General features: G+C 40.0%; 1 protein-coding gene and 6 long non-coding RNA genes across 11 annotated transcripts; 4 read left to right on the top strand and 3 right to left on the bottom strand.

The window, feature by feature from the left end:
• Positions 1–2865: 2865 nt before the first annotated feature.
• LOC309476581 lies at positions 2866–3463 on the top strand. Its single transcript, XR_014198286.1, has 2 exons — positions 2866–2934; positions 3052–3463. It is a non-coding gene; the product is annotated as an uncharacterized lncRNA (long non-coding RNA).
• An 818-nt stretch (positions 3464–4281) lies between these two features.
• LOC309513048 lies at positions 4282–7541 on the top strand. Its single transcript, XR_014211251.1, has 3 exons — positions 4282–4646; positions 7049–7167; positions 7237–7541. It is a non-coding gene; the product is annotated as an uncharacterized lncRNA (long non-coding RNA).
• A 9068-nt stretch (positions 7542–16609) lies between these two features.
• LOC309512178 (uncharacterized protein) lies at positions 16610–17879 on the bottom strand. Its single transcript, XM_082187642.1, has 2 exons — positions 17651–17879; positions 16610–17454 (listed from the first exon to the last, which is right to left on the bottom strand). The coding sequence occupies exons 1-2, from the start codon at positions 17715–17717 to the stop codon at positions 16655–16657; spliced, it is 867 nt and encodes a 288-aa protein (XP_082043768.1). The 5' UTR covers positions 17718–17879; the 3' UTR covers positions 16610–16654.
• Positions 17880–30762: 12883 nt separating this feature from the next.
• LOC309480725 lies at positions 30763–33074 on the bottom strand. Of its 3 annotated transcripts, XR_014199758.1 has the most exons (4): positions 33012–33074; positions 32466–32906; positions 31898–31970; positions 30763–31819 (listed from the first exon to the last, which is right to left on the bottom strand). It is a non-coding gene; the product is annotated as an uncharacterized lncRNA (long non-coding RNA). The 3 variants fall into 3 exon arrangements; XR_014199759.1 differs by lacking the exon at positions 33012–33074 and having other exon boundaries at positions 32466–32973; XR_014199760.1 differs by lacking the exons at positions 32466–32906; positions 33012–33074 and having other exon boundaries at positions 31898–32373.
• Positions 33075–33692: 618 nt separating this feature from the next.
• LOC309493695 lies at positions 33693–38532 on the bottom strand. 3 transcript variants are annotated; one of them, XR_014204032.1, is made up of 4 exons: positions 38122–38532; positions 37956–38035; positions 34741–34891; positions 33704–33819 (listed from the first exon to the last, which is right to left on the bottom strand). It is a non-coding gene; the product is annotated as an uncharacterized lncRNA (long non-coding RNA). The 3 variants fall into 3 exon arrangements; XR_014204030.1 differs by having other exon boundaries at positions 33693–33758; positions 37956–38532; XR_014204031.1 differs by having other exon boundaries at positions 33700–33819; positions 37956–38532.
• A 1313-nt stretch (positions 38533–39845) lies between these two features.
• Positions 39846–40262, top strand: LOC309513536. Its single transcript, XR_014211463.1, has 3 exons — positions 39846–39924; positions 39996–40058; positions 40156–40262. It is a non-coding gene; the product is annotated as an uncharacterized lncRNA (long non-coding RNA).
• Positions 40263–40959: 697 nt separating this feature from the next.
• LOC309494792 lies at positions 40960–51116 on the top strand. Its single transcript, XR_014204434.1, has 2 exons — positions 40960–41828; positions 47952–51116. It is a non-coding gene; the product is annotated as an uncharacterized lncRNA (long non-coding RNA).
• Positions 51117–72089: the final 20973 nt, after the last annotated feature.

Genomic DNA, 72089 nt, shown 5'->3' on the forward strand with positions numbered 1-72089 from the left:
GTGTTTAATAAGCAGAATGTACGCGTGTTGTGGACCCGCCTATAGGCGCACATTACTAACGCACTCTTTAAATAACAACCAAAAATAGTGCGCCATTGACTTTAGACCAGATTTCAGTTGGTCAATGGCGTAGTCTATTTCTGTTGCCTCAAAATAGCAACGCGCCAACAATGCGCCAGAACACACCTCGTTTTCAGACCAGCAGCCCATGGGCGCACAAATGGGCGCAAATGCATTTGCTATTTAAACAACGTGACGCAGGACGTGAAAATGATAACTGCGTCAGACTGAAATTAGCAAAAAACACTTGCATCGCGCTTGGCGCTGCATTGCGCCGGGTGTAAGATAGGGCCCTGCGGCTGCAACAAACGATTATTTTGATAATCAATTAATCTAACGATTATTATTAAAATGAATAAACGACTAATCGTAGATCGTAGACAATTTAGCTATATATTTGTACACTATTATTTCCTCTGTGTGTGTGGGTGACTTTGGTTTGACCTTTGGGGGCTTAAAGAAAGGTGCAACAAATTATTATATTTCAGTATGTCACATGGTACAAAATATTTCTCAAAATATCTATGAGATGTATTACCATCTTTGGAAGGTATGTAGGTATATATGTGAGAAGCTGGCCACTGAGCTGGAGTGATCTCCTGCTTTGTTGTAAAATAAAGTCTAATATTTCTGGCATCAAAGATCTCTGAAAAGTGATTTCCCAAAAAGATTGAAACCACAAAAAAGTTGAGGAAGGCATGACAAAGTTGCATACTCTTGACCACTATGAAACTCAGTGGCACATTGAAAAGGCCGCAGGCCCAGGGCCAGCTCTTCAAGCAGTGAACACTGATCAGGCTTCAAATCAAAGTAATGTTTGTCCCATGGAGTCACTTCAAGATCAGAAAGTGTGGCAGTAATGGGCCATCGCTCCAGTAGTCTCCCCACCATAAGATTGGTGCTGTTCCACCGGGTACTAACATCTTGGACCACCTTATGCTCTGGTTCTCTTAAAATGTTCATATAAGGTCCTTGCAGCTCCCAAAGCTTTGCAGATGCTGGTCTCTTTAAGGGAATTGTTCACAATAAGCTGAAGTGTGTGTCCAGTACAGCGGACAGAGGCCCAAATATGTTTGTCTGCCAGCAATTTCATTGCAGCCACAACATTGGATCCATTGTAATGGACGACTGCTTTCATGTTGTTTACTGGAATGTTGAATCTTGCAACAACCTCTTCCATCGATGTTGCAATGTTGGCACCAGTATGTCATTCTTCAAGAGGCAATGTTGCTAGTGTGAGAGTCTTAATTTTCAAGTCTTTATTGATAAAATGACTCCAAGGTATGCTTATTTTGCAAGGCTAGACCAAATATCAGCTTCAAATGTCCAAATTCAGGATAGAAACTTATTTTTTGAAGTTTCTTTAACCTTTAAAACTCAATTCTCAATTTTAACTCTTAGTGTTTCAATTTCTGTTTAGTCATCTTTACAGGGTGTTCAGTTTGAATTCTAGATTGTTCCTAAAACATGAATTTGCATTAGGTGTATGTGTCACCATTACGTTCATTGTCACGTTCATTGTTACTGTCATCGTCTTCTTCACTGTCACTGTCATCGTCATTGTCTGCACTACAGTTCCCATGATCCTCCTTGGCCCACACCTGCACCTCCTCTACCATTACCCGCACCTGCCAGTCATCATTGTCATCATGGTCTTCAGCTGTTGTCTCGTTATCATCTGTGTATTTAAGTTCCCTTCATGTCCTTTGCCAGTGATTATTTTGTGTACGTGTACGCTATATGTAAGGATGGCTGAAGCGAAACAGTCGTTCCGAAGCTTTGCGAGATCCCGAAGCGCAGATGTGTCGAAACACTGATCCGAAGCGTGATTCGAAACACCCATGTCACGTGACTATGACCAAACGAAGCCTCGAAGTGTTTCACTAAGTGTTTCATCAGGTGTGGTCCGCCGAATCAGCGTTTGATTGGAATGGTCGGGAACAGACCACACAATCTCACATCTGTATAAAAGTGAAATAAACGCATTTTGACCTCGTGGGTTTTTGTGAGAGGAGTTTGACTTTGAGATAGCGGATTTTTGGTGATATAGTGACATAGTGCGATTTGATTAGTTATAGGCAATTTAGACTTACATTTAAATTTACACAACACATTGACTGATAGGCTAGAGACAGACAGAGTATACATATAGTGACACATTAATAGATACATAGATATAAATATATATAGACAGCTAGATTAATAGATAGATACATATATAGATAGATTACAGATACATATATAAATACATATATTATAGATCGATACATATATAGATAGATTATAGATACATATATTAATACATATATTATAGATCGATACATATATAGATACATAGATTATAGATACATATCTAGATACATAGATCGATTCATATATAGATAGATAGATTTGGATAGATAGATAAAATGGAGGCTCCCCAGAAGAGATGCCGTACATCAGTGGTGTGGGAGCATTTCCATTTAGAAACCCCAAATAAAGTGAGATGTGTGTATTGTGATCGGCAGCTAGCCTACTGCAACAATACATCATCCATGATGTGCCATTTGAGGAGCACTCATCCTGCCATTTTGCAGGGTGCAGAGGATGGCATTCCCCCTGTACCTAGGCCTGCTACTGACTCTGCTGGGCCATCTAAGCAAGGTATGCATTGTTTGAAATATAATTATAATTGAAATATAATTACAACCTTTTGGGACACTGTTTATAAAGTTTATAAGTTATATAAAGCACTGATTTTAAACACTGGAAGGTTTCCAAATAATGAACCAGTAGGCTATACTTTTAATAGATGTGCACTAATTGAAGCCCAGGAAGCTGAAAAGCACATCACACTGGAGTGTGCTTCGCTGATGCGTTCAAACACAAATCCTGGTGAGCAGTTTCAGTCTGTGTTATGTTATGTAATCTGAATCATGTAATATAATATATCCTTCATATATGCCGTCAGTTTAGGATTTGTTACTAATTGCTGTTTTCATTTTTATTCAGACCCAGAAATGTCAACATCACACCCATCATCATCATCATCATCACCATCACCATCACCATCAACACCAGTAGAAACACAGGACAGTTTATGGGAACTTTTTGATACTCGCATCCATCAAACCAGGATGATACACAATGCTACAGCTGATGCCACAGTGGAAGTGAAAAAATACATCAACGATGCGTATTTGCCCAGAACTCATGATCCACTAACTTACTGGAAAGAGAGAGCAGTAATCTTTCCTCATTTGTATGTCCTTGCAAAAAAATATCTTTGTATGCCAGCAACAAGTGTCCCTTGTGAGAGGATTTTTTCAAAGGCTGGAGAAATTATCTGTAAAAAAAGAAGTAGGCTAAGTCCTTCCACAGCAGATAAATTAATATTTTTGAATAAAAATCTCTAAAAAAGTGAGACATTGTGGCTTGATTTCTTTTATTAATATTCATTTTTCATGACCAAAATAACATTATGCACAGTGAGGAGCCTATAGGTTACAAGCTTCACATATTAGAACATTATAATAATAAAAAAACAACACATTTTTTTAATGGCTCGTCAAGGTTGTTTCAGAGCAACACCTGCAAGTGACCACTAGGTGTCACCGTTGAGACGGGTGTCGGATTGATTCGAAGCCTCGAAACAATATGGCACATTTGGTTCAACTGTTTCATTGGTTCACGAGGCCTCGATTTTGCCATCACTAGCTATATGTGCTTCACATGCTGTTTCGTTCTTGGATTATACTACCGTTGTGTGAATACATCTTTGTTACTTTGTACTAGTGGTGGGCAGATCGAGGCTTCGTGAAGCAATGAAACAGTTGAACCAAATGGTTCATATTGTTTCGAGGCTTCGAATCAATCCGACACCCGTCTCAACGGTGACACCTTGTGGTCACTTGCAGGTGTTGATCTGAAACAACCTTGACGAGACATTAAAAAAATTTGTTGTTTTTTTATTATTGTATTTTTCTAATATGTGAAGCTTGTAACCTATAGGCTCCTCACTGTGCATAATGTTATTTTGGTCCTGCAAAATGAATATTAATAAAAGAAATCAAGCCACAATGTCTCACTTTTTTAGAGATTTTTATTAAAAAAATATTAATTTCTCTGCTGTGGAAGGACTTAGCCTACTTCTTTTTTTACAGATAATTTCTCCAGCCTTTGAAAAAATCCTCTTACAAGGGACACTTGTTGCTGGCATGCAAAGATATTTTTTAGCTAGGACATACAAATGAGGAAAGATTACTGCATGCTCTCTCTTTCCAGTAAGTTAGTGGATCATGAGTTCTGGGCAAATACGCACATTTCAAATTCTCCTCAAATGGCGCATCATGGATGATGTATTGTTGCAGTAGGCTAGCTGCCAATCACAATACACACATCTCACTTTATTTGGGGTTTCTAAACGGAAATGCTCCCACACCACAGATGTACGGCATCTCTTCTGGGGAGCCTCCATTTTATCTATCTATCTATGTATCTATCTATATGAATCTATCTATGTATCTAGATATATATCTATAATCTATCTATGTATCTAGATATAATCTATCTATGTATCTATGTATCTATATATGCAGAGGTGGGTAGTAACGAAGTACATTTACTTCGTTACATTTACTTGAGTATTTTTTTGGAAAAATTGTACTTTTAAGAGTAGATTTGAATGTGGGTACTTATTACTTTTACTCGAGTACATTTCTAATGAAAAAACTGTACTTTTACTTCGTTACGTTGGGCGACGTCCTTCTCGTTACTTTATTTTAATGCAATATGTGTTGTTAAATGCGTAGTTTATTCCAAGCGCGCTGTATCTTTTTTTCTGGGCTTGAGCGATGCTCAATTCACAAATGAATCACTCTTTTGAGTCGATTCTGTTCAAAGACTTCATCAAACAAGTTGGCAGATCTGTCTAAATCGGTTCGCGAATCAGTTTGAATGATTCAGTTCCTGATTCTGTTCAGTTCCTGCACGCACTGAATCGTCTGAAGCGATTTCAATTCACACTCGACTCGGAGTCGTAACAGGAAGATTTAAGGACATCAAGAGCGTTGGATGAAGTGGCCGTGGACCTACAGTACAGTCAAGTGAGAGCAAATCTTCAAATGCATCATATATTTGCCAGCGATGAAGATCTTTATTAGTTGAACATCTTCGTAAGCTGTCTGTGAATGAATGATTCCACAGGACGATACATTCGATTTCATTTAACTCAGGTAATACATTTTACAACCAAACAGATTATTATGCCATGATAGCACTACTAGAAAGGATGACATTACCCGTTTTTTGGACATAATACATTCATTTCTACATTAAATAAGCTACCATTGTTCACAGTTTATGAACACCCGCCATCCTGCGGTAGTTTGTGTGTATTGTTGCGCAGCGGCTTACGAACTCGACTTGAAAACGAATGGCTTTGCCTGCCGTACACACAGTTAACCAGTTTAAGATGCTTGCAGAAATATACATTTGATTATATTTTGGAGAACAGACAGAAAAAGATCCGTCGATGTACTTGTGTTTGTTTTTTTTGTGTTCAGATGTTCAGTAGCAGTCATGAGCGCGAGCACATGTGAAGAGTTTTAACTCTTTCTTCTCTGTGTCAATTACATGCCTTTGAATGTAACACTCTGCAGATTCACTTCATTTCGACATTGTCTAATAATCCAAATGTAGTTGTATAAGTTACTATTATACAAACCAAAGGACAGGCAATGATTTTCGGGCTACAGATGGCAGAAATAATGTTTTTTGTTGCAAAGAGAGCCAATCTACTTATGAAAATAATAGTCATTTAAAAAAATAAATAAATCGAAATAATATAATTTTATATATATATATGACGACTTCAGATGCAAAAGCCTCTAAGTACCATCTGAAATTTTCTTCTAAAAGAGCATTTTTATCAAGTTTGTATGTTTATGTTCAGTTATTTCACTTAAATGGCAATGAAAAGTACCTATTAATTGTCATTAAAAGTGAAATTACTGAACTTAAATATACAAGCTTGATAAAAATGCTTGTTTTAGAAGAAAGTTTCAGATGGCACTCAAGAGGCTTTTGCATCTGAAGTCTTCATATATATATATATATATATATATATATATATATTGTATAAATATAAATGAATATATATATATATATATATATATATATATATATATATATATATATATATATATATATATATATATATATAAAATAGAGGCCTATATGATCCGAAGTAACTAGTTACTCGCTACTTGAGTAGTTTTTTCATTGGATACTTTTTTACTCTTACTCAAGTAACTATTAAGATTATTACTTTTACTTTTACTTTGAGTAAATATTTCTATAAGTACTTGTACTTTTACTTGAGTACAGTTTTTGGGTACTCTACCCACCTCTGTATATATGTATTGTAAGAAAAAATGAAGTGGACGTCGAAGATCTCAAAAATGAAGTTTATTACAGCATAGCAGTGGCAAGGTACACAAAGCACCTTGGATTCAGCGGAGTCCCACAGAATGAATCTCATCCTCTCAGCTCAAACATTTATCCTCTATTTCGTTTGTCTTCCCCCTCTACATGTAAATGAAGCTCTGTTTTTAAGTGTAATTTAAGAATAACAGATTCGTCTTCCCTCTCAACATGAGGCTGAAACTCTGTCTTAAATGTAAATTGAGGATCTTTCCTCTGTGCCCACATCTTTGATGTTCTGTGAAATCAGAACAGCAAAAGGTTAAGGTGATAAGATCTATCTGTAGTGGTCACATCTTTGATCTTCTGTTAAAATAGAACGGGTTAAATGTTAAGGTGACAAGCTATTTGAAGTCCCTGTAATCAAGATGGTTATTGGTTGCCCTCTGTGATACTATTTACATATTACTGAGATTGGATGTAATTGTCTCTATATGATAATTAAGCTCTTTTAAGTGAAGGAACATTTTGATATATATATATATTGGAGTGGAAGTTGTTGGGAACAGACCATCATTTCTTATAGTATCTATCTATCTATAATCTATCTATGTATTTATATATGTATCTATAATCTATCTATATATGTATCTATCTATTAATCTAGCTTGCTATATATATTTATATCTATGTATCTATTAATGTGTCACTGTATACTCTGTCTCTAGCCTATCAGTCAATGTGTTGTGTAAATTTAAATGTAAGCCTAAATAGCCTATAACTAATCAAATCGCACTATCTCAAAATCAAACTCCTCTCACAAAAACCCACGAGGTCAATATGCGTTGATTTAACTTTTATACAGATGTGCGATTGTGTGGTCTGTTCCCGACCGTGTCAATCAAACGCTGATTCGGCGGACCACACCTGATGAAACACTTAGTGAAACACTTCGAGGCTTCGTTTGGCCATAGTCACGTGACATGGGTGTTTTGAATCACGCTTCGGATCAGTGTTTCGAAACATCTGCGCTTCGGGATCTCGCAAAGCTTCGGAACGACTGTTTCGCGTCAGCCATCCCTACTTTGTACCCGTTGCCTCATCGTCCTCATTTAAGTCCCAGCGTGACGGTATGCATACCTTTTGACAGTTTTTTTTTTTTTCATTTTCTTTTCCATTAAACTTGTAAAGTGCGTGTAGATTTAAAAATCTTGCTTTCCCCTGTTGTTTGATTTCATGGAAACAGACAACAGTGATTTTGCCAAGAGATCTCTTATTTATTTTATATAAGACATAGGAAGAAGAGACAATGGATAAAACGAAGGTCTTGATTCAGCAGCCTTTCCATCTCTTCCTGATTTTCGGACAGAAGGGCTTGGTTCTCTTACGAGAGGTCTCTCGTACTTGCGTAAGATATCTTACGCTGGGGAAAACCTCTTTTCCTCAAGATATTGAAGCCAAAAATTATCCTTAATTTTGCAATAATGTAAAACGCATTGCAGCAGCATGCAGACATGGACGAGACAGCTCGCGCGCCCATTGGCTGCTCTGCGGCAACTGCACCAGCCTATCGATAGAGGCTCCTCATGACGTCAGAACCAATGAGGGCGCTTCGCGCCCATTACGTCATGTCCCGCCGAAATCGGGTGGGGCCAGGGCTATAAATACGGCCCAGAGAGGCTGGTTTGGTCAGTTTTTCATCTCTTCAGCGGGCCTTCGCATCGCTGGATCCTGAGAGGAAGCCGCGCCGTCTGAGTCAAGCACCCAGCGGGATTAGTGCATCTGAAGCTGCTGGTCGACATCTCGCCGCCTTCAGTCGCCGTTTCTGCTGACGCTTTCCGGCGCACATATCCTTTTCTCTGCTACTGTGTTTTGTGTATGTGTGTGTGTTCGCCGCCGCGACACACACTCTCATTGCACTAAAAGAGCCGGGCGTCTTTTTCAAGACGCCCCTTTCCCCTCCAACCCGCAAAGCTCGCCGGTGCGCCCGCTTGCCTTGCCTGCTTGGAGGATGATACCTTCTCTCTCCCTCTGTTCGAGCCGCGCAAAATGCGCCGTTCACAGGGGAGGCTGGAAGCGGACGGTCGGGGTTAGTTTTTCTTTACGTACAAGAAAGCTACCCTGCCTCTGTGCCCCATTCACGCGTCAATCACCAGCGAAAGGAGAAAATAGCGTTTTTAGTCCCGCCGAGGCTGGACTGACCTGAATTTTCTCACACATTTCTCAGTTCCCTGATCAGGCGACTGGAAATATAAATATTGCAGCGCCGGCAAGCAAACGCCGAAGAAAACATGTTGACGCTCTTATATGCTCGTGCATCTGAAAGCCTTTGTATTCCCCCCTGTGGCTCAGTGGCGGAATCTTTGGTTTTTCACACGAGAGATCGGTGTTCGAATCTCGGTCTAATGGCAGATTAATTATGCCTCCAATGCTTCGCTCTGTCAGTTCCCTGAAAGGCGACTGCAGATGTGCATTTTGCAGCCAACGAGCGCGTTGTACAACCCGCTCGCCTGCACCCAAACACCGTTTCTATGGTTCCCGTGCGTCACTGGCGAAAGGAGAAAAGAGTGTTAATGTCCCGCTGCGGCCGGGCCGAATTCAATTTCTCATTCCCCTCTGAAGTTCGGGCGACTGGAAATGTCATACTGCAGTGAGCGAGCCTGTTGTAATGCACGCGCCTGCAAACAAACGCCAGCATGTTGACGCTCTCTGTTTCTATGGCAACTTCTCGCTCGTTCAGTTCCAGTAAATGCGACTGTTCCAGTGTATTCTGCAGTAAACAAGTCGGCGACACAGCCCGCTTGCCTGCACACAAACGCCGCTTGACGGCTACCCAGATAAATCCCATAGTGTGTATTTTCTGGTGTTCCGGCCACGGCCGATGGTGTTATGAGTGTAGACAAAATGCCCAGTGCTCATTCCTACACAGAAACACAGGTTTCTCTTATAATACTCGCGCTATATAAATGCCTTTGTGTCTTCCCCTGTGGCCCAGTGGCAGATTCTCAGGTTTTCACGCGAGAGACCCATGTTCGATCCCGGGTCTACCGGCAAAAAAAACAAAAAACATTTTTGGCCGTCAATGCTCGCTCTGTCAGTTCCCTGAAAAGGCGACTGCAGATGTGTATTTTTGCAGCCAACGAGCGCGTTGTACAACCCGCTCGCCTGCACCCAAGCACCGTTTCTATGGTTTCCGTGCGTCACTACCTCCATTCTCACACATTTCTCTGTAAATGTCAATATTGCAGTGGACGAGTCTATTGTAATACACGCACACCTGCAAACAAACGCCAGCATGTTGATGCTCTCTGTTTCTATGGCAACTTCTCGCTCGTTCAGTTCCAGTAAATGCGACTGTTCCAGTGTATTCTGCAGTAAACAAGTCGGCGACACAGCCCGCTTGCCTGCACACAAACGCCGCTTTACGGCTACCCAGATAAATCCCATAGAGTGTATTTTCTGGTGTTCCGGCCACGGCCGATGGTGTTATGAGTATAAACAAAATGCCCACTGCCCAGTGCTCATTCCTACACAGAAACACAGCCCGTCGCACAGGGCTCGCGCACATGAAATCGACCCAGATCGATTGCGCATTAAATGTGGTAAATGTGCCCACTGCCCAGTGCCCACAAACACTACGTTCTGCATGTCTCAAGGTTTCTGTAAAACGAAACCAACATGCATTCGCTCTGCTCAGGCAGACAATGCTCTCAGTGTTGTAAATGTGCCCGCTATCCCACGCCCACATTCACACATAGACGTGACAGGTCTTACGGGACTCGCCCAGCCCTCCCCCTCTCGGTTGACCACCGCAGAGGAGTCGAGCGCGGGCAATCTGCCCGCTGTTATCAGCGCGCCCCCTGCCTCAAATGTCATAAGCGCGACGCTTATGTTGCAGCACACTGAAGCCCCTCTGTCGCTGAGCGACCAGAGCGCGCTTCGCATTCAACCCCTAGCCATTCGTGCAAACGCATGGGCAAGGCTACCCGGGGTTTCGAAGTGGGTGCTAGACATTATAGAAAGAGGCTATTCGCTACAGTTCGGTCAACGCCCGCAACGCAAAGCGGCGCGAATCGATACTACGGTGAAAAAGGAAGTAGCACACCTACTTCGGGCCGAAATAGCGAAGTTACTGAGCAAAGGGGCTATAGAACCCCTATCACAAGCTCAGAGCGAAGGGGGCATGTACAGCAGATATTTTCTGGTACCCAAAAAAAAAAAAAAAAGAGACGCGGGTCTCAGACCCATTTTAGATCTAAGACGACTAAACAAAGCACTTCTGAAACGACGGTTCAGAATGCTCACGACCAAGAAAATCCTCTCGCAAATTTGCCAAGGGGACTGGTTCATGTCGATAGATCTGAAAGACGCTTATTTTCAAATACAAATAGCGTCACGTCACAGGCGATTTTTGAGATTCGCCTTCGAGGGCCAGGCATATCAGTACACAGTCCTGCCATTCGGCCTATCCCTGGCACCTCGCGTATTCATGATGTGCATGGATGCAGCGCTCGCACCCCTCAGGCTCCGAGGCATACGAGTGCTGAATTATTTGGACGATTGGCTGGTTCTAGCTCGATCACAGTCGGAGCTCATAGAACACAGGGCCATATTACTCGATCACCTCGAGAATTTAGGTCTCACAGTCAATTGGGCAAAGAGTTCACTGTCTCCCAGTCAGAAAATATCTTTTCTGGGCACAGATCTGGACTCGCTGTCTAATTATTCAAGCGCCTGACAGAGATTTTTCGCCACGGCGCTTTAGTCCCGCTCAAAAAGTTTCAAAGGATGCTGGGTCTCATGGCTTCAGCATCCTCAGTGCTTCAGCTGGGTCTGCTTCGCATGCGCCCGCTGCAGTATTGGTTGAAAGCGCGCGCCGCGCAGAGCTTGGACCTCCGGTCTCGCGCACCTCAAGGTCGATCAGAAATGCGTCGCAGCTCTGAAACCTTGGACAGGCGCTTTTGTCCCCAGATAAAGACACCACGTCATGGTCCGTTCGGACAACATGTCAGTGGTGGCTTATATAAATCACCAAGGAGGTATCAGATCCAGAATCCTTCACAGGCTGACGGAACGCCTCCTGGTCTGGGCTCAGCACAATCTGCGCTCGCTCAGGGCAGCGCATGTGCCCGGCCATCTGAATGTGGGACCAGACAGACTGTCCAGTAGCAATCTGGCGACAGGAGAATGGTCTTTACATCCACAGACAGTCAAAATGCTATGGAGGACATTTGGCAGAGCGGAAATAGACCTATTTGCGTCTCAAGAGAACGCTCATTGTCAGGAATTCTTCTCCAAGAGCAGGGATGCGCTGGCTCACGTCTGGCCCCGCTGCCCGCTCTATGCGTTTCCCCCTGTCACGCTCCTACCCCAGGTGTTAGAGCGAATCAGGGAGAGCGGATGCCCAGTGCTACTCGTCGCCCCATTTTGGACAAACCAAGTCTGGTTTCCAGTCCTGATGCAGCTGACGAGTACCGCCCCGTGGCCGATACCGGTGAGGAGGGATCTCCTCTCGCAGGCGAACGGCTCGATCTGGCATCCTCGCCCGGAGCTTTGGTCCCTACATGTGTGGGCCATCAGCGGGTACCCGTTAACCTCCCAGCGGGAGTGTTAAACACGATCACGCAGGCTAGAGCTCCATCTACGAGGCGGCTCTATTCCTCAAAATGGTCTGTGTTCACTAGCTGGTGTACAGCGAGTGGCACTTCACCCTCACGCTGTGGGGTGCCGGAGGTTCTCTCCTTTTTACAAGAGCTTCTGGATAAGGGCAGAACCCCATCCACGCTCAAAGTTTATGTGGCGGCCATAGCAGCGTTCGCTGAACCACCGCTTGGCCAGTCATTAGGAAGGAACGATCTGGTCATTCGCTTCCTTAGAGGAGCTAAGAGGCTGAACCCTCCCAGACCTCCCTCAGTTCCCGTTTGGGACCTTTCTACGGTTCTGGAAGCCATGAAAGGTGCCCCATTCGAGCCAATACAGTCAATAGACCTGAAACTCTTGTCTTTCAAAACAGTGTTTCTTCTGGCTCTCGCTTCAGTGAAGCGCATAGGGGATTTGCAAGCGCTCTCAGTGAGCGCGACGTGTATGGAGTTTGGGCCGAATGACTCGAGAGTCATACTCAAACCAAAGCACGGATATGTTCCTAAATCCCTCAATACACCGTTTAGGGCACAGGTGATCTCCCTGTCGGCCCTGCCGGTATCTGAAGAGGAAGGGGACGCAGGCTTCCTTTGCCCGGTTAGGGCGTTAAGGGCCTATGTGTCTCGCTCATCTGTTTTCAGACAGACAGAGCAGCTCTTTGTTTTTGTTCAGCGGACGTTCTAAGGGACTAGCTGCGTCAAAACAGAGTCTATCCAGATGGATAGTTGATGCTATAGCGCTAGCTTACACATCCAGGGGCCTGCAATGCCCGATAGGTGTCAAAGCGCACTCCACAAGAGGCATGGCCTCGTCGTGGGCTTGGTCCAGTGGGATTGCCTTGCAAGATATCTGTATGGCGGCAGGCTGGGCCTCCCCGTCTACATTTATAAGGTTTTATAACCTCGAGGTTCCCGCTTTGCAAGCTAGGTTGCTCTCGGTTTAATTTTTCAGTATTGCCCGCCCGATGCTATTGGCTCGGGATGCTGAAACTGCTAGAGCGTCGATCACGGATCGTCTGTATACTTCTGTGGGCAGTGCGTAAGTCCCCCATATTTACCAGTCCAGGCCGAGTTCGCCCTGGCTGTGTGGAACACTTGATATACCATGCTCTTATCAGAGCTCCATATTACAGGAATGATGCTATTTTAGCCCCTCTTCCCGGATTCTCTGTGAGTCCCTTGTGATTAGGCACTGTATGAGCCCCGGGCACCTGCCCTTGGGACTTTAGTGTTATGTCTCAAGCACGCACGGCGTTTTACATTGTGTTCCCCTAGCGTAAGATATCTTACGCAAGTACGAGAGACCTCTCGTAAGAGAACGTACTCGGCTACTAACGTAACCTCGGTTCTCTCTAGAAGAGGGAACGAGTACTTGCGTATCTTGCCGTGCATGCGTCATGTTCTGATTCGCTTCAGCGATGAAAAACTGACCAAACCAGCCTCTCTGGGCCGTATTTATAGCCCTGGCCCCACCCGATTTCGGCGGGACATGACGTAATGGGCGCGAAGCGCCCTCATTGGTTCTGACGTCATGAGGAGCCTCTATCGATAGGCTGGTGCAGTTGCCGCAGAGCAGCCAATGGGCGCGCGAGCTGTCTCGCCCATGTCTGCATGCTGCTGCAATGCATTTTACATTATTGCAAAATTAAGGATAATTTTTGGCTTCAATTTCTTGAGGAAAAGAGGTTTTCCCCAGCGTAAGATATCTTACGCAAGTACTCGTTCCCTCTTCTAGAGAGAACCGAGGTTACGTTAGTAACCGAGTACGTTTTTATACCATTAGCATCTCTCTGCCATAGACAAAGACTATCAGTTATTGTATATGTTGACCAGAAAACTGCATTATCAGAAAAACACATGATGTGAAACACATGATTATAATGTGACTAAAACAGTACATCACCAGAGAAACATGTGGTTCCCATTAACATATGAATGTATCTCCTTATATTATGCTCGGTGAAAACACTGCACATACATTTCAGTCTAACTTCAACACGCACTCACCCAAAGTCTCTTCTCCATGATTCACAAAATACAATGATTACAAATGATTATAAATGTATATAAAAATTATAACACAGATACATAATACTACTGATTAATAATACTAATAAAAGTAATAATAATACTAAAAACAATATTAGATAAAAATCGTAGATAAAAATTGTAGTCTTCAGTGCGTTCTTGATGGATGGATATATCCAGGGTTGAATGCAGAAACCATTTCACGAAAACCTTGTCCATCCACTATGGAAAAAGGTCTTATTTCTTTAACAATCACGTTCAGAATTGACTCTGTATAGTGGCGGCTTGCTGAGTAGGCTACAATAATTCCTCTGCAGAAGAAAGTCATCAATAGGACCACTGCTTTTCTTTGAACTGAAAAGGAAAACAGAAAAAGGGGCATTTACTTCAGGGCAAATTGAATGATCAAATATTAATCTGCAAACAATTATTGCTAGTATAAAAACAATTTTTACATTACAAATAAATGGTTTTGCCACACAAAATGAGCTTTAAAGGGAGAGAGACATTCTCATTCACCATGACAACCGATTGAATGATGCATTATTCTGCTTAACACATCTTTTGTAAGTGTAGCATGGTGGTAGGGGGATCAATAGTTGACACTACAGATACCAAATCCTTATTAGGAATATAATATAACAAGCTGACTATGCCACTACTTTTTAGAGAAAGGGGAAATGACTACCCAATCGAATAGGGCACACAGGTTTGTACCATGAAGGATAGAGAGAGGTGGATATTGATACAAAAAAGTTTATTGATTTCACATAAATAGATAAAACATTCAAGTTACTGCAATACAGGAATATTGCTCTAATGAGCATCAATACGGCTCAGCATCCCAACACACACAAACAACAACAAAAAAGCAACAAAAAAAGAAATAACCGAGGCTTACCCATAGCGGAGTAGGCTAGCTGGAAGGTGATTTATTCAAAAACCACACACACACACACATTATAAGTGGCAAACCACACTCCATGCTCGAACTACCACCATCAGAAGGCAAGAAAAGCTCAAGGTCCGTCAGCCTAAAATAAACACAGACAATTAACCAATGAATACACTGAACAGAAAAAACTATACTAGAACCAAATAATAGTAATAATAATAAACATAATTCAAGGATGCTGATGAAGAAAAGAAAAAAAAATCACAAAGCAAAAATAATTACAACTGAATAAATTACAAAATAGTCAGCATCAAACTGAAACAAAAAACAAAGCACTACAGTAAAAATGAAACAAACAACATGCAATAAACAAAAATCATACAATGAAAAACATAACGACTGAATATAGAAACAAATGCCGAAACAAAGGAAAACAACAAATTAACACACTCACACGCAGCCTGTAGTAATATGACTAAAGAGCAGGCCCGCTTGCACATGCGGCGGTAAGACGATCAACACAACACAAGCCACCGGCTTTAGCGTAAAAAAACAGAGCACACACACAGCAAATCAGCAGCGCCATCTTAATAGCATTTATGCAGGAAATCTCTGTCCGGGATGCCCCGCTTTCGGCTTTAACTCGGCCATCGAGAGCATAACACTTTGGTCCTCATTAATTATAACTGCAAGGGGAAAACAACCAGTGCATTTTTCAAAATGTCTGCTTTTGTTTTCAACAGGAAAAAAAGAAAGTCATACAGGTTTGGAACAACATGAGGGAGAGTAAATGACAGAATCTTTCATGACATTGGCCTAATTAGGAGTCGAGATGCGTGTCTCTCTTCTCCAGGAGAGGTATTAGCAAATCACAGGGTCAGGGTAGGTGTTTTGACTCATTCGCAAATTTTGACACCAGTCTGTTACTCTCCTCCATAGTTGCTCCCACCACCCCTGCCATAATGAGAAAAACAAAATGCGATATGCTTCTGTCGACCGCAGTTTACTAATAATTGCTTGATGTTATATGTCTCCAGGTGCTTATAGTGCTTTGCTCAGAAAGCTAACACCAAACTTCTGGCAACTGTGTTTGTTGTTTACAATCCTGAGACCCCAAACTGTGCAAGTGTCACTCAATACTGGATTTATTGAGTACAATTTAAGATATTTTAGCCATTATTTGTGGCAATAGCCAACAATACGTTGTATGAGTCAAAATTATCGATTTTTATTTCATGCCAAAAATCATTAGGATATTAAGTAAATATCACGTTCCATGAAGATATTTTGTAAATTTCCTACCGTAAATATATTTTTGTGAGTGAATGCCGCAAAATCGCAAACACAAATGGACTGGTTTTGTGGTCCAAGGTCATATATGATATTTACATTTACATTTACATTTAGTCATTTAGCAGACGCCTTTGTCCAAAGCGACTTACAAATTAGGACAAAATTCAGCGAGTCATCATAAAGAGGCAAAAGCAACAACAACGCAAGAAGTGCTCAAAATACGAAGTTCAGGTATTATTCAGAGTAGCATAAGCCTGATAAGTGATGTTTCAAAGGGAAAGGAAAATTTTTTTTTTCTTCTTTTTTTTCTTTTTTTTTCTTTTTTTTCTTTTTTTTTCTATAAGGTTAAGTGCTCACGGAAGAGATTGGTTTTCAGCTGTCTTTTGAATGTTGTCAGGGATTCTGCATTCCGGATGAGGGTGGGGAGAGCGTTCCACCAGCATGGAACTGTGAATGAGAATGTTCTGGAAAGTGATTTTGTGGCTTTCTGTGATGGAACCACGAGACGTCGCTCGTTGACCGATCGTAGGTGTCTGGTAGGGATGTAGACTCGTAGGAGTGAGTGAAAGTAGGAGGGAGCTGAGCCTGTGATAGTTCTGTAAGCAAGCGTCAGTGCCTTGAACTTGATGCGAGCAGCGAGAGGTAGCCAGTGCAGAGAGATGAACAGAGGAGTGACGTGGGCCCTCTTGGGCTCGTTGAAGACAAGATGAGCTGCAGCATTCTGGATCATCTGTAGGGGTTTGGTTGCACATGCTGGAAGTCCAGCCAGAAGAGCATTGCAGTAGTCAAGCCTAGAGATGACCAGGGCCTGGACGATAAGTTGTGTTGCATGCTCAGTTAGGAAAGGCCTGATTTTCCTGATGTTGTGCAGTGCAAACCTGCATGATCGAGCTGTCTTTGAAATGTGATCTGTGAAGGTCAGCTGGTCATCAAACGTTACTCCAAGATTTCTGACCGATCTTGATGGGGTGATTAATGATGACTCTAGCTGGATGGTGAAGTCGTGCTGTAGAGACGGATTGGCAGGGAGGACGAGAAGCTCAGTCTTTGCCAGGTTGAGCTGCAGGTGATGTTCCTTCATCCATGTGGAGATGTCCGCCAGACAGCTTGAGACCCGTGCAGCTACTGTGGGATCATCTGGTTGAAGAGAGGAAGAGCTGCGTGTCATCAGCATAGCAGTGGTAGGAAAAACCGTGTGCCTGTATGATGTGTCCCAGTGATGTGGTGTAGATGGAGAAGAGGAGGGGACCAAGAACTGAACCCTGGGGAACACCTGTGGTCAGCTGATGTGCTCTGGATACCTCACCTCTCCATGCGACCTTGAAGGACCTACCTGTGAGATAGGACTCAAACCAGTGGAGTGAAGTTCCTGTGATGCCCAGTGATGAGAGGGTGGACATAAGGATCTGATGATTCACCGTGTCGAAGGCAGCAGACAGATCCAGGAGAATGAGGACTGAAGATTTGGAAGCAGCTTTTGCGATCCGTAGGGCTTCTGTGACTGACAGTAATGCAGTCTCAGTTGAATGTCCTTTCTTGAAGCCAGATTGGTTGACATCCAGCTGGTTGTTTCGAGACAAGAAGGATGTTAGTTGGTTGAAGACAGCTCTTTCAAGTGTCTTCGCAATGAATGGTAGGAGAGAGATAGGTCTGTAATTCTCTACAAATGATGTGTTTAGCGTGGGTTTTTTGAGCAGTGGAGTAACCCGAGCCTGCTTGAATGCTGTAGGGAAGGTGCCAGTATGGAGGGATGAGTTGATGATGTGTGTGAGTGATGGTAGAAGTGTGGGAGAGATGGCTTGTAGAAGGTGTGAGGGGATGGGGTCAAGCGGGCAGGTGGTAGGGTGACTGGAGAGGAGAAGTGTAGATACTTCTTCCTCGGTTAGCGAAGAAAAGGAGGACAGAGGGGTATTGGCTGTGGAAGGGGTCGGTCTGGGTTCCTGTGTGTGTGGAGCTGAAAACTGACTGCTGATAGCTGTTGTTTTGTTGGTGAAGAAGTGCGCAAAATCGTCAGCAGTTAAGGAGGAGGCGGGTGGTGGTGGAGGTGGACAGAGGAGAGAGTTGAATGTCTTGAAGAGTAATCGTGTGTTGGAGGAGCTGTTGATCTTGTTGTGGAAGTATGAAGATTTTGCAGCATGAACATCAACAGAAAAGGAGGAGAGGAGAGATTGATACATACTCAGGTCAGATGCGTCTTTTGATTTGTGCCATTTCCTCTCCGCTGCCCTGAGTTCGGTCCGGTGTTCCCGAAGAACCTCAGATAACCAGGGGTTAGAGGGAGTAGCGCGTGCTGGCCTGGAGGAGAGAGGGCAGATAATGTCTAGAGAAGAGATTAGAGTGGAGCATAAGGTGTCCGTTGCGGTATTCACATCCAGAGATGAGAATTGTGAGGGTGGGGGAAGAGAGGATGATACGGCAGAGGAAAGATGGGAGGGGGAAAGTGAGCGCAGGTTTCGTCTGAAAGTGACTGGTGGTGGGGGTGGTGGTGCAGGGGTAGAGAGTTGTAGACTGAAAGTAATGAGGAAATGATCTGAAACGTGGAGAGGTGTCACCAGGATGTTTTCTGTGGTGCAGTTGCGTGTGTAAACCAGGTCCAGTTGGTTGCCTGATTTGTGAGTACCTGTGGTGATGAGTCGTTTGAGATCGAAAGAGGCTAGGAGAGAGGTGAAGTCTGTTGCATGTGGCTTTTCGAGATGAATGTTGAAGTCACCGAAGACTAGTAGTGGGGTGCCGTCCTCAGGGAAAGTGGACAGCAGCACATCCAGCTCATCTACAAAGTTACCCAGCTGACCTGGGGGGCGATAAATGACTACAATATGGATTTTAATGGGAGTTGTAAGTGTAATAGCATGATATTCAAATGAGTTGTTGTTGCATAGAGAAGAGAGCGTGGAGTATTTGCAATTGTTAGAAACGAGAAGCCCTGTACCCCCACCTCTCCCAGACTGGCGAGGGGAGTGGGAGAAGGAGAAATTGCTAGAGAGAGCAGCAGGGGTTGCTGAGTCTTCTGGACGAATCCAGGTCTCAGTCAGCCCCAAGATACTAAGAGTAGAATGAGATGCAAAGGCTGGAATGAAGTCAGCTTTATTGACTGCTGACCGACAATTCCATAGACCCACGGAAAGAGAGAGAGGAGTATGTGAGGATGGGACGCAGATTGGCAATATTGCGCTGTCTATTGCGCGTGATGAAAGGACGTTGCCAAGAGATAACAGGAATGTATTGAAAGCACATGTTGATTAAGGTGAACAATAAGATAAGTAGAGGGAAGAAAAAGGGAAGAGGAGATACGTAAGTGCCTTTCTGGTGTCCTTGCTCGGTGGAGTCGCGCAGGTAGAGTCGCTGGTCTTTACCCGAGTCGGTCTTCACACGAGGAGCCTGAACGCTTCCGCTGACGCTTCCGCGACAGCGTGCAAATTACACAGATATACAGATAATGCTCTCACCGCTTGAGTGAGTACAGCTGTTTCGTTCGAGCAATTAAGTCAATAACGGCAAAATGTGTCAAATCTAAAGTACTAGGAGCAAGGGCTTAAGTTACGTGCAAATTAGATTGCTATAAACATTTACATGTGTTTCGTTCGCGGCTATTTCTCTAAAGTGCCAATGCGTCTAACTGAAATACAGGATTATGTGAAATTAACAAAGAACAAGAGAATCGAAGATGGCCATTACCTTGACAATGCTCTAAAGCATGTATATTATCCTATATCATAAGTGATATAAGTAAGTCTGGGACATATACATTGAATATGTCTATAGTATATGCATATATAATATGTTAATATATAAGTGTCACGGTTATGGTATATATAAGTTTTCATCGGTTTCACCCTCTGGTGCTCTTCGGTCAAAAAAATAATAAATTAAATAGTATTTTTGCACATTTTTCATAACAATAAACGTAAAATTCTGTATTTTTCACTTCAGCAATAATCTGCCAATCTGCCAATGCTCTAAAGCATTCAAGATTTACGACAGTTTAAGTTGGAGATTTAATTTTCAGGTCTATCCTCAAAAAGTAAATAAATGGATTATAATTATAATGTAAATATAATTTAGTACCATTAAATCCACTAAAAATACAAAACATTAAATGAAAAACATTATCGAACTCAAAATTTGTAACATTCATTTCATTAAAAAAAAAAAAAAAAATTATTGGTCATTTTTGACCAAAACGCAAAGAGCACCAGGGACCAGGGCATGTTTATCTGGAAGAGTGGTGTAAAAACACAATAAAAGATAAAAGAGAGAGTCGGTTATTTGATTGGCTTTTTATAACAGTTGCATTTCTAACATTGTTACTAATCTATCTCCTTAAAGCCACATGAGCACATTCAGTACATGGATCTGATGAAAGTTCACTTCCCAACAGTGTTCCTGAGGGATCTCAACCGAGGGGCCCGAAGCAATAAACAAACCCCATATTCTGAAAGACATTAGTTTTGTGTTCAATTCAATGTTTTTCAGCAGTTTTAATCGTGTCTATAATTTAGAGGCCTTAGAAAATTATCAATTCTATCTAATAAGATACAGTATGCTTTATAAAGTTAAGCATGCTGATAGTTTTTCATCCAGTTTAGTTGTTGGATAGGACTAATGTTTCCCAGCTCAAATATATATATATATATATATATATATATATATATTAAATAAAAACATTTTAGGTGTTTTTATGTAGTGAGCCTATCTTTGTAAGTTTTTTTATGTAAAGTGATGATTCACTCAGCGCACACTTTCAGTCGTCATGTTTTACGCTTCAGCCAGAAGCTCTATAATGTGAACGAGCTCTCACGTGTTGGACCGCACAGCCTCATAGCAAAATATTCTGCAACAGAAAAGCCATTCTGTGTTTGGCTGTAAAAACCCGATTGCTTAGAGGCTCTGCATCTGGTGGAGCAGAACGCAGCAGATGTCCTCCCACCGTCTCCTCAACACTCACCAGTTAACACTGGTTGTGAACTCTTCTCTGAAGCCCAGTTTAACAGCGTATCCAAGATCCGACTGCAACATTCAGACGATTAACTAACAGACATGAAAGCTTTAGAATAACGGCAGTCAGTGGTTTTATTCCTTTCAGCTGCACATGAGCAAATGTTTCAAGTGTAGAAGAAAAGTTGGTTCTGAAAGTTCAAGGCCATGGAGAATACTTTTTGGTAATTTTTTAATTACATTATTTTCATAACTATTGAACACATTTCCCCCTATCTTTAATATGCATTATCTTGAAATTCATTATATTCCTAATGGTAATTCTAATGCATGAGTGCTTCATTGTCTTCATGATCTATAGAAAATATGAAATATAATTTTGTATATATATATATATATATATATATATATATATATATATATATATATATATATATATATATATATATACACTCACCTAAAGGATTATTAGGAACACCTGTTCAATTTCTCATTAATGCAATTATCTAATCAACCAATCACATGGCAGTTGCTTCAATGCATTTAGGGGTGTGGTCCTGGTCAAGACAATCTCCTGAACTCCAAACTGAATGTCAGAATGGGAAAGAAAGGTGATTTAAGCAATTTTGCTCGTGGCATGGTTGTTGGTGCCAGACGGGCCGGTCTGAGTATTTCACAATCTGCTCAGTTACTGGTATTTTCACGCACAACCATTTCTAGGGTTTACAAAGAATGGTGTGAAAAGGGAAAAACATCCAGTATGCGGCAGTCCTGTGGGCGAAAATGCCTTGTTGATGCTAGAGGTCAGAGGAGAATGGGCCGACTGATTCAAGCTGATAGAAGAGCAACTTTGCAGCAAAACATTTGTGAAGCCACAACACGCACAACCTTGAGGCGGATGGGCTACAACAGCAGAAGACCCCACCGGGTACCACTCATCTCCACTACAAATAGGAAAAAGAGGCTACAGTTTGCACGAGCTCACCAAAATTGGACAGTTGAAGACTGGAAAAATGTTGCCTTGTCTGATGAGTCTCGATTTCTGTTGAGACATTCAGATGGTAGAGTCAGAATTTGGCGTAAACAGAATGAGAACATGGATCCATCATGCCTTGTTACCACTGTGAAGGCTGGTGGTGGTGGTGTAATGGTGTGGGGGATGTTTTCTTGGCACACTTTAGGCCCCTTAGTGCCAATTGGGCATCGTTTAAATGCCACGGCCTACCTGAGCATTGTTTCTGACCATGTCCATCCCTTTATGACCACCATGTACCCATCCTCTGATGGCTACTTCCAGCAGGATAATGCACCATGTCACAAAGCTCGAATCATTTCAAATTGGTTTCTTGAACATGACAATGAGTTCACTGTACTAAAATGGCCCCCACAGTCACTAGATCTCAACCCATTAGAGCATCTTTGGGATGTGGTGGAACGGGAGCTTCGTGCCCTGGATGTGCATCCCACAAATCTCCATCAACTGCAAGATGCTATCCTATCAATATGGGCCAACATTTCTAAAGAATTTTTAGAAATTCTTCTTTTTTTTTTTTTTTTTATCTATTAATTTATTTTGTATAATGGTTTAACTCTTTCCCCGCAAGTGTTTTTTATTTATTATTTTTTTTAGTTTCCGGCCACCACCAGAATAATTTTATTGTATGAATATTGAACATACAATACATCAAAAGAAAGAACAGACCCTCTGCCTTTAAACAACAACAAAAACGTATTGTAGCTTTATGCATTCTTTTTTATCAATGTGGGTAAGTTTCATAAAAAAAAGCAACATTGACAGAATGAATGTGGACCCCTGTCATACACATATCAACCTCCAAAAAGAGCACCTGCAACCCTCTTCAGTTTCAACTTATTTACAGGTTTGGTCATTACATCAGCAATCATGTTATCAGTAGAACAATACATCAAAGTCACTCTTCCCTCATTCACAGTAGACCTGATAAAGTGGTACATTATGTCGATATGTTTACATCTCTGTCTGTTTACAGGGATTTTGGCGAGAGCGATTGTTCCCTGATTGTCCTCATGTACTATAGTTTGTGTGTACTTGTAGTTATCTATACCTCCCAGTAACTGCTCTAGGTATAAACTCTCCTGTATGGTTGAAGCCAGGGCCATATATTCCGCCTCGCATGTGGATAGCGCAACAGTAGGCTGCTTTCTAGTCTACCACGAGACCAGGGAGCTGTTCTGACTAAGGCTCACACAGTATCCCGTGGTACTGCATCTGTCACTGGTATCATCCACCCAGTCAGCATTACTGTAGGCCTGTATACCTAGCTTCTCACTGTCGTTTCTCCTAAAACTTAAACCTTTCTCTGCTGTGCCTTTGAGATACCTAAGTACATGCTTCACAGTGACCCACTGTTCCTCTGTAGGCTCAGCAAAGTACTGTGATAACCTGCTCACCACAAAACTTAAATCTGGTCTGGTACAAATAGTCAGGTATATACGACTTCCCACAGCCTCCATGTACACCCTGACATCTTCCATCTTTACTGCATCCTCAGTATACTCTAGCTTTTGCTCACAGGGTGTTTCTCTGGTCCTACAGTCTTGCATATTAAAACGCTGTAGTATCTTGTTATAGTGTACCTTTCCTGTGACATCTTTACACACCCATCTGACTGACTGAAATTGATACCCAATAAATGTTTGAGTTTACCCAGATCTTTCATTTTAAACTTTTCTGCAAGTATTTATTTCACCTTTTTCAGTCTCTCTTTATTGCTTGCTGCAATGATTAAGTCATCGACCCATATGATTATGATCACCTTTCCTTCTTTCGACTCTTTAGCATAAACACAGTGGTCCGGCTGGGTTTTGTGTGAACCCATCCTCAGTTAGACAATCGTGCAAAACCCTATTCCAATTTCGCCCGGATTGTTTTAAACCATAAAGTGATTTCTCTAGCTTATAAACTATACCCTCTTTCTCTTGATAACCCTCTGGTGGATTGATGTAGATCTCATAGTCTATGGGAGCGTGCAAGTACGCTGTTTTTACGTCCATTTGGTGCAGGAGTAAATTCTCCTGTGCTGCTTTCTGTAGCACCACCCTTACACTCGTCAAGTCTGCCGTGGGTGAAAACGTCTCCCATAGTCTACTCCCATTCTCTGGATGTAACCCTTGGCCACAAAGCGTGCTTCGTATTTGTCTTTTCCATCTACATCAGTCTTGATAGAGTAAACCCATCTACCCCCCACTGTTTTCTTGCCTATTTGGCAGTGTGGTCGGGGTAAAGGTTTTGTTCTCGTTCAAGGACTGGATTTCCTCATCCATGGCTTTTACCCATTCTTTTGAGTTAGCTGACCCCATTGCTCCCCAAAAAGTCTGTGGAATGCCACACACCACTCTGCAGCAGTAGTCTACCGTGATATGAACCCCATCACTATCACTGTCTTCAGTTACGAACTCATCTAAGTAAATCTGTGTTCTTCTTTCTCTAGTCGGATACTCTCATGTGACAAGTGGTTCAAGTGGACAAACGCTTTTAATGTGTTTTGGCCGCTCGTTTACACAACAATGGCGTTTTGGGTGCCTGAAATCACAAACTTTTGAAAACTGGTTTCAAAGTGCAAGTTTCTGAAAACGGTCTCCATGTAAACAACAAAAACGTGGATCTCTGAAGACGATGACGTCATGCACATGCATATTACATGTTCAATCTTTAGTGTTTCATCGTCATCTAATGGCCTGGCAGCAGAATACAGTGTTTTTAGTGGTTTTCTCGGATCTGTGTGAATGGAGATCGTTTTGACAATGTCTGTACACGAAAAACTCAAAGGAAAAACTTCTCAGTTTTAAGCATATTTTTGTTGCATAAACGTACCCTTAATTAGCAACACCCAACTTTCTATGATCCAATCAATATCTAAAGGAAGAGATCAAGTCCCACCCTACATTTTTCACATTCCAGAAGCCGTTTCACTCGAATACACTATTGCAACTTCCATTTTATGCCTACTTTAATATGTTTGTACTTTTGATTTGTTCTGGACAGGCTTTGTGAGATTCACTCTGAAGTTTCATGAATGAATACATGAAAAAATTATCTTGCATGATCTGAAGGAGAGCTACTTTTGTTAAAATTTTGGGCCTGTGTGTCATTTATACTGTATGGAGAGATAACGCATAATATCAAAGGCAAATTTGCTGCGCTAGTGAATGAACGATTCATAGCTTGTCAGATCTTACGGATCCTAATCTTGTCCTGGAGAAGAGCAGAACACACATTCTGTTGTACTTCAGAGAAATGACCCATAAGCCTCTTTCTGTTGTCTACTTAGTGAAGGAGGAGCTTTGATCGGCTGCTTCGTTTCAGCTCTGAATATTGGCACTGATAATTTATTACAGACATGAACCATTTATTTTATTAACCGTCTGCCATTTCCTAGTTTGTTTAAATATTTTAATTCTTTACAGAGCATTTCAGACTGCCTCAAAGACTCTTTAAAGAATAATGAGGTGGTACATGCCAAAGTCAGGGACAGATGCGGTTGAAATACCACAAAGTAACCTTTCTGTGACCTTTAATTGCCATTTATTTTCTCTGCTTTAAATTCAGTGACATTCTGTTTGGATGGATGGATGGATGGTTACAGACAGAGTGATTTGTCATTAAATAAGAGAACTTATGATTTTCTGAAACTGTTCAATGAAGTTAGAAGTAAATCTGGCCAAAGCCAGTTAAAGTATTTATTCTACCCATCTGCTAGTACTTGTTAGAAGAAGCAGTCGAACAACAGGAGAGAACATCAGTCTGTGAGTGTTTATTTTTCCCAGTAGATTTTAGCGCGGTTCTTTGTTGCTAGGAAACTTTGTTTTATTTACCGTGTTTTACTCTGGTAAAACGCATGCCCACGTGGCATTTGTTTGTGTGTCGTGACTTTTGAGTTTCGCTTGGCTAAATAGTAGGGCGTGGCCTGCTGTATTCAATAACGAGGTATTAGGCGTGTATAAAATAGGTTAGTGCACCGCGGCAGCCCTCGTGTGAAGCTCTCATTGTGTGAAGACCGAAGAGTGTAAAGACCAACGACTCTACCTGTGCGACTCCACCGAGCAAGGACACCGACAAGGCACTTGAGTATTAATTTCTTGTTGTTTATTTAATTCTCTTGTTGTTTCCTTTCTCTTCTACTCAACTTTTCATCTGATCTTTCTGTTTGTGAGCTCTCTGACACTGTTTTCAAATCCCTATTATTACTAACATACGTAAATCAAATATCACACGTCGGAGGCAGTGCGATCCTTACAACCTGCGTACCTTTCCTGTGTCTTCTAGTACTATATTCTCTTTTCCTATTCATCTCTGGAATTTGCCAGTCCCCTGTAAACAAAGCTGATTTCATTACATCTATTTCTAGTCATTCAGGTCTCAGCCTACTGGCCCTGACTGAGACCTGGATCAGACCAGAGGACACTGCCACACCGGCTGCCCTCTCCACTAACTTCACTTTCTCACACACCCCTCGCCTGACTGGAAGGGGTGGAGGTACTGGTCTGTTCACCTCAAACGATTGGAAACTTGATCCTTTACCACCTCTGTGTGACAACAGCTCATTTGAATCACATTCAATTACCATCACTAGCCCTATTAAAATCCATTTTGTAGTTGTATATCTCTCTTTTCAACTCTCCTCCTCCTCCTTCATCAACCCTAACAGCTGACGATTTTGCCACATTCTTCATAAATAAAACAACTACCATCAGCCAATTTACCAATCCACAAATTGACACACACACACATTTTACCAGCTAACACACACATATTACCCTCCTTCTCTCTACTTTCAGAGGCAGAAGTCTCCAAACTCCTCCTTTCCAATCGCCCTACCACCTGTCCGCTTGATCCTATTCCCACTCATGTACTTCAAGTCATTTCATCCTCAGTTATACCCGCACTCACGCACATCATAAACACCTCTCTTCACACTGGTACCTTTCCCACAGCATTTAAGCTGGCTCGGGTAACCCCACTGCTTAAGAAACCCACTCTAAATGCAGCACATCTGGAAAATTACAGACCGGTATCTCTTCTTCCATTTGTCGCGAAAAACACTTGAACGAGTTGTTTTCAACCAGATCTCTTCATTCCTTACACAGAACAACCTCTTGGACAACAATCAGTCTGGTTTCAAAAGTGGAAACTCAACTGAGACTGCCCTGCTCTCAGTAATTGAAGCTCTGAGACTGGCAAGAGCAGCTTTCAAATCTTCAGTTCTCATCCAGCTGGATCTGTCTGCTGCCTTTGACACAGTTAATCACCAGATCCTCCTGTCAATCCTAAAAATGAAGGGCATCTCGGGAACCGCGCTCCAATGGTTCAAGTCTTACCTCTCAGGTAGGTCCTTTAGGGTGTCATGGAGGGATGTGGTGTCTAAGACCCAAAATCTAGCTACTGGAGTGCCTCAGGGCTCAGTGCTTGGACCACTTCTCTTCTCCATCTACATGACATCACTAGGATCTGTGATTCAGAAACATGGTTTTTCCTATCACTGCTATGCTGATGACACACAACTCTACCACTCATTCCAGCCTGATGATCCGACGGTAGCTGATCGTATCTCAGCCTGCCTGATATACATTTCTGGCTGGATGAAGGACCACCACCTTCAACTAAACCTTGCAAAGACAGAGCTACTTGTGGTCCCGGCCAACCCAACACTTCATCACAACTTCACCATTCAGCTAGGCTCGTCATCCATAACTCCATCAAGGTCAGCCAGGAACCTTGGAGTTGTAATTGATGATCAATTGAACTTCACAGACCACATTGCTAGAACTGCCCGGTCCTGCAGATTTGCCTTATACAACATCAGGAGGATCAGGCCCTTCCTATCAGAGCATGCTACTCAACTCCTTGTCCGAGCACTTGTTCTATCCAGACTGGACTATTGGAATGCTCTCCTGGCTGGTCTTCCAGCTTGCACTGTCAAACCTCGGCAATTGATCCAAAATGCTGCAGCCAGAGTGGTCTTTAACAAGATGAAGAGAGCACACGTCACTCCTCTCCTCACAAAATTGCACTGGTTGCCAGTTGCCGCTCGCATCAAATTCAAGTCACTGACGTTTGCCTACAGAACAACCACTGGCTCTGCTCCCTTTTACCTAAACTCATTACTTCAGACTTATGTGCCATCCAGAAACTTGCGCTCTGCAAGCGAACAACATCTTGCGGTGCCATCTCAAAGAGGCACAAAATCTCTTTCTCTGACCTTTACCATGACTGTTCCCTGCTGGTGGAATGATCTGCCTAACTCAACCAGAGTTGCTGAGTCCATATAGCTACTTTCAAGAAACGGCTGAAGACGCATCTTTTTCGACAGCACTTGATCCAGTAATACTAACACTTTTTCTTCTATTCTCTTCTATTCTATTATTTAAAAAAATAAAAAATATGTAATTCATTGGATTAAACCGAGAAAGGTCATAGCACTTGCATATTGTTGTCCTACTTTTAGTTTAACTGTTCTATTGTTCTCATTTGTAAGTCGCTTTGGATAAAAACGTCTGCTAAATGAATTATGTAAATGTAATGTAAAAGTTATAAAGATAGTATATTACACTAATATGTCTTTATTACACTATACTGTATCTTTCTTGTCTTTTTTCTCTGGCATTTGGATCAATGTAGTCTTAATAATTAGTGTATTTACCTGTCAGTTTATGTATTGTATTGTATTGTATTGTATTGTATTTTACTTTATTGTATTGTATTGTATTGTATTGTATTGTATTCTCTTGTCAGTTTATGGAGCACTTTGGTCAGAAGTGGCTGTTTTAAACGTGCTTTAGAAATAAAAGTGCCTTGCCTTGCCTATGTGCAATATCATTATTAATTCCAACAAAGTGTTTTATTAACTCCAGAAAGACAAATAAAATCAGTTGCATGCCTTGCTCTTGATTTTATGTGATTGTAAAAAATTATTTAACTGTATTCATGGTTTCTGCTGATGGAGAAATGGTCTAGATATTGTCAACAGCAGATTAGGCTCAAGTGCTCATGTTATGTTAATGCATAAACACATCTGTAAACTGTCATGTAATTGTTACATCTGCTGCAAATGTATTATATTTTAGATTGTCTATTGGCATATATCTATTCTTAACCATCTGAGGGACATCATATAGCCAAGTTTTTATTCATGATTGTGGTGACCTCTTGTGGAAGGAAATGGAAACACATACAGATTCACCGTCACATTCATACAGATGCCATGTAATATTGGAGAGAAAATTTCTAAACATATTTGTGGAAATATGAAGCAAACGTTAAAAATGATAAACAGAGCAAATTAAAATTTAGATACCACATGAAAACATACGTTGCTTGAAATGTGCAAGATGTGATTTAAAAATAGAATGAACGGTTTGTGCAGTGGCTGAGATGCAGCAGTGTGTGTGTGTGTGTGTGTGTGTGTGTGTGTGTGTGTGTGTGTGTGCGTGCGTGCGTGCGTGCGTGCGTGCGTGCGTGCGTGCGTGCGTGCGTGCGTGCGTGCGTGCGTGCGTGCGTGCGTGCGTGCGTGTGTGTGTGTGTGTGTGTGTGTGTGTGTGTGTGTGTGAGTGAGTGAGTGAGTGAGTGAGCGAGTGAGTCGTCAAGGAAATGAAGTTCACGAGCACCGCTGAGCAGCGATTTTGGCCCTTAAGAAGTTTCATAGTGAATTGTGAAAATATTAATGGGAATATACTTCAGAGACATTTTAATTACTTCTAAAAAAATTCTAGGGGTGCCAATAATTGTGGCCAACGTGTTTTGGAGAAAAAAAATATTTCATAACGTGATTTTCCCTACTTTTATCATTTTACTTCAATGAAAGGTTTTTAATGAAATATCAAAAGGATAAACAATGCAGATTTATTTTTACAGCCATCTTTGATCATATTTACCAGGGGTGCCAATAATTCTGACCAACCCCAATTTTATCGTATCTACACTGGTAACCTATTAAGTTCTGTATAGATTAAAAGTATTGCTACTGACCTATAAGGCCCTGAGTGGTTTAGCTCCTGTATTTAACTGATCTTCTATCACCCTACAATCCATCTCTTTCTTTAAGATCACAAAACTCTGGGCTTCTGGTAGTACCTAGGATTTCTAAGTCCACTAAAGGAGGGAGAGCGTTTTCACATTTGGCTCCTAAACTCTGGAATAGCCTTCCTGATAATGTTCAGGGCTCAGACTCTCTCTCTCAGTTTAAATCTACACTGTAAAAATAAAAGGTGCCTGGAGGAACCTTTTGGGGTTCTTCACTTTGCCACACCGGCGGAACCGTCTGTAGATCCTCTAGGCACCCTTTAAAAAGGGGCGGTTCTCTGAGGAACCACACAGGTTTCCTGAGGAACTCTTATATAAGGCACTGTGTGGAACCACTGTGGGTGCCTCCAGGAACCAAATTTCAATTTTATTTTATTTGTATTAAATTAATTTCATGTTGTTACTATGGTTACCACCATTAACTTCTATTATAATAAACAAACTGAACCAAATACAAAATAAGAATTGTTTATTACATATTTTAGATCCATTTTAATACATACACTTCCATGCACTTGAAAAAAAAAGCTAGTAATAGATTAATATCAATGAATACACACACACAAAAAAAATAGTATAATACATAAGTAACATGAATAATCAACCATGTGTATACAATAGGCTACACAAGAAAAGACATCTCATCAAAATGCATGGAAAACACATGTTCCATGAAATAAATCAATGTAAAAAATTACAATTTTGACTAATTAAAAATGTCCATCTTCACTTAATTTTAAAACATGTGTTTCAGTCCGCTTGTTAAGTCTGACGTCACTGTTTCCAAGTCCAAAAGCTCTATCAGATGCCAAAAACAAACAACAAACAGTGCTAATATACACTCATTGTGCTGTAATATTCCTGAAAATTAGGATCCTAACCTTTATCTCTATTCCGAAATCTCAGATGGTTAGTTATTCAGCTATTTTGAATCATAAAATGTTGAAGTCTGGGATGCCGTGAGACTGGAGACTGAAATGTACACTATGCCTTTTGAAAAGCTTAAATGTGTGACTTGAATCAACAGTTCCCATAAATGGTTGTTGAGTATTCTCAATATCTAGAAACAAGATAGAGAAAGTAGAAGTAGAGGTTTCGACCCGGAAACAGTATTCCTTATGTCACAACAAGCAGAAAACATTTTCCATTTGAACAGAGTTAAGGTGCAGTAAAATGATCTGTTGTTCTGTGAATGTTCACTGGTGAATTCAGTCATTTCAATAAGAATCCACACGATCAGCAATTTTGTCTTTTTGCTGTGTAATTTCACGAAATTCACAAATGTGATGCACCTTTACTCGCTGCAACATAAAATGCAATCAATTATAAAATCTTCACAAGGGACACGTGAGGTACTTAACGAGTTAGAAAAGTGAAAAGGTGCATCAGCTTCATTTTCTGTTTGCTTTTCCTCTTTTCTGGTGGATGGTCCAGGCACTTCAGTGATTTTCAGGTCTACAGGAGGATTTTTATTCTTGATCAAACTTGTATTTCAGCTTACCGAGATCCCTGCAAAGTACAAAATTTACTGTTAGTAAGGTTATTAAAGTTATTTAATAATTTCCTCAGCCTTGTGACGTTCCAAACCTGTTTGACTTTCTGTCTGTGGAACCCGAAAGCAGATCTCAGGCATAATGCAACCCGTCACCATTCAATATCACTGCATGAAACACAAGCATACATTTTTTTTGTAATTCATTCAAACTATTCTTATGTACACTTGTCTAGTTCAATTCAATGCAACAATTTATGTAAAAAATTGTTAAGCTCCAAAAATGTCCCAGAAAAGATCCTAAAAATAGTCAATGAGTTCACAACTCATGTGTTATGGGTTGTGTTGTAAGTCTTCTGAAGTCATATAATAGCTTTTTCCTTTTTTTTGTCAAAAAAGACTAAACTTTAAGTTATAATTCAGGGTTCAAATGTCTTATATTCAAATGCATATGATTAAGGTATAGCCTATAAAAAATGCATAGCATTATTAGCTCCAAACCTGTGATATTATTTTTCTGAGTAACATGAATGAGATTTGAGAGCATGAGGGAAGATTTTCAGAGAATAACTTATTAAAAAAGTACACAATCAAACAATACAATTTCACACAGAGAAAGTTCATAGTAATAAAGTACTTGCATGTGGTGTATAGGTAACTTACTGTAATTCAATGTTGCCTCTGAAATGTTCAGATTATTTTAGAAATGTACTGGCTGTTCTGGGGAAACAAAAGAACAAAGCTGATTATTCACAACATAATATTTATTGACCAGTAAATGGCTTTAAAATGGTATTTGAGAGAATGAGGGCACATGTAGTAAGTAAAGTTAGGCTAAACAAAAACAGACCAAACTATATTAATCTGCTTTTGTTATTCATAACAAACGCCAATGAGGACAGCAGGAATCAGCTACATTAGTTAGGCTATCTCAGCAATTTGAAGACACAGTTTTACAGAATATGTTGAATTGAATGACTAAATCAATCTAAGACAATAAGTCAATAATTTCCATTTGTTCATTAACTTACGTTAGATCAACGTAGTTAGCATCGCGGCTAAAACCTTCATACCAGATACTGTGCAATAAACGAGTGGTAAACACTGTAAAAAAGTAGTAATGTATAATCAATTTAGTTTATATATATGTGTGTTTTATTATATAGTGAGTAGACTCTGTATTTATATTTATTTGGCGAGTTTACAAACCTTGTAACGGAGAGCCGATCAAACGGCGGAAGCTTTGATGAGAGGATGGTGTCGGTACACGATCCGTTCCACCTGCACGATCCGTTTCACATAGGCGGCACAACTTGCGGCATATTTGTGTAACGTTAGTTGTATTGTGTTTTTGATATTGTGTTTTGGTCTATTTTGATGCTTTTAAATGTAGCTTACACTATGCATTACGATGTGTTTACGTGGTTGCCAATCCAAAATAATAAAGGAGTTGTGAGTTGTTACATGAACATACATGATCAGCTTCCTCCATACTCTCGTTTGCGATTCATTGCTGTATGGTATTAGGCTTAACTTACTTAACTTGCCGTGTTTTGGTCTGAGGTCTGTAGTATTGTCAAAGACGGTTTGTATCGTTTTTTTTATTATTAAAAGCTGCTAATATTAGTTAACTTTTAAGTTGAGTAATTTTGTATTAGTATGGGTCAATAGGCTAATATAATCTAAATGAGGAAAATAATCCCTTCAATGTTGTTTACAGATGACAATAAGGAACATAATATGCATTTCTGCCTAGACTATCTGCACTTACATGAAGAAAGAACTACAAACAAGTCTGGGGAAATGTTATAGAGTATTTCAAACGGACAATGGCGTTTTCTACGCATGCGTAGAACGGATCGTGCAGGTGGAACGGATCGTGTACCGACAGATGGAGCCGTTACCCGATGACGTCGATCAGCTGAGCTTTGTTGCGCGCGAGCAGCGCGAGGATCACTGAAGCGACGACAGTAGAGGAATAGCAGCAGTTTCGTGACAGAATAAAACCTTTCTCCTCCTAGTTCGTCAAATAATAAATTATGAAGAAGTAGGTAAAAATTATTATTTTATTACTATTATTTATTCAATAATAATTAATGAATTCTTCTTATTAATATTATTATAATTTAGTGTTGTTGTTTAAGGTTTAAATTAATCAACAAAATAGGCCTATAGATACTAAATAAATGTAAGCTACCCAGGTGAAAAAGACGTAGGCTACTGTTAAATGTATTAAAAATGCATTAAAGTATATTTGTATTGTAGGCCTACTAAAAACACACTCAAGTACATTTTTAAATTTTAATAGTACGTCTTTTTTCACCTGGGTATGTAGGCTATACTGAATCAAACTTAAGTAGCCTATAATAATAATAATAGGATAATAATATTCTCATTCTGGCCTCACAGAACCATTGGGTTCCTCCAGATGCTGGCTTTAACATAAGAGATCATCCAGGAACCACTTAAATGTTAAAAGATCTTCCAATAACCCTTTTATCGCATTCAAGTTCCTCTATTTTCCCCCAAAGCACTTCGAGGTCTCATGGTAATGAAAAGGTGACTCCAGAACCTCTGAACTAAATACAAAGTGCTTAAAGGATCCCATAAGTTCCAGCAAGAACCTCAAAGAATGTCAATGCTCCTCCAGTAACCCTACTATAGGAGAAAGAGCTTTGAGGCACTTAAATTACATTTTGAAGTTCCTTGAGTATCCGACAGGATATTTGAGGCTCCTTTAGTTTTTACAGTATACTGTCTGTTATAGTTATAGAGTTAAACTGTCCATTCATTGTCATGGTTCATTGTTCATTGTTTGTGTTTAGTGCATAAGTTAATGTATGTGTTGATGTATGAGTGATTTTGTCATTGAAATACATTTTTTTTGCAAGCACAGGGTAATCTAATGGTTTTTGGTGTTGCTTGTGTGAACTCTCACCGTGCAATCTCAGGGTAACCGTCGCTGCACGCCATATGCAGTGGTGTCCATCCGTTCTCATCCCTCTGATGAACGTCAGCTCCGTACTTTATCAGGAGCTTCACACACTCCAGGTTTCCTGAGAGAACGGCTTCATGGAGTGCTGCCATTCCTGAGAAGATGAAGAAAAATACAAATCAGCTCTTGTTATGGTTTGGAATTGGAAATATGGAATTATACTAATTCTCCCTAAACAGACACATAAAGATCCTTGTATTAAGTTAATTGTGCTATTTCTGCACCACAAGCGGCACCAAACAGAATGGCAAAATATTCCCCAAATCCTCCATCTTCCATTAGTTGGCAAAAATATTTTTTCCAAAGAAGTTGGGAGCAATTTGTTAACGTTCCCTTTCATCTTAAAGCGATAGTTCACCCTAAAATGAGAATTAAGTCATAATTTACTCATCCTGGTGTTGTTGTGACGTCATTATGGTGTGGCTGACGACAAGACATGAAATGTCTCTGTACTGTATGTTGTAGCCATTAAAGAAAACATATTTAGTTTCATATTTATGTTTAAATATTATAGGCTATTATTTTTTATTTAATCAATGTTGATTATGATAGTGAGCATGCAGCATGAGAAACATATGATACATTATGAGATGTGCAATATGTCTAGAGACATGGAGTAGACATGATTTTGACCACTTCATTGAGTTTTGTTTCGTTTTGTATAAATTGTAGGCCTATCTTAATTTTGATCAATGTTTTATCAACCAATTACCTGTATTTAATTAATAAGAACCAAATATATAGCAGACAATGTTAGGCGCCGGCACGATCAATTGCATTCCACGTAATTGTTATAACCAAACACTGGGTTCAGCCCAGTGGCGTGACTAGGTTTTCTGGGCCCCCTAACAGATTTTTGTTATAAGAACGTTCTCCCAATATTCAGTGTTGGTTCTGGGAACATCTTGTTTTCTTGACATTAGAGGAACGTGTTTTAAAAGGTATGATGTTCCACAAACGTTCTTTCAACTTAATTTTGATTAACAATTTAACATTCCAAGAACATAAAAATGTCGTTAATATGTTATTTAAAAATTAGTATGATGTTCAGCCACAGTCTTAGATGAAATCAACTGAAGATATTAAATCTGTGAAGATCTCAGCAGAGGAGGAGTAAACAACTCCACAAACAGCATTACCACTGTCAATTGCATTCCACGTGAACTGGAGGGCGCCGAAACTCAGCTTGTGCCTCACAGATTTGAGAAATATAGGCTATCTATTATAAAAAGCTTGAAATGTATACCTTTAAACAAAACTATTCAAAACAAAAAGAAATAGGCTACTCTCTAATTATGTAATAATCTCTCTGGCGTTCATGAAGATCAACTGTCCGCAACAGTCCGAGTCCGCATCAGCAACTTCATCTTTGCAGAGACACAGAAAACTGAGCACATGGTTAGCATATAATGTGCCGTGATTAGGGCGCATGCTGGTAATGCTGAGATGATTGAAATACCAAGTATATGTTATTGTATGTGTTTCATGTTGTACTTTATTTGTGAATTCTGTGTTTGCGTTTATTTTGTGCCGATTCGAGTGTGAGACATGAGATTCGTATATGACGTCATGATGTAGTCAAGTGAACTTTAACTGGATATATAGCATGAATGAAATTGAACCGTTTACATTTCCAGCACATAAATTAAAGCTGTTTTGAAAAGTGTGACTGTGTGCATTTGTCTTGATATACATCATTTGTATTCATTTATGTTGAAATTGATTCATTATAATGCAACGGAGAAGCATTGCTTGAAGATGTATTCATTTAATATCATCCATTACAGGAGTAGGCTATTACACAAACAGCTGTCATGCACCTTGTCCATTCCAAATGTTATGGATATTTGTTCCAATATAGAGCTCATTATAATCTTTGAGACTGCGTAGAGGCTGTTATATTGTGAAAAAATGACCCCCCCCCCCTCATGAAACATTTGTCCTTATTTGTGACTATATTCACCGTTATGCTTTTAAGTTTCGACTTTAAAGTGTCCTTAATCGTTTTAAAGTTTATTACAGGCTCAATTATTTTTCTTTTCCTTCACTAGAAGATAAAGGCCTGGTTTCACAGACATGGTTTGGATTACAGGTTTTTTTTTCATGTGCTAATGTAGTGTAACACTGTTACACTAACATCCTTTTGTTCAATCTGTAGTCACCTTTTTTTACCCAAAAAATTAACAAAATGTGAATTTTGTGATTAAGGAAATATTAAATGCTAACTCTAATCGTATCTTATTATCGGTTTACCATGTGTGGCAACCACAGGGACAAAGGACACTATATGTTAGATGTTTTAATTTAGACTACGCCACCCTGGGAATTTCACCCAGAGAATATTACCCACGCACAGGTTCCCCACTAATGACAGAAAAGCATGGAGACATGTATTTATACAAGATTACAAAAAGGGTTTGATTATAATTTATAATAAAAGGACATACACAGGAAAAAGGGAACAAGCTTCAATCAGTCAAATACAAATACCATGTTCACAAAAAAGAAAACTGCGGCCTTGCAGAAGGTACATACGTACCACAGCTCCTGAAAAAGAACTCCACACCAATACCACGCAGAGAAGAAAAGATTAATCAGAGGTTATACAAGCTAATAGGTGGATGGCCAATACTCATCCACCTAAAGGCCTTAATCTTCAACCCTAAGGCCCAATCGAATAAAGAAAACTAATTCAAGGATCTTTTTACCAAAAATCAACGAAACAAAGTAGTATTTATGTTTTTCACATAAATCCACACTTCAACTGAATAAACAAGAAAAAAAATATCAATTCACAAACATTATATTCACCAAGAAAAACAAATCAAAACATGAAGTTACACAAAAGAAAACACAACAAATGAAAACCACAGATGACTCTTTCTGCCAAACAAAATATCAAAAACAAAGATAAATTTGAGGTCTTATAATAAGATGGGCAAAATCTCCTTTGAGGAAGTGTGTGTTAGCAGAAAATATGAAGATGTAATGAAGCACAGCAGTATCAAAACATTGTATCAGCAGTGTCAAACTGGCCTATGACAAAACAGCAGTGACATATTGCACGAACTGTAGTTCTCCTGAAATTCATACAATTGGTTAAGACAATCCATATATGCACATATACATTTTAAAAGGAGAAATTAGATGTGACCTACCGTAGCTGCGGGGCCAAGCACCCAAAAGGACATCCCCTCAATAGTTTAACGCAGTCGTCGTTTACGCACCAACGAGCGAACTAACAAAACAAATGCAGGAGAGTTGCCATCTAACCAGTTGCTACACTTTAATAAGGCGACAACAATAAATTAAAACCTGTCATACCCGCACCTGAAGTCCACAGACGCCCGCACAACAGCCATCCAAGTGACGCAAAAAAAACACGTTGGTAATGAAATGCAAATGGGAAGTTGTTGTCCGTCCGGAACAGTCACAACCGCGTGCAGCAAACAATAAAAGGCGAGAATTCCCAAAAGACGCGCTGGGAGCAGACAAGCGAGCGTTCAGAAGACGCGTCGCGCACGTCGAGCCTAAATGCCAGCGCAGGTGAATGACGTCACATGATTTAGGAATAAGGACAAATGGGCTTTCAGATCATTATGCCACACATGGTACTTTTAGTTAAGATCTATTCATGGATTTCATCCGGTCCCTTTCCACAGGTGTATTAATCAAGCACAATGCAGTCTGCATTCATAATCTAGGTGTGCTTGATTTTATACACCTGTGGAAAGGGACCGGATGAAACCCATGAATTGGCTAATGTTTATTGAAGTTACTATACCTGGGGGGTATTCCAGAAAGCTTGGTTAACTTACCATTCGGTAAATCATAACCTCTGGGTTGATTTACCCCAAACCCGCATACCATGAGTATGTCGGTTCCAAAACACCTGAGAAGAGTTAGTTTAATTAACCTCCTATTGGTAACCCAGAGTTAATGCGCGCACACGGCGAGTGCATAAAGACATTTTTCAATGGATCACCGATTTCAGGAGTCACCATGGAAACCCAGGGAGAAAAAAAAGCGAGCTACATATTTCGGTGAAACTGAGTTGGAGGTTTTAATGCTTGCTCATGAAGACTATAAGCTCATTATAACAAAAAAAAAAAAAAAAAAAAAAGCAATACTGCTGCATCAGCAAAAGAAAGAGAGTTGGCTTTGCAAAAAATAACGGACTGAGTAAATGCATGAGTTTATAAAATTATAAATGGGCTATTTTCCCCTTTCATTGTGACGCAAAAATTCTTTGGGGCATGTAGTAAAAATAGATAAGTATTTACTTGTTGGCCTCCATACATTTCTTAATATTACAGTAGTAATGCACATAATTGGCTAGTATGTTGGCTTCTTGTTTTATCAGGTGTAATCCTTCTGGAGCCAGAAGAAGTGTGAGCTAAGTCAAAATGAAACACAAAAACATTCTCCAGCAATGTAATTTAGTATTTAATGTAGCCTAATTTAGTTTTCTATACATAGCCAATAGAAAGAAGGCCGAGGCCCGTAAAACAGGTGGGGGTCCACCTCCCCCCAGCTGCCCAGGAGCTGGCACTGTCCCTTAATAAAGGGTGACCTGTGGTCGATGGGATTCCAGGGGCAGTTCATCGGACTCAGCAACCAAGACAAGTGGCTTAGTAAAATGTAGGTGTACCATATTAATACTTATGATTTATTGATGTTTTCACTGTTTTTGTCAGTGTTTTAATAAAGAAAATCATCAACACTGTCACCATTTTAAAAAGGCATTTTGAATGCATTTTACAGTCATTGATTCACTTGTGCAGTATGCATGCTGCTTTGACTGCATATGCTGTATACTGTAATCTTATTACTAGTACTCTTAGATGTTCCTAATGTCCTTCTTTATTAGTTGTATTTGTTTAAGAATATACATTGAGTATTGAATATGCATGATTATATTATTGGTTTAATTATCTTGCAGTTGCTGATGGCCACATTGTATTATTGGATCCTCCTGCAACACCACACACTGTCACAGTTGTAAGTGATTATTGTCTTTAGGTTTCTGTTTGCTAGACCAAGCATTCCTTATTTTTACTGTAGGCTGACGATGAAGAGACCACTTCTGCTGTGACAGAAACAGAAAATGTGGGAAGGCCCATAGAGGTATGATGCATAGAATGCATTCCCCCTTTTTTGCATTAGAGAATAAATAAATTGTCATTGTCATTTTACAGAATATGGCAGGAGATTTTAATACAGATGAGGGTCCATCTACCTCCACACAGAATCTTAGCAGTGTAAGAAATGTTCTGCAGTTCTCCTTCCTCATTTAAATATTTGGTCTGTGTTTGTATTACAGACTTTCAGTCATGTTTAATTATTCTGTCTTTCTAGTTGCCTGCCAAAGAGCTGTATAAGGTCCACCTTCAAAAGCAAATCAGAAAAAGTGACATGGAGATGGACCTTATACAGCTTCAAATGGAGGAGAAAAGGCTTAACCTAAAAAATGCCAGACTTGAATTGCTGGAGCACCAGCTTAAGGTGGGAAACAGTATGTGAACATTAATCTGTCATTTGTTGTTGAATGAAATCTAAAGCAATAAATACAAATGTATTTTGTTACAGGAAATAAAGAAACAATGAACAACACTTGACTGTTAACTGGTTTTAATTAAAGTGATTTTGGCAAATCATGTCTCGTACCACCCTGCCATCTCTTTGGTCTACTGGGTTCACTGGGGGTTCCTCTTGGCAATCTTCAAGAGAAGGGGGGGGCCCTCTCACCTCTCAGTGTGGCAATGTTGTGAAGAACAACACAAGCAGCTGTGATGTCACATGCCCTTTCTGGGCAGACCCTGAGCCCACGCAGGCACTGAAACCTGCCTTCAGGATGCCTATGGTCATTTCCACCTTGACCCGTGTTCTGCTGTCGGCCAGGTTGAATTGTGCCTGTGGTCCAGGCTCAGGTTCAGGGTAGGGTGTCATCATATACTGTAGGGCAGACAAGGGTACCCTCTGTCCCCCAGCAAGTCATATAAAGGTAGTTAAAGTGTATAATTGCATAAAAAATAAAAAAAACATTGTGTAAGGCAAAACATACCCTGTTGAAATTTGTGGCACAATGATGACTCCCTAAACATTCTGGCATCATGTACAGACCCTGGCCATTTGGCTTCAACATTAGGGGTTGCATCTGTAATGGAAATTTAACATTTAGATGTGTTCTTTTACCTTAGATGTGTTTTTATTTTCTAGATGTGAATGTTAACAACTTGTATTAAGCTGAACACTTATTTTTACTCATAAGCATTTAAAGGAATATAACCATATAAACTAAAAGTGCATTATTAAAGATGTATAACCAAGTTTTAGAAATGCATTAATGTGTGACAAGCTTGTAAGAACAAGATGTTCTGAGGTTATAAGAGGAGACTAACTAACAAAGGGACAATGTGTACTTTAAGTGACCTTTTGGGTACTTCAAGTGTGAAAAATATGTGCGCAACTTTGATAGAAATAGAGATAAGCCAAATGTGTGAATTTGAGCGGCAGCTAAAAACAGGAACTGGTAAGCAGGCATGGTATTGTCCTGTCTAGATAGAATTTATGTCAGACAAGAGGTCTTGAACAAAGGCGTTTTTCCTTTTAAGGTAAACGAGGCGATCTTTTGAGAGATGCAGTTTTTTTAGGGTGTGTTAAGGGTATATAAGCTTGGCAAAGGAAACTGACTTTTGCCTTTCGCATAGCAGATGCTCTCTGTATGTGAACTGCCAATTTCTTGCAAGAAATAAAAAACATTTTGATACTTTGACTTTTCAAAGGTTTCCACTTGTCTCCTTCCTCCTAACTCTTCGACTAGAATTATTTCCACAACAAATGGCGACGAGGATGGGATCGCAAAACTGATGACCTCCGTGGACGAAGCAATTGACTGATCATCCCAAAGACAGGAAGTCTCTGGCTCCGATACCCCGACGCTAAACTGCAAGGGACGGGAGAATTGTAGATACCACGGCAGGCCTAGGTGGACGCGATCCCGAATAAAAGAACCAAGCTGCAAAAGCACGGTGAGAGAAAATTATTTATGTGGTAAATAAGAAAATTATTTGCGTATTGAATATTTTTCCTAAAAGGGTCAGGAGTTTGGAATAAGCCTGAAAGTAATTTCCAAACAGGGTTTGAGAATAAGCCTGATAGTAATTTCTCAAATGCCATGTGTTAATTGCTTTTCCAAAAGGGCCAGAGTTTGAGAATAAGCCTGATAGTAATTTCTCAACACCAGACGGGTGCTTGTTTGGAATAAGCCTGATAGTAATTTTCAAACATTACAGAGGCACTCGTTTGGGAAAGACCTACATCGACGGATGCAGGCATTTTTGAAAGTCCTATATTGACGAAGATAGGCAGGTGCGTGGTGGCCACGCTGGAGGAGAAATTAACACAGTGAATATAGGGCGTGGTGACCACGCGGGGAAAAGGATTTAAATACGCAAATATAAATACTGTTGAATTAAATCAATAAGATAAATGGGGAACGAAAATTCGAAGAGAGAGGAGGAACAGATTGATTTCTCTAGGAATTCGTATAAAGTCATGGATAAAATAATGGGAACTTGGTATCATGCTTTTGTGCCATTTTTAAAGAAACAATATGGGTTTAACGGGGGTTTAAGTGTGTCACATTTGACTCAAACCAAAGTGAATTGGGTGACTCATATTGTCAAGAAAAAAGACAAAGAACATTACAATAAATGTGGTGAAATCATAGTAAAATGGTTAGAAGAGGCAACACGCAGACAACAAAGACAAGTCTGTCGGGCCATCGCACCATTATACTCTGATACAGAAAGAAAGGATGCATCAAGGAAAGCATTACAGAATCTTAAAAATGATTGTTCTGAGATTGCTGACTGTTCTTCTCCTTTTTTCGGTCAATACGTGAAAATGACGGTGGAGGACGGGACGTATCCGGCTCGTCGCCCACCTGCTCTCAATCCTGCCCTAGAAGGAGCTGCTGCGAGAGGAGCGCAAGCCAGCGCGCCAGCTGAACCGCCGCCCAGATATACTCCGACAGAGGGAGAGAAAGGTGACACATCGTCAACGCGCTCGGGAGCATCATATAAAGAAGGCAAGCGACAGAAATGCAGCAAAGATCTAGAAGAACTACTAAACACAAATATGAAAGACTTAACCTTGCACTCACGAAGACATGCGACAAGAAAACTTAACCAAAGTTCGACCAGGTTTACGGGCAGACGGCATCAAGTGCCGCGACCGAGCCTGCGAAACCATCCAAGAGCCAGCAGACTGATGACTCAGAAACAGAGATAAAGAGTGAAAGCGATGATGACGACGAAGATCTCCAAAATTTGCAGGCACCGATGCTCGAAGTAGCGGGACCAGAAGGAGCACTTCTGGTAATGCGGCCATGGAACCAAGAGGAGCTGAACAAAGCCTCTGCACACCTGCCAAGCATCGAAATAGGTGGGACAAGACTGGGTGCTGATTTAGCTGTTTTTTGCAAAGAATTCAGACCGACTCTTGGTGAACTGCGGAGACTAATGGTTCTGAAATATGGACCAGTGCAAATGGCTAAGTTATCAGAACAATGGCCAGAAGATTCTCGTCTAAAACACATCAATTACGACGATCCAACCAACAGCGACTACACTAAGAAAGTCACTGATATAATCACAGCTTTAAAGAAAGTATTTCCACGCACGATGGACATTCACCAAGTTCGTCAATGTACTCAAGAAAAAGACGAAACTACGGAAGCATATTTCCTGCGACTGAAAGAGTGCTTTGATCGACATGGGGGTATAGACAAACGAGAACCGCCAACGGATCCGGGTGCGGGACTTATGGGGTCTGATCCTTATGATGACTATTTAAGGACTTTGTTCATGGATGGACTGGACAAAGAAATTTCAAAGGCAATTGAAAAGAGCTGTGTCGGATGGCAACTGGCCTCCACAGCAGAAATCAGACGACATGCAAAACATCATGAGGGAATCATCAAGAAGCAAAAAACAGCCAAAACCACCAAGCAAGAAAAAGATCTTTCTCTAGCTCTGCTAGCGCTGCACAAAAGCGAAAACAACAGTCACCGACCAAACCACTATCAACAAAACCAAAGAGGTGGTGGAGGAAGAGGCAGAGGACGTGGTTGGGGAAGAGGTCGACATTTTTCACAAGATCAACAACGTCCAGATCGAGACACTTGTTTCCTTTGTGGACAGAAAGGACATTGGCGTGACACCTGTCCACAGGCAGCCTACAAAACAGAACAGGCAGATTGAGAGGAGGGGGGTGCGAGCAACGGGTTTCCTGTCTCTCCATCAGATAAGTATCATTTTCCTTTTATTTCCGACTCTGCTCTCTGCAATGAAGAAATGCTTGCTAGTGTTTTCTATAAGGCTCATAATTCTTTACCTTTGATAGAAGTAAACGTTCTTGATAAGACATTATTGTTCCTGCTTGACACAGGAGCTAGCAATTCGATAATTAAAGAAACAGAATTGACAAAACCTATTCCACTTTCTGGAAAAACAACTTGTTCCAGAAGTGCAACAGGTCATGTGGTCACAGAACCATTCTCAACGCCGCTTGAGTGTTCAATTGATGAGAAAAAATTTGAACATTGTTTTTTGATTACTCAGACATGTCCAGTTAATCTAATGGGTAGAGATTTACTTTGTAAGCTGGGTGTTTCTGTTCACTGTACCACTCAAGGGCTCTTTGCTGACATGAGGATGTTGCGTGTAGCTACAGGGGAAACCCCTTTGTTTGTCTATGAATGGCAAGTTTCTAACACGTGTCTGACCACAAAAGCTCATGACAGAGTGTTGCCGTCTTCTGAATTTATGAATGACACAGATTTGCACTGCACTTCACATGTCAGCACAGGTCCTGATGATGAATATGCGCAGCGTTGGTTTAATGTTGATGTTGAAAATGTAAAGACAGATTATCTGTATTGGACAAACCACTGGTGTGTTTTGAGTGTGAAACTGACTGGCGAACAGGCAATGTTTTATGACGTGGAAAATGCACAGCCTCATATATCACTGGCCAAACCAGTGAAGGCTGAATGGCGTGACGCAGGTCCCTTCATGGCCAAGTGCCATGAACTGACTGACTGGGTCATAATAGATCAAAAACGAATGATCTGCCAAAGTGAAAGTACCGGGTGGTTCAAACAACCGTGTCATAAAACATTGAGAGGTTTGCGAGCAGTCACAGTGTTGGAAGAGGAAATGACTTTTGGCAGTCTGACATTATCGCACCTCCCTGTCATCCCGGAGGGGTTGGAGGGAGTTCCGAGTTGTCTGTGGGCTAAAGATAAATATGATGTAGGTCTGATTGCAGATTGTGAGCCAGTTCGAATTAAGCCTAAATCTGACTATAGACCAAAGAAAATGCAGTATCCCTTGAAAAAGGAAGCGTTTGATGGCATTACGCCGGTGTTTAATTCTTTGTTGGAAAAAGGGGTCATTGTTGAATGTCCGGACTCGCCTGTCCGTACACCTATTTTTCCGGTAAAGAAAATAAGAGACGCAAACCAGGCTGTAGAATATAGATTTGTGCAGGATCTTAAAGCGGTTAATGACGCAGTAGAGGCCAGAACTCCAAACGTCCCGAATCCTTACACGATCTTAACCCAAATTCCAGCTGACACTAAGTGTTACACGCTGGTTGACATTTCAAATGCGTTCTTCAGCGTTCCAGTGCATCCTGACTCACAATTTTGGTTCGCATTTAATTTCAATGGTAAAGCATACACCTTTACACGATTATGTCAGGGTTATTCTGAATCTCCAACAATTTTCAATGAAGCTTTAAAACGCAGTTTGGAAGATTTGGTACTTCCACCTGGCGTGGCTCTGTTGCAGTATGTGGATGACTTGTTACTTTGCTGTCCAAACGAACAGATCTGTAAGCAGGCTACCATCACATTGTTAACTTACTTGGCAGAGCGGGGCCACAAGGTCAACCCGAGTAAAGTGGCTGTAAATCAAACCAAAGTTACCTTCTTAGGTCACGTGTTGACAGCAAATGGGAAGTCATTATCTGACAAAAGAGTCACTGCCATAAAAAACATTCCTAAACCGATCACAAAGAAGCAAATGATGTCATTTTTAGGAATGACCTCATATTGCAGAACCTTCATTCCTAGCTATAGTGAAAAGGAAGGGCCTCTGTCAGCATTAATTTATGGTCAGGAAATGGCAGCCTCTGACAAACTGACATGGACAGCAGAGGCAGAAAGTGCTTTTTGTGAAATGAAACAGGCATTGCTGAGTTCTCCTACGCTTGGTATTCCAAACCCAGAAAAATCTTTTACGCAGACAGTGGCTGAAAAAGATGGTTACATGTCTTCTGTTTTGTTACAAGACCATGGGGGAAGACTGAGAGCAGTAGGATATTTCTCAACTAAGTTAGACGCAGTAGCGAGAGGACTTCCTGCTTGTCTGAGAGCTGTGGCCGCAGCTGAAAGAGCTGTGGTAGCCTCAAGAGATTTCGTGGGTTTCAGTGATTTAACACTGTTGGTGCCACATGCCGTGTCATTAATTTTATTAGAGCAAAAGACTTCTCACTTATCTGCAGCCCGGTGGCTGAGGTATAACTTTGTGCTGCTAGAAATGCCTAACGTTACTGTTAAACGTTGCAATGTTTTGAATCCTGCGACTTTGCTCCCGACAGAACAAGATGGTGAGCCGCACTGTTGTGTTTCAGCTTTGGAACAGATATGTAGTCCAAGACCAGACTTGATAGACGAGGCTTTACCCAACAGTGACATGATTCTTTATGTTGATGGGTCCTCCAGCAGGGATGACCTTGGCAAAAACAGAGCTGGATATGCAGTAGTTTCATTAACTGAGGTTTTGGAACAACAACCACTGCCGTCACATTTTTCTGCACAAGCTGCTGAATTGGTTGCTCTAACTGCAGCATGCAAATTGGCAAGTGGGCAACGTGTTACAATTTATACTGACTCAAGGTATGCTTTTGGCGTTGTACACGACTTTGGCTCGTTATGGAGACATAGAAAGTTTCTGAAAGCAGATGGCAAGCCGATATTAAATCACCTACTTGTGAGTGAATTGTTGGATGCTTTGCTGCTGCCAAAAGAAGTGGCAGTTTGCAAGTGCCAGGCTCATACTTCGGGTAGTGATAACGTTTCTAAAGGAAACAGAGCAGCAGATTTAGCTGCAAAGGCTGCGGCTCTGCTTCCTGTTCAGATAACCACAGCTGTACGGCTGGATGAGGAATTAGGTGATGTACAAGCGATGCAGCAGCATGCCTCTGCTGATGACAAGAGGAAATGGAGGGAGGCAGGCTGTGTGTATGAGAATGGACAGTGGTGGGGCCCCAATAATAAACCATGTTTACCTTCTCATTTCTTTCAGGCATATGCAAAGCTGACACACGGATTGGACCACACTTCCAAAACGGGAATGTTTACTATTATGAAAACTAACTGGTTTACCAAAGGTTTTTCCACAGTGGCAGCAGATTTTTGCAGCAGATGTCTGATTTGCGGAACTAACAATGTTGGCAGGGGTCAGGCAATGAGACAGGCGGGGCATCCCAGTCCGCCAAGACCATTCTCACATGTAATGCTCGATTACATTGAATTAACACAATCAGACAAAAAGAAGTACTGCATAGTTGCAGTAGATATTTTCTCAGGGTGGGTTGAGGCTATGCCCACAGCGAAAGCAGATGCACAAGGGGTGGCGAAATTACTCCTACAAGAAATTGTCCCACGATGGGGGATTCCTGAAAAATTATCAAGTGACAACGGATCACATTTTGTAAATAGTGCAATTTCGGCAGTTGAAGCATTCCTGGGTACTCCCTGGAAGCATTTCTGTTCCTATCATCCGGAATCAGCTGGATCGGTAGAGAGACAGAACCAAGTTCTGAAAAACAAACTGGTAAAAATTTGTGATGAAACTGGGCTTTCATGGCCAAAGGCCCTACCCATTGCATTGACTTATATGAGAATGAGGAAGAGGGGGCGAGCACAACTCTCACCATTTGAGATTCTGTTTGCACGTCCACCTCACATGGGCTGGGAACCACACAATCCTAGACCACTGCCTGACACCACGCTTTGTGAACATGACATGTTGCAGTATTGTGTTGAACTGGATAAGGTGTTCTGTGATATCTCAAAACAGGTCCAGGCAGCAGCTCCAGAGCCAGCTGAAACAGCCCTGCACAGCATCAGGCCAGGAGATTTCGTGCTGATAAAGGATCTGAGGCGAAAGCACTGGAGAGCAAAGAGGTGGCAGGGGCCATTTCAGGTTTTGCTGACAACTCACACTGCGGTGAAAGTCGAGGAGAGGGCTCCGTGGATCCATGGGACGCACTGTCGAAAAGTGCCAGCTCCTGCGGTAGCTGCAACGGAAGAAGAATCCCATTCACAGCCAACGAGTACTTGACAGGGGTCAGGTTAACCACAGCTGCGTGTCATCCTGTAGGTTACCAACTCGAAAACCATCATCATTGGAGAGAGGACGAATCAATAGTAGAGGACGATTCTGCAATTCTAGGAGTAATCCGTACGGTATCAAGACCTTTGTGGTGTTTTGACGGTGTGGGCATTGCAGTGCACTGTCTAGTAATATCTACCAGACCTGCTCTGAGACCAACAATACATAGAGAAACAGGACTGATATCATTTTCACAAGAACATTTTCTTGCCTGGCAAGGTTGTACTGTGTGGCAATATGTTACTAAATCTTATCCTCTTAACTAGCCTGGCCATAGGCCTAGCACAGGATGGTAGCATAGAGGTGAAGATGACAAAGGGAAAAGGGAGTAAGATAACTGTAATATGTGACCCTATTTCAGCAGCAGGACCTGGGTATAATCCAGACCGTTTAAACAAATGGGGTAAGGCCATGTATTTTTGTAAGGATCCATGTGAATGGCAAGATGTGTACGGAGGTAATCAGGATGCTGTCAGTGGGGGTCTATTAACCAAAGCAGGTTACACCTCATCTGATGGTTCTAACAGTAAGATGATGTCAGATCTTATAAAATTTGAGGAAATCACTGAAAATTTCAAAACTAAACTGAAAGTCACTCTGTCAACAGGAAATGATGGTGCAACTGAGTGGGGAGGAAAATTTTTCTGTGCTTGGTGGACCTCAGGTACTGATACGTATGTTCCAATAGAAATAACAATGGTAGATCCGCCACTGAAAACCCATAGTCTGTCTGAACTGATAACTCATACTAGCATACCGGAAGAAGAGGACGCGGAATTAGAAAAACAGTTTAATTTGAATCATGAAGATACAACTATTACGCATAGTAGAATACAATGCGGGGGCAACAGAGCATGCATGTTAAGTTTGCTTCAACGACAAGCTTTAGCGATTAACCAATCCTGTTGGTGGTGTCTGCGAATGGATAGGACCTGGAGGGTTCATCCATTGCGATTGGCTAATTTAGGAGAACTACTGGGGTTAATTCCGTGTGCTATGTGGAAATTACTGAATGAAGCGAATCCTGACAAGATCAATTCAATGTCTAAAGAGGGGGTCGCGTGTCAGAACCCATCAGAACATAGTACTAGAAACTTTGACAATGTATGGGCAGTAAAACCACAATTGGGGGAGGTGTGTCTATGTAAATTAGAGTTCGACCGAGGGGCGATAATGACTGGTACATCCCACTGTAAAACTACGATAACAATGCATAGTAACAAATGCATAACCTCGGATGGTACGTTTGTTACGTGTCCAGGTGACGACGATGATCTAAGAGAAACAACAGCTGGAACAGTATGGGTCTGCGGTCAAACTGCTTTCCACACCCTTCCTAAGAAATGGATGGGGTGCTGTTATCCAGGACTTTTAGACGTAGGAACGGAAGTTTATTCCCATAAAGAAAATGAAGACGATGAGCGAACCTCTATGAGACAAAAAAGAAGTTTAGCTGATGAAACAATACCTCGGATGTTTCAAGGTACAAAACTTTGGGACCCTTGGACGAGCAGGATATCCATGACCGGGTGGTCTTTCCTTGTCGGGGGAGGCACAGCTGCTAGCTTGCTAAAAATAAATGGCTTAGCCTGGCAGGTATTACGCTTAGCAAACGAGACTGAGGATGCGTTAGGAAAACTGAACACTGAACTTAGAGGCGTGAGGGAGGCCGTGATTCAACATCGTCTCGTTTTAGACATTATCACGTCAGAACGGGGGGGCGTATGCAAAATGCTAGGGACCTCCTGTTGTTTTAATTTGCCTGACGTCTATCAAAATGTAACAGACATAATAGAGCACATGAAAGTGGCCGTAGCCACTCCAGCAGAAATGTCATCCTCACTGGATGTGTGGTTTTCAAGCCTGCAGGGGTGGACTAAATGGGTGATAAGTACAGTTATGCCAATATCATGTTTGATTTTGATTTTGATCTTGATGATCCCATGTTTCATTAATTGTATTCTTACGATCACTGCTAAGGCAGTATCTACCACGATGGTTAGAATGACTGCAGGGGAATATGTCACAATGATACGTAGGGAACCAGAGATTGTGGTTGAGGTAACAGGACCTGAGGATGAAGGATATGGGAATGAGAATGTGCATGAGTTTGACTAAGGAATGAAGTAATCATGGGAAAAATTTACTTGTTGTGAATTACTATGATTGTGGAGAAGTAAATGTCAAATTTTGTGTATGTTCTTTGAATGAACATGGGGTGGAATGTAATGGAAATTTAACATTTAGATGTGTTCTTTTACCTTAGATGTGTTTTTATTTTCTAGATGTGAATGTTAACAACTTGTATTAAGCTGAACACTTATTTTTACTCATAAGCATTTAAAGGAATATAACCATATAAACTAAAAGTGCATTATTAAAGATGTATAACCAAGTTTTAGAAATGCATTAATGTGTGACAAGCTTGTAAGAACAAGATGTTCTGAGGTTATAAGAGGAGACTAACTAACAAAGGGACAATGTGTACTTTAAGTGACCTTTTGGGTACTTCAAGTGTGAAAAATATGTGCGCAACTTTGATAGAAATAGAGATAAGCCAAATGTGTGAATTTGAGCGGCAGCTAAAAACAGGAACTGGTAAGCAGGCATGGTATTGTCCTGTCTAGATAGAATTTATGTCAGACAAGAGGTCTTGAACAAAGGCGTTTTTCCTTTTAAGGTAAACGAGGCGATCTTTTGAGAGATGCAGTTTTTTTAGGGTGTGTTAAGGGTATATAAGCTTGGCAAAGGAAACTGACTTTTGCCTTTCGCATAGCAGATGCTCTCTGTATGTGAACTGCCAATTTCTTGCAAGAAATAAAAAACATTTTGATACTTTGACTTTTCAAAGGTTTCCACTTGTCTCCTTCCTCCTAACTCTTCGACTAGAATTATTTCCACAACACATCACATATTACCTAGTTAGTGGGGACCAGTAATGAGGGTGATTTAATGGTTTAAACACCCAAACATTTAGCACCCAAAAAATCTATTGTCATCTGCACATTGATGCTATGGATTGACTTCCTATTAACATAGTTTCCTTCATTGACTGAAGGAGCTTTAATGGGAATGTGGGTTCCATCAATGGTGCATTGGGAACCCTGAAATTGAAAGTTATATAATTAGAAACATTTAAAATTATTGTGACTGCATACAGTATGAATAAATTAAGTAGTGCTATGTAACTAAAATGGTCTTTCATAGAATACCATAGAATGGACAAACCCGCCACTCTGTGGAATTCCTCTTTAATGACCCTCAGTGGTTTATGGCCAGGGAACTGCACAAAAGTGTGTAGGAACCGTTTGAGTGCAATGTACGAACAGCCCTACACACAGTTGCCTTTCCCACATGCTCTGCATCGCCTATTGTATACAAAAAACTCCCCGTCGCAAAAAAGTTAAATAAATGGAGTTAAATATTTAACTCCATTATCTTCGTTTAATAAATTAACGATTCTTTTGAAAAACGGTAAATATTCATTTGGATACGAAAACACATCGATACGTGGTTGTATCACCCTCATGGCGGAAAAGATTTCGTAATATCTGTGCTTCCACATCCACTGGATCGTCTTCAAAAGGGCACGCCATGCTCCGTCACCTCTCTGAAACAAACTAACCCTGGAACATAACCTGCTACCGAGCAGGTTATCTTCAGAGAGTAAGTTCCTATGGTTACATACATACCCAGAAAGTTACCTCCGTTTTTGGAACCGAAAGTTGAGGTTATCCACTAACTTACCCTTAAACTTACCCGGGTATGTCACATAACCTGCTTTCTGGAATACCCCCCTGTACCTACTTAAGACACAGAATAGATGAAGTTATTGTTTGGAGGCTTAGGGAGCTGGGGAATGGCTGAGTTGGGAGGAATGAGGTATGATCCGGGAGGTGCAGGAAGTGACGTGGATGAAGGAAATGAGATTGAGGTAGACCAGGGGGGCAGGGTTTCATATTATTTTGAAGTTTCCCCGGGCGCCGCCATTGGCTAGCGGACCATCACCTGCTGTTAGCATCCCATTGACTCCCATACATTTTGGCGTCACTTTGACAGCGAATAACTTTACATCTGAGGCGTTTAAAGACTCCATTTGTCCATTCTTTATTTCTAAAGAAACACGAAAATGTATAAAAGGCTCCATTACCTTGTATCTTACGTTATGGCCCCGTAGATGCAGTTTTTGTAAAAATAGGCTAACGATTGCGTCATAACACGCGACTCTCTGTCGCACAGTAGAGAGATTACCGTATGGACAAGAGGAGAAGCTCGGGCGCAATCGGGGGGACGTGGAGGCAAAATGACAAAGTAATTAATCAGAATACTTAGCAAAAGTTTCTCCTGCTCCTAGCTCATAGACAGCTCCTACTCAGACTCTCCGTCTCTGCAAGTTTCGGAAGGGAATGATTCAGATTTCTCTTGGTACAGCTACTAGTAGATAGACGGGTTGCTCACGTCACATCTACGTCGTCAAGCTCAGTTTGAGTCTGCGCAGTACGCTCGACCATCAGGAAGTTAGTGCTTCTAATTGACTTCACTTGTCTCCGTTGAATCCAATGGGGTCGCTGTGTCCAGTTTATATACTGTCAATGAGGTAGACACGGGTAACGAGGGAAATTCAAACAACGAAGAATGGAGGATAGTGAATCGGAAAAAAATGAAAAGAAAGCAGAGAGAATCTGATGGAGATAAGGGAGAGGAACAACAAAGTTCAGAAATTAAAGTTATTCTGCGATTTCAATCTCCTTGTACATCAAATCCCTTGAAGGTTAGTGATGCTATTCACAAGCTGGTAGGTGACGTGCGGTTTGTTAAAACTTTACGAGATGGGAATCTACTGATTATATGTAGAGATATAGTACAGCAGCATGGATTAATGAAATGTAAATCATTGCTTGGGAAAGAGGTTAGGCCACAAGTTTGGGAAGATAGAGGGAAGGTTATATGGGCAGGGCTGGACTGGTAATCTGGCATACCGGGCAAATTTTTGCTTTTTGGGCCGATACATCTCATACTTTTTTTCTTTTTTTTTTATGGCCCATAAAACTCGTACATCGGCGGCCCATTCGTTTTGTTTTGTTTAATTGACAGCGCTGGGTTAGTGGCAGTGCCGATGTAATGTATTGGTCAAAAAAAGTAAGCGTTAGTTTTTTGTCCACTGACAGACCGGCCCATGAAACGCGTAGATCAGCGGCCCATTGGTTGTTTTCTTGATTGACACTGGGCTGGCCCAATCACATCTTTAAACGCCTCCCCCTTTGGGCTTTGAGTGAGCGTGTAGTGTCAAGTGTGTAATCTGTCAATAGTCTGAGAGATGGAGAAGAAACGCAAGGAATGTGCAGAGAAATAGCGTGAAAAATAGACACAGGCCCTTCAAGCAGACGCTGTAAAATGTGTCAAAATATATATGTTTTCTGCAGCAGCAGGACCTTCATCAGCTCCCGTGGCTGATGAGGAGGATAGTGAGGAGGATCAGGAGAGAGATGAGAAAGTGTAGAGTCCGCAGTAAGCAGAACTACTTTCAAAACACTTTGGCTATGAGTGTAGGAACCCATTACCTAGTTACGCATTATTTCCACATCTGCATTGTTGACGATTACAGCAATTTACTAGAAGTTTAATGAGACGCTTTTGTATCCATGTTTTTCCGCCAAAATAAAAGCTTGATGCAGTTTCCGTCAAAATAAAAGATCATGTGCTTATCTCTTTCAAGTTTAGAAATTAGTACAAAACTAATTATTCAAGTTTTCTTTATTTTTCAGTGCATTTGTTTTACAATATATGGCTATTAGGCTACTGTCATGAGATTAATATTATAAATATTATTATGTAGTAGTGTAATATAGACAGACACTGTTACTAAAAGAGGTTTGGTTTTTTCTTTGTTTAGGCCTAATTTGCACACTGAAAATGGGTTGGAGCTTTTAATTTTGAACTCTCAAACTGCACCAGATTGATGAATTTAACATTAAAATGCACAAAAGTTAGAGGGACAGAGGTCCACCCACCACAGTTTTACCAAAGATCCTGTGAGAAACACTGGTATTGCTATGCCAATGCAGCTTATAGCTTGTTTTTTGGATGCATCACTGCGGAGTATAGTTCAATTGTATTAATCAATTTTGTACTTATTTCATCTGTTAACTCTCACTCGTTCCTACTCACTCATTACATGGCATTAGTGGTTTTAATGAATAGGAGTTGAACATATTCAAGGGCGTGCAAAGATGGGTGGTGTTTATGATCATATGTAGTGGGCCAGTCTGGGCCAAAATGCCAGGGCCGATTTTCTGTCCCAGTCCAGCCCTGGTTATGGGTGTAATATCTGGAGTGTCAACTGAGATAACTGAAGAAGAAATTAGGGTTAATGTCAGAGGAGTGCGAGTATCGAGAGTTAAACGTTAACCTTTCACAAGAGATGGTGTTAAAGGGCCTAGCCTGTTTGTATTGTTGACGCTAGAGGAAGACAAAATCCCTGAAAGAATTAGAATTGGGTATGTCAGCTATATAGTAAGGCCATATATCCCTCCCCCAATGAGATGCTTTAAATGCCAGCGTTTTGGGCACATTGCAGCAGCCTGTAAAAGTAAACTCCGTTGTGCCAAATGCGGAGGGGAACATGAATACGGGAAATGTGAGAGGGGAGTTAAAATCAAATGTTGTAATTGTGGAGGAGAGCATAGTGCTGCCTACAAAGGATGTGATGTACATAAAAAAGCGGTTCAAATTCAGACCGTGAAGGTAAAAGAAAAGCTTACATACGTTGAGGCAATTAGAAAGGTAAAATCTAATGACAGCAATAGTAGACCAGCACTTGTGACTCAACCCCCAGTTCAAAGCATAAATAAATGCTGCAATGTTACCAAGGATACACTTATTGTGGAAAAGAGAAAGTTTGTAGCGTTGATGGTAGAAATCATTAACTGTTCTGCTCAAGCATGTAGCCGAACAGAGAGAGCTAAGATAATTGCAAAAGCGGCAGAAAAGTATTTGGAAATGGAAGAGATGTCAGTAGAGATCATTAATGCAACACTTATAACGGGGATATCAGATACACAATCAACATGTGGTGGTGGAGATTAATGATGCTAACCATTCTACAGTGGAATGCGAGGAGTCTAATTGCAAACGGACAAGAACTAAAGCAGCATATTCAGGAGCAATCAGTTAAACCTAACATTATTTGCATTCAGGAATCCTGGCTAAAACCCTCACTTGAATTTACATTGTATGGCTATACAGCAGTGCGTAAGGATAGAACCCTTGCTATGGGTGGTGGAGTAGTCACCTTTATCCAACATGGTGTGAACTATAGAGCTATCAACAGTAGTGAAGAGCTTGAGATAATTATAATTGAGGCATGGGTCAATAAAACAAAAATTAGAATTATAAACTTTTATAATCCTTGTCAAAAAATAACTAGGGACATATTGGAGAGTGTATGTGATGTGGAAAACTCCAAAGTTATAGTATGTGGAGATTTTAATGCATATAATACCCTGTGGGTATGTGCTAGAACAGATAGAGATGGGTATATCATTGAGGAGTTTATGGATGATAATCAGTTAGTGTGTCTAAATGATGGAAGAGGTACTAGGTATGATGTAGCTCATGGTGTAGAATCTGCAATTGATCTTACTTTTGTGTCGCAACAACTAGCAGGTACTTGCATATGGGATGTGAGCAGTGATAATGCAATGGGCAGTGATCATTATCCTATCTGGATTAAAATAAGGAGTCAAAACATTAGTTTTGAAGAAAATTGGATTTCAAGATGGAGAATGAAAAGGGCCAATTGGGGGCTGTATAATTTTAAAACAAGCAGCAAATTAATTGAAGTTATGCCAAATTTGAGTGATGACATTGAGGAGTTGAATAATATGATTATTAACATAATATATGAGTCAGCAGAGGAAACAATAGGTAAAACATCTGGAGCAAAGAAGAAGAAAATGGTACCATGGTGGTCTGATGAGTGTAGAGAGGCTGTTAAAAACAGGAATAAAGCCTTTAAAATTGTTAAATCTAATCATTCATTTTATAATTTATTGGAGTATAAAAGAGCACAGGCAAAAGCCAAAAGAATCATAAGAGAAGCTAAAAGGAAATATTGGAGAGATTTTTGTAGTAATATTGGGACAGGAATAAAAATTAATGACATATGGGGAATGATCAGAAAGATGGGTGGCATAAGAAGGGACTTTTCACTACCAGTATTAAGAGATAATTGCACTGAGGCAGTAACCAGTAGAGAAAAAGCTGAGATGCTTGCAAAATCCTTTGTAAGGATACATAGCTCACAGAACCTCTCCAGTGAAGAGCTAGTTATAAGAAAGAGGATCATTGAAGAAAATAAAGATATGCTGGGGATGAAAATGGTGGGGGAGAGTTCACTAGATGCAGATTTCACACTGTTTGAACTAAAAAGAGCATTGATAGGTGTTAAAAATACCTCACCAGGGAGAGATGGGATATGCTATAAAATGATTGAAGAAATATCTGATGAGGCAAAAAATTTGATACTGGTTTTATATAACAAAATTTGGGAACGAGGAAAACTGCCTACTGGGTGGAAACACTCAGTAATAGTCCCTATAGGGAAACCAGGAAAGGATAAAACGAATGTCAAAAGCTACAGACCAATAGCATTAACGTCTAACCTATGTAAACTCATGGAGAGGATGATTACTAAAAGGTTAGTGTACAAATTAGAAAGCAGAGGGCTGATCACACCATATCAGAGTGGATTTCGTAATGGAAGAACAACTATGGATCCTGTAGTCTGCCTGGACAATGAGATACGTAAAGCACAAGTTAACAAAGAATCTGTTTTGGCAACCTTTTTTGATATAGAGAAGGCTTATGACATGCTGTGGAAAGAAGGACTTTTAATTAAGTTGAATAAAATGGAAATAGGAGGTAAAATGTTCAACTGGATCAAAGATTTTTTAAAGGGTAGAAGGTCAGGATAGGGTCTGAGTCATCAAGCACATACACAATAGAAAATGGCACCCCACAAGGTAGTGTATGCAGTCCAATTCTGTTTAATATAATGATTAATGATGTGTTTGATGGAGTGAACCAAAGGATAAACAGGGCATTATATGCAGATGATGGAGCATTGTGGGTAAGGGGCCGTAATATTGACAATTTACAGCAAAGGATGCAAACAGCAATTAGTCAGGTTGGAAAATGGTCATTTGACTGGGGGTTCCACCTGTCAGCTGTCAGTGGAAAAAACGCAATTCATCTGTTTTTCTAAGAAAAGGGTAAAACCCACAATAGATCTTAAGATATATGGACAATCTCTCAAACAGGTTAATGACTTAAGATATCTTGGTGTGTGGTTTGATAGTAAACTTACTTTTAAAAATCATGTTCAGAAAATGGTAGACAAATGTAAGAAAGCAATCAATATTTTAAAGTGTCTTTCAGGGTATAACTGGGGGGCGTCAGGCTCTTCCTTTTCAAAAGAATTTATATTGCATTAATTCGATCAGTGTTTGACTATGGAAGTACAGTCTACAAAACAGCAGCAAAAACTACATTAGCTGAACTGGACAGGGTGCAGGCCAAAGCTCTCCGGCTGTGTAGTGGAGCCTTCCGAACATCACCTATCCCAGCGCTGCAAGTAGAAGTAGGGGAGATGCCTTTAAATCTTAGGAGGTTAAAACTTTCTCTTGCATATTGGGTAAACTTACAAGGGCATGAAAATACACATCCTACAAAACCGGTGTTAGAAGAATGCTGGGAATATGGTCGCATTGTGAACAGTAGTTTTGGATGGAACAGTAATAAAGAGGCAGCTGACATGGGAATCAGTACTATACCTTGCAGCAAAAATGTTAAATTGAGCACAATTCCACCTTGGTTTTTCTGCTATCCTGTAGTTAATTTAGAAGCTAAAAATATAATCAAGACGGGATTGTATCAAAGTGTACAGCAGTACATAGAAGTAATGTATGATGACACAGTACAAATATTTACAGATGCATCCAAAGAGCCAGCAGGTAAAACAGGTGTGGCGGTATACATTCCTAAATATAAAGTTATAATACAAAAAAGAACCTCAAACCATCTCTCAATCTTCTCTGCAGAGATGATGGCCATCATAATGGCACTACAGTGGGTAGAAGAAGTGAAGCCATATAAATCTGTTATTTGCTCATGTCCTCCCTAACTAGCATTCAGACTGGGAAATCTGCATGCAGACAGGATCTTTTAGATGAAGTTCATCAGATGATTTTCAGGATAACTCAACAGAAGCTAATATATTTACTTGGGTTCCGGGCGCACACGGGCATTGAGGGCAATGAAAAGGCAGACGAGTTGGCAAAAGAAGCACTTAAAGCAGAGCAAGTAGAAGTACAGGTTCCACTCAGCAAATCAGAATTGAAAACAATAATTAAAGATGATGGTATTCATAAACTCTGGCAAGATAAATGGGATAAGGGGGGAAAAGGTAGGCATTTATATATTCAACAGACTGTAACAGTTAAAAAGACCAGCTCACTTTCCTGACAGGAGGAAACCTGGTTCACCAGGCTAAGGTAAGGACATACAGGACTGAACAGCGGCTTACACACAATAGGGAAACATGAGACAGGAATGTGCCCATATTGTACGGAAACAGAAACCGTGAAGCATGTACTTCTGACATGTAGGCAGTACTCTGAAGAGAGAGAGATATTTAAGAGGGTAACAAAGAACTCTGTTACTTTGAGAAACCTGTTGAGTCTACCTGGAACACAGTCTACAACCAAAGCAGTGATAGAGTTTCTAAAAGAAACACAATTAGCAAGAAGACTTTTGCCCAATAATTTTTTTTTTTTTCTGGAGGTTTGAGCTGAAGTTGAAGCTGGAGGAGCTGAACACGCAGCGCTAGCTGAAGCTTGGGCTCTGATCTCCTTTTTTAAAATATTTTTTATATATATATTTTGTATACAATGTGATCACACCTCAATCCAGTAGATGGCGGTAATGCACAAAGATTGCAAACTGCCAATAAAATTCACTGAAGAAGAAGAAGAAGAAGAAGAAGAAGAAGAAGTTATTGTTTAAAAATGAACGCTTGGTGACAGCACCTCAGTGTAGGAGAGAGCGGGGCACAACCTAACGCTTTTTGACTTTCTCAGTTTGTGTAAATCTACTTATGGTTCAGAGTATTTATTTTTTCCCACATTAATTTCCCACATGTCTAGTACAATTATGTGTTTTTCTTTTATTAATACAGTATATACTTTTTTCTTGACATACCCCAAAAGAATGGAAGTGAAATGTGACAACATGCCCCATAGGTGGGGGTACATTGTAACATGTGTGGGGCACATTGTAACATATGACAGCTTAAAATGTTATCTGATCTAATAAAAAATATATACAAAACAAACTAAAATATTTTCTAAATAAAATACAATTAAAAAACTTTTTCATATAAAATAATGCCAATTTTTAATAATTAAATATAAAAAAAAAATTTGTAAGAGAGTAAAAGAGTTTTGACTACGAACACATGAAAACACAGCTATACAACATAGTTCAAAACAAATAAATAATTAGTCATTTCTGAACATTGACTCTTAGTCTTTATTCACCTTTTTCTCACGTTTTCCCAATAAAATTAATAAAAGTATAGAACATAATAGCATATTTCTAATAGGGGCTCATTGTAACGCAGTGTGACAACATGCCCCCGCCTGCACAACTGGGATTTAAACCCTGCTAGTGTCTTCTGCTAGTTAGCGAAGCATTAAATAACTATCTCAACTGTTAAATAACATCTTGGAGATTAAAATAATATCAGATTTGTCTTATTTTAAATAAACACAAAAAATAGAGATGAAAAATTAACTTAAGTAAGAAATTTACTTTTGCTATGGTTTAATAAATGTCTATGGATATCTTCCAAAAAAAAAAAAATTTTGGCGGAATTTTTTTTTCTATATAGTGTTGATATGGCAACTAGTAAATACACAAAGTTTCGTCATCCAAGCATGTGCGGAAGTATTTAAAACAACAAGCGTGTTACAACTAGCCCCGCGTTAGGTTGTGCCCCGCGCTCCCCTACTTCAGGCTAATAAAGCTCATGTCACGTGTATGTGACCTGCTGCTATATCCATAAACGGATATATGTTAAGAAAAGGTTCCGGTCCAACAGAATACTGAGTGATGTCTGTGTGTTTTTCTTCCGTAGCCTATAGTTTACTTAAATAACCGGTTATAAATCACGAAAATGGCTGCGCCAACAGGTTATGGGCCCAGGAGAGATTCAGGTAACCGATGGAGTAGATTGTATTTCGACGGAGATGAAAAGAACTAGTGCACACTGATCTAGCTGGTCCTATTGACCCAGTAGCTAAAGCCAGTTTCAAGTATGCGTTGGCATTTACTGATGACTATGGTGCAGTGTTTGTGTATTTTCTTAAAGCTAAGAGTGACACTGTGAAAGCTACTGAAAAGTTCCAAAAGTGTTTCAGTAACTGTATTCGACATGAGACCTCAGCACATATTTAATTCACCCCATCAAAATGGGACTGCTGAGAGAATTTGAAATGGCAAGATGTATGCTCTTAGAGAGCAATCTACCCAAGATGTTGAGGACGTATGCTGTAATGACTGCTGCAGTAATTCGCAACAGGTGAATTAAACAAACCCCAAACTATTCACTGACAGGGAGAAAACCTGGGCCCGGTTTCCCAAAGCGTTCTTATCTCTAAGTAGTTCTTAACCTATTCCTTAACCTCTCTCTTAACCTTATGGGACGGTTCCCGAAACGTTCGTACGCTAAGTATATCTTTTGTAAGTCACACTTTCGTAAGGTTGGTCTGGACCACTCTTAGCTTTACCTTATCACTGTTGCAGGTCTATATGAAAATAATTCTGAAGTTTTAATACACCCAGACAGTGTTCAGTTAGGCTAATTCAAGTGTTTTCATGCAAAGAATAAAATTGTCATTACACTGATTATTATTTTTTAATTATATTATTATACAATATTATTAATTTAATTAAAACGCTCTTTTAAAGGCCAGTGAAAGCAAAGGCTACTGTCAGAAGTCCTATTCGGACGCTAATATTGTTTATCATGGGCTCGTCGTATTTTAAACATTTACAGGTGATTTTAGTGCCGTCCGAATCCATAATATCAGTGTTTTTCTCACCCAACCCGCGTAAAAATCCCTGGCCAAATTAGTACCTTCTGTTTTTTGACAAACTGGTCGTATGCGAATTTAATTGCCGTCTGAATCCACATCTCTGAGTTTACAAGAGATTCGAAATTCACGGTTTAAATCCTTTTTGATCACTGCCGAGCACCGTACGCAAGATGTAAACTTTTATTACTGAAATGCTTGAAAGTATTTCCAAGAACAATATTTCATCGCAGCTCCACCTCAGCGAACAAAAATGGGAAAGAGAAGAAGGCACGTACATTTTTGAAAAGGTTATTGTGGCAGCAATATATGTTACAATTTTAAAATATGTAGGCTAGGTTATTATAGGCTATTATAGTTTGGATTATTTTTTATAATATCCAATAATCATAATAAATGCAATTTCAACTATTTCTGAAGTGCTTCTCTAATAAAGAACACCACTTTCTCACATAAACAGCCCCTGCACGAGAGAATAATTGATTCTCGAGTCATCGATTTCAACAGATTCAGCACCATCGCCACGGACAGCGCCGGGTAACGTCGCATGTAAGAAGGGATATCTTAAGCAGCTTTCTAAGGTATAGTTCGGGGAACACACTTAGGAACATAAACAAATTTGGTAAGATATATCTTTCGAGTCTTCTTAGCACGCTAAGAGTGAGCGTTATCGGGAAACCGGGCCCTGATCTTTACGCATACAAACAGGACAAAAAGAAATTAGATGCACGATGTGAAAAAGGAATATTTGTAGGGTACACTCTTAAAAGAGATTGAACCTTTGGGGTTCAGAAAAGAACTTTAAAGTGCAAATATGAACTTCAAACTATAAAAAAGGTTCAAAGTTGAACCTATAGGTTCTATAATGATCCACTGATTATTTGGCACATGTTGTCAGTTCATTTTAGAACCTTTGTTGTGGCAGGCCTGGCCTGTTGTCAAGGTTCCTTTTTTAACCTTATAAGATGGACTGTAAAAGAAATATATTATTTTGCTATTAGCCCCTGAACATACAAGAATGGAACTTTTAAATTTGTACACATTCAAAGCACTTGATCATTAAAGATGCTCCATTATTGTTGTTCACCTGTTAGTTTAAAAATACTTTGCACAATTATAAGCAAAACTACAGCCCTGAAACACCCCTGCTTTCAGGTTGATAAATGCAAAACAAATTTTTATAGAGAAGTCAATAAATTATAATTCAGTAAACATTAATCAATAAAGAATTTCTGTAAATTGTAAAGTGAACTACAAACCTTTGCTCTTATATATACTTTTTTTTTTTTTTCATAGTTTTCTTTTTTTCTTTTTTCTTTTTTGATGCAGATATAGGCCTAGTCTATTGAAACGTTAGGCTATTAATTAATTACTCTTGGATTCTTCTAGCAAAAATGACATCCAAGAAGTAATAATAATACCAATAATAATAATAATTATTATAATTTTTTATTATGCTTAACAATAATACTGTTCTGATTAGCCTACTTTTTTTCATATTAATAGTAGGCTAATAACATGTATAGCCTACCTATTATTATTATTAAAAGTTTTGAAAATTGTAACAATGTAGCCTATTTGTTTCCACACACAAAAAAAAAAAAAAAATCATAACACATAAACCTCAATAACATATTCATTATTGTTTAGCCACTTTAATTGTTCCAATACTAAATAATAACAATTCATTAGTAATTTAATAATTTTTTTTACGTAAATCACAAAATCTTCAATGGTCTGTGCAAAAAAAAAAAAAAAAAAAAAAAAAGAAGAAAAAAAAGTTTAAACCGTTACTTTGGTGCGCGACTCGCGTGACGTCAGCTGATGGACTAGGCTACTAGAGGATCGACGGGAAATATTTTAGGCAAGTCACAAATAAAATGTCAAAATAACTATAAACCTTGATATCTGCGATAATATAATGAGTGTAGTGTGTCATAGTAAGGTTTGAGCTCATTTTGTGACTCTTCTATCGACAGTAAGATCGCAAAATTGATTGGATTCAGAACATTGAAAAAATGTAAGAAAAAAACAACAATTTGTGGTTTATATTTGTTTTGTTTGTTTTTACCTCTACCTCCTCATTTTTATTTTAGTAACAATATAGTAATAAAAGGTATGATTAGTTGGCTTTTGGATATAAGGCCTAAGCTATAATCTTTTTAATTATTTACATCAGTGGTTCTTAACTAAATTGATGACTAATTCTAGCTAATTAACGTTATTCAGTTTCATTTTAATTTCTAGTTAAAATAAAGAAATATATAAAACTAAACTGAAGATTTCAATCAAACTCCCTAGTTTTATTTTTGCGCAATTGCTCAGGGAAAATTACTCCATAAATCTAACGTTCAACCAGTATAACCGTCTTAAAGCAGAAAACTTAACGGTATAACGTTATACATGTATAATTGGTTGTATTACAAAATGTTTAGGGATAGTTCACCCAAAAATGAACATTCTGTCATCAGTTACTCAAATTGTCAAACCTGTATAATTTTCTTTGTTCTGATGATCACTAAGGAATACATTTTGACGAATATGAAGGGACTGCAGATGAAAATTAGCCTGTATGGCTAAATCTGGCACTTTTACATGTTGGACTTTGTACTCATGTTGATTAATTTGCGTTGTCCCTTTTAAATAAACAAATCAAATCAAATCAAATCAAAAAATATTTGTAAACCAAACAGATCTGGGGAACCCTTGACTTCCATAGTAGAATTTTTTTTTTATAATAATAATAATATTATATATATATATATAATATATATATATATAATATATATAATGTATATATATATACACACACTATGGAAGTGAACAGGGCTGAGTTTCCCGAAACCTTCTTAACGCTACGTCGTTATTAAGTTACACCTTAAACTGTACCTTATGGATAATACGTGTTTCCCGAAACGTTCTTAGTTAAGTATACCTTCTGTAAGTCACACTTTCGGAAGGTTGGTCTGGACCACTCTTAGCTTCACCTTATCACTGTTGAAGGGCTATATGAATATAATTCTGAAGTTTTAATACACACAGACAGTGTTCAGTTAGGCTAATTCAAGTGTTTTCATGCAAAGAAAATTGTCATTACACTGATTGTTGTTAGAATTTTAATTATATTATTATATATAATACAATTTTATAAATGTATTTTAATAAAAGAGCGCTTTTAAAGGCCAGTGAAAGCAAAGGCTACTGTCAGTTAAGTTCTATTCGGACGCTGATATTGTTTCTCATGGGCTCGTCCGGTATTTTAAACATTTACAGGGGTAAGTCGGTGATTTTAGTGCCGTCCGAATCCATAATATCAGTGTTTTTTTCTCACCCAACCCACGTAAAAATCCCTGGCCAAATTAGTACCTACTGTTTTTTGACAAACAGGTCGTGTGGTAATTTAATTGCCGTCTGAATCCACATCTCTGCATTTTCAAGAAGAGATTCAAAATTCACTGTTTAAATCCTTTTTGATCACTGCCGAGCACCGTACGTTACGTACACTTTTATTACTGAAATGCTTGAAAGTATTTCCAAGAACAATATTTCATCGCAGCTCCACCTCAGCGAACAAAAATGGGAAAGAGAAGAAAGCACATACAAATTTAAATGGTTATTATGGCAGCAATATATGATACAATTTTAAAATATGTAGGCAATGCTATTATAGGCTATTATAGTTTGGATTACTTTTTATAATATCCCATGAGTCCTAATAAATGCAATTTCAACTATTTCTAAAGTGCTTTTTTATAAAGAACACCGCTTTCTCACATAAACAGCCCCTGCACGAGAGAATAATTGATTCTCGAGTCATCGATATCAGCAGATTCAGCACCATCGCCACGGACAGCGCCGGGTAACGTCGCACGTAAGAAGGGATATCTTAAGCAGCTTTCTAAGGTATAGTTCGGGGTACACGCCTAGTAATGGTATACCTTCAGTTAAGTTATACCTTAAGAGTCTTCGTAGCGCGCTAAGAGACAACGTTATCGGGAAACTCAGCCCAGAACGGCCGTCCAACCGAGGGCCGTCGGCACAAAAAAAAAAAAGTCTAATAAAGCAATATGAACAGCCAACAGCAGTGGCACTAATACGATCACTTATATGCTACGTGTAAAAAAAAGAGTTGGCCTACTACTGGTTACTACAGCAACCTTTTTATTTTGGGTATGTCATGTATGCATCACTTGCCAAAATTGGGGCTGACTAGTAAGGGGTTAAACGTATATAAAATAACACATATAACGTATGTTTAAGTTTTTTAACTTATATTTAAGCGTCACACCGCTCCGCTTTATTCATATGCTCTCATTTTATTAATACAAATAATTTAGTAGCCTATTCTTGCCTTGTTTTTGAATGAATAAATCAAATAGTGTAAAAAACATTTCAGAGAATTTTTTTCTCAATCTTTTCCACAGGCCAAATAGTATTTTTAATTGATTTATATTTTTAATGGAAACAGATAGACCTTGTTGTGCATTATTTGCACGAAACCATTTTCTCAGACAATCTGCTATTATCATGATAAGCAATTAGTTAAAACATTAAAACACAGCATGCCAGAGGAGAAGTGTTCAAAAGCATTGCATCCACAAAAAAAATTGAATATAAAAATGTTGTAACTTCTCAGTAATTATTTCATGTAGTTAAAGTGTTTAACAACACCATTAATGAGAGTGGCATATTTAATCTATATGTTTATATCAGAAGTAAAACATATAGTTTAAATCAGTGGTTCTTAACTCCAAACTCAGTGTGTCAGATAAGGGAGACACACAGCAGTGGGTCCCGAGGACTGGAGTTGAGAACCACTGGTTTAAATCATTCTTTTATTTATTTAAACTGTTAGTTATTGTGAACATGCACTGTATTTATGATCAGGACTCATAATAAAGATTTACGGTTTTACTTCATCTGCCGTTAGATAAGCTAACGTTATATGCGTCAGTTTCACTATATGGCCCAGCTTTCTGGTCACTGACAAAGATTACATGCCTCCGCTGTAGAATCTGTGTTCATTATTTACATTGGTTGTCAAGGAAACGGGAGGTTTTCTAGCGTAATGATTAGTACTCCTGCTTCTTTGCCGGTTTCATTCATTCATTCATTAGACTTTATTGTCCACCTTAGTGGAAATTTGTCTTCGACTTCTCCGAACAAAAATACATCAATGACACCACATTTAAACTTACATTAAAATACACACAGTTAAGAGTACGATACTACCACATCAACATACAACAACAGGAAATGGAAAGCAGCCCTGCCGATTAAAATAAGGTAGGTTTCGACCTACAATAACACATTTTTAAAAACAATTTCAGTTTAGATTAAGTTCCTGTATGGCATGGGGAATAAAAGATCTCTTATAGATGTTCCGGCTCGCCCTTGGGACCCTGAATCTACGGCCGGATGGAAGCAATTCAAACTCCGAGTTTAGCGGGTGTAGGGTGTCTGTTGATATCTGTCGTGCCTTCCTGAGCACCGCCTTATCAAATACATCCCCAAGCTGCCTTTTTGACTTACCAATCACCTTCCCTGCCGTATTAACAATTTTGGAAAGCTTGTTTTTATCTTTCACATTCAGGTTGCCATACCAAGCTGTTATATTAAACTGTAAAATACTTTCTACAAGGCCCCTATATGCCATCTCAAGAATGTGTTGACTGACCCTAAAACTCCTCAGTTTTCTAATTAAAAACAATCGCTGATTGGCTCTCTTAAAAATACTCTCTGAGTTAACATTAAAACTTAAAGTGCGATCAATAATTGTACCCAAGTACTTAAAATGTTCAACTACTTCAACAGGCCGGCTGTTAAGTACAACAGGATTGATGTTACTGGCCCCTCTTGATTTAGTTTGTATTACAAGTTCTTTTGTTTTAGTCACGTTAATTTCCAATTTAACAGTCTGACACCAGTCCTGCAGTAAAGTGACTTGGCTAAAGTAAGCTTCCTCATGTGCTGCATTATTTTCTGTGAGAAGTCCTACCAAGGCCATGTCATCGGCATATTTAAGTAGACTAACATTGGTGCTGTGCACAGTCATGTCATTTATATAAATTGAAAACAACAGAGGTGACAACACACAGCCTTGTGGTGCTCCAGTATTTATAACAAGCTCATCTGAGTAAACCCCATTCATAAAGACTCTCTGAGGGCGATCAGTTAAGAAACTTCTAATCCAGTGAATGAGCCCACCATTCACATTCATCCTATGAAGTTGTTCTAAAAGAATGTCAATTTGCATAGTATTAAAAGCAGAAGTAAAATCAATAAAAAGAACCCGAGCAAGTGATTTTGGTTGTTGCAAATGTTTAGCTATTTGATTTACAAGAGTAAGAGTTGCGTCCTCTGTGCCCCTGTGTGACCTATAGGCAAATTGAAGGGGGTCAAGTTGATTCCCAACAGAAGACATAAGATGGGTGCTGACCACTCTCTCCATACACTTGGCTAAGAGTGGAGTGAGTGCCACTGGTCTAAAGTCTCCAAGAGCTATAGCCTTAGAGACTTTAGGCACAGGTATTATTGTGGATTTCTTCCATGAATTTGGAAAAACACCACAATTCAGCAAAATTTGAAACAGCTGAGTGAGAACCCCTTTAAGCTGTTGAGAGCATGCCTTTAACACCCTTCCTTGGAGGCCATCAGGCCCAGGGGCTTTGTTTGGTCTAATTTTAGAGAGACACATGGCTACTTCTTCTTCAGAAAGCTGTATATGTTCATAGCTACCAATCTGATCACAGGTAATACTACAGCCTATTTTTGGGTCTCTCACATCATATCTTCCATAGAAGATGTTTAAATCATTAACAAATTTACCACAATCTGCCACGTTTACACTTTGTTTTTTTCCTTCCCTACCCATTATTGTGTTTAATCCCTCCCATGCTTGTTTTGCATTGCCTGTACAGAATCTTTGTTCAACCTTATTCTTAAAATCTATTTTTGCTGTAAAAACCTTACGCTTAAATTCCTTCTCTTTCTCCTTTACTACATCATTTTCTCCTCTCAAAAATTCAGCCCTTTTCTCATTCAGACACGTTTTAAGATCCTTTGAGAGCCATGGCTTGTTATTACTAAACACCTGAACTATCTTAGAGGTGATAACAGTTTCTTCACAGAACTTGGAGGAGAGGAGGGCGACTCACTGCCTTATATGCGTCTGGGATGTTACCGAAGCATTGGTCCAGTATGCGAGTGGAGCGAGTGGGCGTGGTGACATACTGCTGCAGAGTGGGTAGATGAGGTGACAGCTGACATGTGTTGAAATCCCCCAAAATAAAAACCGGCTGATCTGCCGATCGGGACAGAGCAGCATTAAAGCTGTCAGTTATCATTTCCGCAGCCTCTTTATTGTTAGGCCCTGGAACATAGACAAGGATGATGGTGATTTGCCCGAACTCCCGTGGAAGGTAAAACGGCCTGATAGATACAGACAGCAGTTCATAGTCTCTAGTGCACACTCTCTTGAGCACTTTAAATTGTGAAGCCCAAGCGCTGTCAATAAACATGCAGAGTCCTCCCCCGATAGATTTTTGAGATGACACCTTATCACGATCTGCTCTTATAACTGTAAATCCCTCCATGTCAATGCATGTACTGTCCTCGTGAAGCCACGTCTCTGTGAAACAGAGCAAATTACTCCTCCTAAAATCCTCATCAAACCGGAGGCGTGTTGTAATCTCATCCAGTTTATTATTTAATGATCTGACGTTTGACAAAGTTATGATGGGAAGCGGGTGTCTGTTTCCTCGCCTTCTCAACCTGTTACGAACGCCCCCCCTCGAGCCTCTTTTCTTCCTTTTCCTACCCTGGGCTTCTCCATGAGGGGTTGATGATACATGACTTAAGTCCACAGGCACAGCTTCACTCCGTAGGGCAAGAAGAAAATCCCTCGAGTATGTAATCACTGGCGACGTTTGTATCTGGTGTTCACTTCCCTCATTGTTCCCGGCTAGAGCAAAGTTCTCTCTTATGACAGCATATAGAATAAATAAAATCACCACTGCGCGCAAGTAATCCATTTCCATGTTGATTGACTCAAAGACGTTAACAAAACATAAGTTGACACACGATTAACGCCGAAAATTCACAAAACAAACAAACGAACGGAGAAGCACTGGGTCAGCAGCCGTGCCGCGCCCCGATTTAAAAAAGTAAGAGTTTGTAAGGACATTTTGCGTCAAATGTGCATACAACAAAGTTGGAAACAATGTGTACTTATACGATTTTATTACATGACCTCAGCAAAAAAAAAAAACGTACACAGCTGTGAGGTAAGTATTAAATTCGTAATTTCGAGGTCCGGCCCACCGCCTAATTATGAAAAAGGCCCAGCAGAGACTGTACTTCCTTCGCCAGCTGAAGAAGTTCAATCTGCCACAGGAGCTGCTGATCCAGTTCTACTCAGCCGTCATTGAGTCTGTTTTAAGCACTTCCATCACTGTCTGGTTTGGTTCAGCAACCAAATCGGACATCAGGAGACTACAACGGACAGTCCGGACTGCAGAGAGGATTATTGGTGCCCCCCTGCCAACCCTCCAGGACCTGTACTCTTCCAGAGTGAGGAAGAGAGCAGGTAAAATCATCACAGACTCCACTCACCCTGGACACCCCCTGTTTGAACTGTTACCGTCAGGACGGCGACACAGATCACTGGCCACAAGAACATCCAGGCACATGAACAGTTTCTTTCCACAGGCCATTTCCCTTCTGAACACTTAACATGCCCCCCAAGGCATATGCCTGTAAGTGCAATACTCCCACTGTCTAGTGCAATATTCTCTAACTCAGGTGATATTTATATTTATATTATTCATACACTCTAAAAACTGCTGGGTTGTGTTAACCCAATTTTGGGTCAAATATGGTCTCACCCAACGTTGGGTTAAAAAATGCAATTTAAAAATGGACAAATTGCATTTTGGACAAAATCAAAAATGGACAAAAATGCAATTTAAAAATGGACAAATTGCATTGGTTACATTAAAAATGTAAACCAACGGCTGGGTTTGTCCATTTTTAAATTTAATTTTTAACCCAACGTTGGGTGAGACCATATTTGACCCAAAATTGGGTTAACACAACCCAGCAGTTTTTAGAGTGTACTACTCAAAATACTGTAAATATGTTCATAATCTGTAAATGTTTATTCGGACTAAACCCAACTGTGACCCTACTTTTTTACTTTTATACTATTTTATATATATATATATATATATAGGCCTATATATATATATATATATTTTTTTATTCTTAGAATTTGTACTATGTTTCTTGTTGTATTTGTATTTGTATTATGTGCACTGGAAGCTTCAGTACCAAGAAAAATTCCTTGTGGGTGCAAGCACACTTGGCAATAAAGCTCTTTCTGATTCTGATTCTGATTCTGATTAGGCTACACCAGGGCTATTCAAATACATTTGCAGGGGGGCCAAACTAGGAAATTCCAAAATTTGTGAGGGCCGGACGGACAAATTGATATCAGCTTAAGGAAATTAAAATATAGCCTACTATGGTACATAATATATGAAATAAAAAAAGGTACATTATTCTTTTGGTTTCCTTTATTATTTCAACACATTCAACTTGTATTGATTAGCCCTACAACAAAGTGCAAAACTGCAAATACTGAGACATATACACAGCTTTCACCCTTAAAACAGTAAACATAAGTTATAGCTTATATATATATATATAAATCAAACAATCAAAATAAAGCTGTCATAAGTGCAAAACTGCAACTGCAGTTTCAAGTATCAAATCTTATTTGGGGAAATAACAACATTCAAATATCTCTGAAGTATATCTTTCAGACTGCAGTGAGTAGCCTACACATTTTAAAACTAGAAAAAACATTTCAAGTGTACAGTAAGTACAAATCTGCTAACTATGAGCTGTAAACATACTCTTGATGAAAACTAACTAATAACAATAATATTTTTTTCCTCATTTAGTTTACCAATGTTTTGTAGTAAAATGTCTCTTCACATTATATTCTTTGGCCACAGCCACTGATTCGTTGCACAGTAAACACACAGGTCTATCAGTCCCTCGCTTGCTTGCCGTAGTTGGCACAGTAAATAAGTACTTCTCCGTCCACTCCATTCACTCTGAAACTTACGATTTTCTCTGTCAACTTTGCGGCTTGGCTTGAACAACGCCATGTTAGATGCATGCGAATCAGCGAGAATGAGTGTGTGTCACCATGGAGACGACCTGCTCCGCTCTAGAATCTTTGCCTGTAACGTTACTCTTGTCTGTGCGCTGCGGCATATTCATAGATTTTTTTTTAGAATTTTTTTTTTAAATCTGCCGCGGGCCAGAATAATTTTCAATCGGGCCAAATTTGCCCCCGGGCCGCTATTTGAATAGGCCTGGGCTACACGTTCCGCATTCTGACTCCCGACACGGCAGCGCGCAGCCTATGCATGTACCATTAGAGGGAGTTCTCCCCTCCCCTCCCCTCCCTGTCTGTAAACATTAGTTCAATATGCCTCTTTGTGGAAGAGTGGGATACATTTCAAATGCTTTCTTTCTTTCTTTCTTTCTTTCTTTCTTTCTTTCTTTCTTTCTTTCTTTCTTTCTGCTTTTGTTAATTTATCAACCTATCCTTGTGGAATAGTGGAACATTTTTTGTTAACTTTCTCAGCTTAAGTGA

This window comes from Leuciscus leuciscus (assembly GCF_965113295.1).
Source record: "Leuciscus leuciscus genome assembly, chromosome: 1".
Lineage (NCBI taxonomy): Eukaryota > Metazoa > Chordata > Actinopteri > Cypriniformes > Leuciscidae > Leuciscus > Leuciscus leuciscus.

What these genes read in the sequence shown, in the direction of transcription:
- LOC309512178 (XM_082187642.1), bottom strand. Translation starts at nt 17,717, where the DNA reads ATGTCCACCCTCTCATCACTGGGCATCACAGGAACTTCACTCCACTGG. An exon ending in GTTTGAGTCCTATCTCACAG is followed by an intron (nt 17,455 to 17,650) that starts GTAGGTCCTTCA and finishes CTCTTCAACCAG; the next exon opens with ATGATCCCACAGTAGCTGCA.